Consider the following 72,089-nt stretch of genomic DNA (forward strand, 5'->3'; position numbering starts at 1 on the left):
GGGGGTGGAGTAACTTATCCATGATCACACGAATAGCAATGGGGAGAGCAGTGTTTCATATGCAGTCGGTCTGGCTCCAAAACCTATGCCCATAAACACCACACCTTGCAGTCAAAGAATACGCGCTGGGCCGGATATGGTGGCTCATGCTTGTAATTCCAGCACTTTGGGAGGCTGAGGCGGGCAGATCACTTGAGCCCAGGAGTTCAAGATGAGCCTGGGCAACAAGGCGAAACCCTGTCTCTACAAAACATAAACAAAAATAGCTGGGTATGTTGGTATGCACCTGTGGTCCCAGCTACATGGGAGGCTGAGGTGGGAGGATCACTTGAGCCCAGGAGGTCGAGGCTTCAGTGAGCCGCATCGTGCCACTGTAGTCCAGCCTGGGCAACAGTGTGAGACCCTTTCTCAAAAAAAAAATAAAAAGAAATATATATATGTGTGTGTGTGTATATATATATACATGTGTGTGTGTGTGTGCTGGCTCCCACTGCTGGATCTAAAGATGGTCTGATCCAGACACCTTTATTGACCTAGGCCTCAGGAAGTCTGAGATGAATCCCAGGAGCACATCCTAGGAGCCCCCGTCCTAGGTATAAGGATACACTATATCGGAAACACAAACTTCCCGCAAAACAATGCAGCGTGGTTGAAGTTACCATGAAAAAACAAAAAGAATCATGAACATAGCTTTAGAATCTATACTTTTATATCTTTTCTAAATCTACAATATATACCAAGAGGCAACATTCATATTTTATGGATATTTGTTTTGTTTTGTTTTTTTCAATCCGTGTGGATCTTTTGTTGACATACTTATCACTAAAGTTATTTGTGGATCATGGTTCCACATGGTCCCCAAATGACAAATATTACTGATGCTCTTCTAGGGTCTAATTTTATTATCAGTTAAAGGACCATGTATTTACCAGCATGGCTTATTCACAGGTTTCCCCGGGTCTGGTTATTTGGAAAGCTTCACCTTTTAGTGTCCAGAGTAGAAAGTGCACATGCAAATGTTTACTCTCCTTTTATTTCTGAATATTTACTGCTGGGCTTGGCCAACAAGAGTTTCACAGGCTTCTGTTGCTCTGAGAGGAAGAAAATGTACTCTGGGTTGAGTGCATACTTTGCACTCGATTGGGAAAGACATGTCAAAGAAAAAAAAAAAAAGAAAAGAGACTGCACATGGCCTTTATATGGACCACAGATTGAAAGACAAAGAGCCTAGAATCTTTTAAGACTTTCAGGATTCAGAACTTTGCAACATTTTAGATTTACGATTCTTAAAGTTAAGAACATCTCTGGATATTTCTTCTACCCCCCAACTCCCCCCCAAAAAAAAACATTTCTGCAGATAAACAAGGGGACTATCTTGTGGAATAAAGAATAATCACAATACTGGTAACAACAACCACCACAAAACCCTGTGAGGCATAAGGTCAGAAGACAGTACATTAAGGGACAGTAAATTGTGAAACATAGATGAATAGAATACTAATCCAGCACAACACTGTGTCTGTGAGTGTCTAACGGGAGAAACGGAACACATTCTAAGTGTGTCAAACACAAGATATTTAATGGAGGAAACGAGTTACACAGATGATGAATGAACTGAAAAGTCAAATAAGCTACAGTGAAGTAACTGCACTCAGGAAGCGACCATCACTCCTGGAACCGCAGAGCTACAGGAGGAGGTGATATCCTCACCGGAGTCAAGACTCGGCTCCTGCCCACAAAAGGGAGGCTGGCCAGCATGGGACAGACTTTGAAGGAAGCAGAGCTGCTGCTGGAAGAACCACCCACAGCCGATTCAAAGGGAGGGACCTCCTGGCTTCTCCCCCATCCCACCTGCCACTTTTCTGGGGGCATCATCCATTGGTTGAAGCTCCTGCGTAACAGGAAGTTGGGGAAACCTGGGAATCGGACCCCCTGCAATCCAGCGCAGAGCAGGGAAGGGCCGGGAAAGGATCTCAGAAGGAACGGGCAAATGGCCAGCACAGAATCTGATGGTTTTCGTCACTTATGAGGAAATAGCTGTATTCAGTTTTCACTCATAAGAAACAAAATAGCATTTTTTCAAAAGTAACCAATTCAAATTTTCAGATGTAAAAATGGATATTCATAATTCCTGGTATTTAGTAACACAGTCATGCACCACATAAAGATGTTTTCATCAGCGATGGGCCACATATACGAGCATCTTCCAAGATTATAATGGAGCCAAAAAATTCCTGTCACCTAGTGATGGACAGCTGCCATAATGTTGGAGCACACTGCATTACTCGTGTTTCTGGTGATGACGGTGCACTTACTGCACAGCTGGTCATACGAAAGTCTAGTGCATACAATTATACACAGTACATAATACTGAATAATGATAATAAACAACTATGTGAATGGTTTATGTATTAACTATCCTACACTTTTAAATCATTGTTTTAGAGTGTACTCCTTCTAATTATTATTTTTTTTAAGTTAACTGTAAATAGCCTCAGGGAGGCATCCAGAAGAAGGCATTGTTGTCACAGGACCTGACAGCTCCATGCTTCTTACTGCCCTGAAGAACTTTCAGTGGGACAAGGTGCAGAGGCGGAAGACAATGGTATGGGTGACTCTGACTCTGTATAGGCCTAGGCTAATGTGTATGTTTGCATCTAAGTTTTTAACAACAAAAAAATTTTAAGTTAAAAACAATAAAACAGTTGGAAAAAAGCTTACAGAATAAGGATATAGAGAAAGAAGATAGTTTTTAGCGTATAATGTACTTACCTTTTAAGTAAGTGTTATAGAAGAGTCAAAAAATTTTTTAAAAATTGAAATGTTCATAAGTTAAAAAGTTACAGGAAGATAAGGTTAGTCTATGATTGAAGAAATAAAAACGTTCATATATTTAGTGTAGCCTAAGTGTACAGTGCTGATAAAGTCTACAGGAGTGGACAGCAATGGCCTCGGCCTTCACATTCACTCGCCAGTCACTCACTGACTCACCCAGAGCAACTTCCAGTCCTACAAGTTCCATTCAGGTGTCCTCATCAGGTGTAGCATTTCTTAATCTCTTATACCATATATTTACTGGACCTTTTCTATGTTGAGATGCGCTAATACTGTTGTGTTATAATTGCCTACAGTATTCAGTACAGTCACATGCCACACAGGTTTGTACTCTAGGAGCAATAAGCTAGACCATATAGCCCAGGTGTATACTAGGCTACGCTATCTAGGTTTGTGCAACCACACTCTACAGTGTTAATACTATGACCCAGTTCTCAGAAGTTAATATTTGCTCTCAGAGAGAAAAAGGAATGTGTTGCCCAAACACATGTCCTCCATTAACTAATTGGCCACCAACTCTTTTGAAGTTTCTTTCCTTGACCCACATCTCTCCTTTCTGAAGGAAGGAGTCAGTGAAAACAGTTTCAGTAACTCCTTTTTTTCCCCCCCAGAGCTGAAAGGGATTATTATTGGCTTTATTAGTGGTTAAAAATAAAAATTATTACTGATTAGTAAATCTCAAATTTATTTTTAATTATGAGGTAGCATTGAATGTAAAATCAACTGCCTTGTTAGCTTTTAGTGAAATCCTTTTAAAAGGCACAACTGAAAATACATCAGAAAAAAATCTTTAATGTGAATTTCCTGGGACCCCATGTCTACTCAGCATTTCCCTTTATTCCAATTGTACTGGGTCACCTGCTGCTTCAGCAGAGAGTCCCTCATGCCTTTGATCACTACACTGATGGGGCTTTTATAACACTTGATATTTATAATCAGAGAACTGCATGCAGGTTATTGTTACATATTCAGAATGTGCTTTTCCTTTCAATGAGAATGAGAATTATTCCCCCGATAACAATAGGAGTGATGGAGGTATTCAATGGCAAAAGTGAGATTCCAGTAGGACCACCATGAATGTAAGTGCCCGGGACAGGATCCTGCTTAGTACAGAATGATGGACATAGGCTGGTATCTACTGAAGAGGAAAATGAAATGAGATCACATGAAATGAAGGCAAACTTTTATCTACTACAGAGAAAGAACCTCCTGGGAAAATATGGGCCTGCTAGGAAATAGTACTGGGTATCAAAGGTGATTTCTGTTTCCTGTAGTCAGTTCTGAACTAATTCCCAGAATGGCATGAAGGGATGCCAATTTGAACAGAAGACAAACTGTGCTCTCTGTCCATTTGAAATCACATCACCTACAAGAGTAATACAAATGGCTTGGATTTTTTATAGTCACTTACTTCTAAGGAGGTCCAAGGGCTTCCTACCCACGATCTCATTTACTAGCACACTGTGAACTCTGTTCTCCCACGTGCAAGAGAAGTGCCACTTCCCTGGGTAGAAGAGAGAGAGGAACTTCCTCTATTCCCCTCTCTCTATTTAACTCTCTCTGGACAAGCAAAGAGGAAAATATGCTGGCTGTGCCCAAACCGGTGTCATGAAAACAGCGGGGTCTTTTGAGCCAGAAGACATGTATTTAATCTGGGCTTGCTCTGCCACTTTTTATCTGGGTAAACTTGGCCGAGTCATTTAACCTTTCTGGGCCTCGGTTCCCTTGTCTCTAAAATGGGCACAGTGACTCCTTCCCTGAAGCATTGTTATGTGAAATAGAACTAAGACAGGTAAAATGCCTCAAACAATGGTTGACATATACTTGATGTTCAATAAAAGTATCGTTTGTGTTTATTATATATTTAGTTGAGCCAAAGCCCAATCTCAAGCCTTCTTCTTTTCTTCCATTCCTACTCTGCCATTTTCTCTCTTTCAAGCTCACTTTGGTGAGAATTTAGAAAAGTGGCAGAGCAGAAGCATAGACCTGCCTAAGAAAAACCCAGGCTAGGAGTTTTCCTACCCTAATCATAAATGTACACAGCGGGCAGGGCCCCTCCTCTTTGCCTTTCTGCTCTTACATGAGAAGGGCTGCGTTCATCCAGTGAAAGTCATTCAACCGATAATCCCAATCTTATAGCTGTCAGCGAGGTACAGTAATTTCCAGAGGAAAAAAACAGATAAAAATCTATCTTTAAAAACTCCCTGGCCAGGCATGGTGGCTCACATCTGTAATCCCAGGACTTTGGGAGGCTGAGGCGGGCGGATCACGGGCTCAGGAGATCAAGACCATCCTGGCTAACACGGTGAAACCCCGTCTTTACTAAAAATATGAAAACAAAATTAGCTGGGCAAGGTGGCAGGCGCCTGTAGTCCCAGCTACTCGGGAGGCTAAGGCAGGAGAATGGCGTGAACCTGGGAGGTGGAGCTTGCAGTGAGCCGAGATCCAGCTACTGCACTCCAGCCTGGGCGACAGAGCAAGACTCCATCAAAAAAAAAAAAAAAAAAAAAAAGCCCTAATATTAGGAATCTAGAACATTATTTATTGAAAATTGGTGTGGGCCGGGCGCGGTGGTTCAAGCCTGTAATCCCAGCACTTTGGGAGGCCGAGACGGGTGGATCATGAGGTCAGGAGATCGAGACCATCCTGGCTAACACGGTGAAATCCCGTCTCTACTAAAAAATACAAAAAATTAGCCGGGCGTGGTGGTGGGCGTCTGTAGTCCCAGCTACTGAGGAGGCTGCGGCAGGAGAATGCCATGAACCCGGGAGGCGGAGATCGTGCCACTGCACTCCAGCCTGGGCGACAGAGCGAGACTCCGTCTCAAAAAAAAAAAAAAAAGAAAATTGGTGTGACTTGCTAACTAGACCTCAGACATACTAACATCTTAAATGTCTGGCCTCATTGGTCCCTGCAATGTCCAAGGCACTGTCTGGATCCTGAGAGCCAAGGTCCTCCCCTTGAGAACCTCACAATACAGTGGGAAAATATTTCTACACCTATGGGAAGTAGAGTGAGCACCAGCCATGGGCTTTTCTTCTTTCCCAGCCAACCCCAGCCAGCTGCAGAATTGAGCTGAGGGAGGTAAGCGATGGTATTTAGAGCCCTATTTTGTCATTCAGCATTTCAAAATTATGTCCTAAGATTTTTAGAAGAAGAGTAACTATTAGCTTTGGAAGAAAATCACACATAAATCACCACTGTTGTTACTTTTTCCCTCTGAACTCCCCCCTGGCATTACAAATTAGTTCTCACATTACTTACTAAAGTACTCTGAACTTTATAAACACAATACAACTTAATTATCCCTTTCTAAGGTGGTTTCTACAGTTTAAAGAGTCTTTGAATGAAAGCATGTTTTCACAGCTATATATTCACATAGGAAAATAGCTATTATTATCATCATCGTAAGTTTCATGGGATTTTTTTTGGTACCAAATATATTTATTTTCTAGAGAACAATAAAAACCTAGTTGTTTTTACATGCCTTCACTGCAATTAGGACACCAATGTTGCAAATGAGTTTGTAGAGAATGTGTTCCTAATAGACACAGCCTTCTTTGCAGTTGTTTGGAAGCATTCCCCAAACCCTCTAGAAAATCAACATCAAGGGACCTAAACCTCCTTCTCTGTACGGATGCCATTCTCGGGATCCACCCCGGCACCTTCTACACAGATTACATGAAAAGTACGTCTTGTCTGCTTTGGCTGGTTATCATTCTTGTTTCAGAATGATTTCAGAAAAGACTATAAGCTTGTGGCAGAGTGAATTTGTGATCTTATCCAATCATCTGGGCTGTTTGCAAAACTTCAGTAGGTGGCAGCGTTTTGTTGATAAATGTTTTGTTAGCCAAGTGATCTCATTTAGTGCAACTGTTGCAATATTAATAAACTGAACTTACGATCGTGTTTGCCAGGACTGAAAATATTGCCTTTCTATCCAGTGGGTGCTCTTATCTGAACTGACAGCAGCATTCATTGTCTTAGAGATGAAGCGGGGGTGGTGTGATTGTGTGTATGCTCTTATAAAGAGAAAGTGATGGAGGCAGAGAAAGGGGTTAGGAAGGGAGGCTGCAGACGAAGAAAGAGGATATAAAGGAGCTATGCTAAGATGTCTTGCCCACTACCTGGCTGGTTCTGACAAAACTCTGGGCTGCTTCAAGTGTCCACCCCTTCCTTGGGTCCCCTGTGTGGCTCACAATGACCTGCAGGTGGTCCCTGAGATCCTAAGGACACTAGGTCATGGTCACCGGCTAAGCAGCAGCTCAGACCCTTTGCAGCAAACATGGGGAGGCTCACAAGGGCTAAGTACCACAATACCCACTCATGCGGCCACACGAGAGTGTTCCAGATATGTCCCTAAGCTTACCAGGGCTGGGAAAGACAATATTCCATTACTTCTCTGAATTAAAACAACTTCTGCCAGGCCTATTGTGACCAACCAGGAGAGCTCCAGAGTGACCTCTAGAAAGAGGGGGTTGGGGGGCAGCAAATCCTTCATCAAAAGCTCCAGCCTGTCACTCAAGGCTCTTCAAATCTGACCCAATCTGTCACATCCCTTTTCTTCACTCTTCTCTGCAAGCCTTTCTTTAAGGGTTGGGAAGCCCTGGCCAGTAAAAAGAGCACTAAGGACACTTGAGAAGTGTCCACTCTTTCTCAGAAGACCCAAGAAAGCTGCCCACACTCAAAAGTTTTCAGAGGCAGCTTGGCTAGGATTTCAGGAGGATCCCTTGCGGGAATCACATATATTGAGCCCAGAATATGCCTTTTAATTTTTTGAATTCCAGAACCTCGCTGCTGCTGTTCTCTTTGCCCCTCTAGAGATGCCCTTTATTCCACCCCCTTCACCTGTCAGCAAGACGAATTCCAGGAGTAGATTCAAGTCCTTCCTCAGCGATAAAGGTTTCTCTCTGATCACCCCAGCTGGACTGAACATCTTTGTTTTATGAAGACTCACTGCAATCATTGCTAAGCCAACTGAGTGGCCTTTACTGCCTTATAACAGCAAGGAAACTTGCCATTGCAGCATCTGGGCTGCAACCTCTGAAAGCAGGAGGCCCGTGTCATGCATGTGCTTACAGGTACTCAGTTAAAGCTTAACCAACACATCATTTGAAGTGCTTTTCGTTGGCACCTTTCACACCACTTATTTTTACTTTTTATTACAATTATAAAAACACTGTATGTATAAATCCTGCTTTCCTCTGCAGACTCTAAGCTCATTACATGCAAAAGCCTATCTGAATTATCTTTGTCTATGCTGAACACCTAGAACAATGGCATAACAAAAATGTCCTTTGATTAATTGATGCCTTTATATTCAAATTAACATGCCAATCGGTCTCATTGCCACCAGAGAAGGACTCTTTCAGTTCTCTTTGTAAAGTCGTTCCTCTGAGATAACCACAGTTAAATTCTTCACCAAGGAAAGGTCCCCATACATTATTTCAGCAATTGTAGCACAAGACCCAGGCCTCTGAACAGTTACAGTAATGACTAACCAAACAGGTAAAACATTAAAGATCTCCTTTGCCTCCAAGTTGGCATAAAGCCTTTTACTTAACACCAGTTAGTAATCTTTCTTATTTCTATTTATATATTTTCAAAGCAAAAAGATGACCATTTAAAAGGAGACTATCTCTTTCTTCCTTATCCAGTCCTATTAAAATTAATTAAGAATTTTGGAAGACACTGTAACTGGTAACAGAATATATTAGATATTCCCATGTGGCCCAAAAAAGCACATTATCTTGCCTGAGAGTACCCCAAGTTACTAGTTGGCCGATATAGAATCAAGTCCATTTTCCTTGCCCACTGCCTACTGCCCAATATGAGATGCTTTTCTAACACTGCTTTGTTAGTTCATCGTGTCAGAATGAGTTAGAGAAGTTTGAGAGTACATGATCTCCCATGTGTACAGATTATTGCCATTATGTTCAAATATTTGCCTCAAATTCAGTAAGCACTGATGTGCATGCTGAAGGTTTTAAAGAGTTGGAAAGATGATAGGCTTGGAGAAAGGATTTGGATGCTAGGAATAGGTGAGCAATCTTCATTTATAAAGCAACCATTAATTCTGGCCATTCTCTTAGATACATAGTATGAGGTGGGAAGGAAAAGCAAGGGCTCTAGTGGATTTTTTTTTTTTTTTTTTTTTTGATACAGAGTTTCATTCTGTAGCCCAGGCTGGAGTGCAGCAGCATGATCTCGGCTCACTGCAACCTCCACCTCCCAGGTTCAAGCAATTCTCGTGCCTCAGCCTCCAGAGTAGCTGGGATTACAGGTGCCCACCACCACGCCTGGATAATTTTTGTATTTTAGTAGAGACAGTTTCAACATATTGGCCAGGCTGGTCTCGAACTCCTAACCTCAGATGATCCAGCTCTCAAAGTGCTGGGATTACAGGTGTGAGCCACTGTGCCCGGCCTCTGGTGGCATTAAGTCTTCCAAATACATTGTCCAGGTGCTTCTGTGCTCTGTACAAATATGCTTTATAAAACCTTTCAGAGGTTCGGAGTGGGGAAACAACTATCCTTCAACTTCTGCCCCATAACCTAAAACTTGCATCCCTTCATAGAATATTGTACTTAAATGATTGTCTTTCTTCCACCCTACCTTTCCCCTCTAAACCAACCAGTGCCCCCATGTGCACATGTACACACACATATACATACACCGTAATATCCTTGGATCCCCAGAGCGTTCTCACCACAAGAACTACAGATTGATGAGAAAGACAAACGTGGAGTTCAGCTCCACTTTCTTTAACAAAGATACTCCCAATGTGCATCCTACAGCAACAAACTAGTGTGGGTGCTCCCACCCCAGACAGATCCATAATCATACTCACTCGAGACCAAGCCATCACTGTTGTTTCAATTGTATTCACTAACCAGTGAAATCATGATCATTCATTCTGCTTCAGACTTCCAAGCCGTGTGTCTTTGGAAACTTTGCATTCAAGTTGATGTGCCCATAGTTCACTTCAGGTCATCATGAAGATTGTCAAGTCCCAACAGAAAATTGGCTATCACATTCAAGGAACAACGCATTGCTCCATGCTTCAGCCCACACAAATCCCAACTTGTTGAAGCAATTTAAACAGCTACACCATGGACTGAAGAAAAAAATTCGCATTGCAGAAAATTTTAATCCCTTGGCTGGGATGGCATAAAGGAACTACCTAATTATAGGAGAACAAGCAGAAGTGGTTTGCATAACTTGTCCCCGTAACTATTTGTCCCTCCTCTTGTCATCTTCCATGTAGGGGCACCATTATTACTGGGGAATTAAAGTTCTTATATAATGGATAGTCTGCTAGTCTCCTTTTTTTTTATATTTAGCAATCACCAGCCTAATGGAAACTCTAGAATTCACACTGCCAACCTGACAACTTGACTGGGCACTGGATGTGTTGGAAGCACAACTCCTAATTTTAGGATGTAGCCTTATAACATGGCATCCTATGGAAAGGAGAAGAGCCTGATTATCCATTTGAAAATTCTCACTATTTTTCTTATTAGTGACGAAACCTTAAAATCTGACACCTTGTCTGCTTCTCTCAAGGTGTCATTATTTAAATCACTCATTATTAGAGCATCGACAATCAAATGAAATTAATTTCATATCAGTATGGCCCTATTTGTCTGGCAGAAAGTGACATTGCAAAATTCATCACAAGAACAACTTTCACTTCATAATTGAGAGAAGTTGCGTGGTTGTCTTGAGTCCAAGAAACCAGCTGAGAGACATGCCAGAAGGAGTAGTGGGCAGGAGACAAAAATCTGGGTACCAGCTCCATTTCTTTTCTAAATTAGATGGCTTTATGTAAATCACTTTTCTTCTCTGGGCTTCTGTTGTCTTACTGGCAAGATGAGGCCAGACATTTGCTAAGGGCTCTCCAGTTTTAACATTCTGTGATGCTATTAGCATTCTATGGTACTGATGCAGGAAGTCACAGAGATTGTGGTTGACCACGAAAGGTTACAGAAATTTTGGAATCTTTTCCAAGTAGATATGAACCAAAGGTGACCAGCTAGTCAGCGTGCTGAAAGGAACTACTTGAGTTATGCCCACAAAGGAGTCAACTTGACTTGGTGATAGTGGTGAGGGGGAAACTAGGACTCTCAATGCAAGTTCAGGAAGGTGCTCACGGTTTCATTGTGTGTGTAGCACCAACTCTGGAGATAATTTTGAGGTGAATAAATCTTAATTTTGGCCCACCACCTCTCCTGCTCCTCTTCCTCACTTTACTTGCCTTCCAAGTTTCCAGGACCTTTAGTGTTAGAATGTGATTGAGATAGACTGGAATTGCCACATGATGTTTTTTACATTAATCTTTTCCTTGCAGACTCTTTTCACTCCAAATTCATGATCACTAATCTCAAAAAGGCCCTAAATCCTGTCTGAAAGTCATTCTAGATGCCCCATTCCATTAACTTTTTACTCCCCCAATTATTTCATATCTTCTCAAAGCACTAATGCTTCCTCCCTCATCTTCACTGTCATCTGAAAAATTTGCTTCCTACACTAGGTAGAAAATGGAGGCCGTTAGTCGGGTACTTCAACAAGCTCTTACTGCCATATTCACCTACTTACCTGCAGCAATGCCCACATATCTTGCTTCCTTTCCTCAGGGGAATGCAGCTCTCTGAACTAAGACCAAGCCCTCCACGTTTCCACTAAATCTCAACCCTTCCCTCCACACAAAGGCATTTCTTTAGCAATTTTCCCAACTCTCTGCTGTTTTTTCCAGTTGTTTTCCTGTTTCATGGATTATTACCATTAGCACACAATTATTTTCACCATCTTATAAAAGAAAACAAAAAAAAAAACTACTCACAAAACTCCACTTTTCTCTCTACATACTATTTCTTTGCTCTTCTTTACAACAAAACTCCTTGAAAGACTTGTTTATACTTACTGTCTCCAATTCCTCTTCTCTTATTCTGTTTAAAATCAGCCTAATTAGGCTTTCACCTGTATCAATGCATCCATTCCACTCAAGTTTCTTTTGTCAAGGCCAACAAAGACTTTCACATGGCTAAATCCAATCATTAATCCTCAGTTTTCATCTTACTTGATTCTTCAGCTCCTCCTCCTCCTGCTTGAAACACTTTCTTCATTTGGCATTCATGACACAAGACTATCTTGGTTTTTCTAATACCCTATGGTCCTTTGCTAGTTTTCACACATCTTTTCGATCATCTCTTCAACCTTCTACTTTTGGTGTGCTCCAAGGCTCAGTCCTTGAATTCTTCTTATCTATGCTTTTACTGTACTTTAAATACCATATACACACTAATAACCTCTAATTTTTTTAATCACCAGCTGAGATACCTCACCTAAACTCTAGACTCAAACATTCAATTGCCTGTTAATATTTAGATATATAGCAGAATTATAGATTTAGCATGTCCAAAACTAAATTCCTGATGTTCCTACTTAAATCTGCACCATCTCAGTACAGGCTACTTCATCCTTTCAGATGTTTAATCAAAAATCATGGAGTTTTCCTTGACCTCTCTCTTTCTCTCACTGTCCACATATGATCACTCAACAAAACTCACCAGTTTTACCTTCTAAATATGCTTAGAATCACTTCTCAGCCTCTCTCCCACAGTCACCCTGATCTGATATAATGTCATGTCTCAGTTGAGTGACTGCCATTGCGTTCCCGCAGGCTTTTCTGCTTCTCCTTTGCTCTCTACATACCATGGCCAATACAGTAACCAGACTGATTCTATTATGAGGTAATGCAGATGAGGTCCTTCCCCTGTCTGAAATCTTGCAAAACTTGTCATCTCGCTCAGATTAGAAACCAAAATCTTCTCTGTCAGCTACCAGCAACTAAATAATTTCCCTCTTCATCATTAGTTCACTGATCTCATCTTCTAGTATCTTCTCCCCATTTCTCATTAAGCTCCAACCACTTGCCATGTTGATCTCCACACCTGGCACCTTGCTGCCTCCAGACCTTATAACAGCTACGCCCTTTGGGGAACACTGTGTCCCTGGCTTGCTGCTATGTATTTTTCATGTATTTGTTCAAATGTCACTTTCCCAGTAATGGCTACATGGCTTCCTACTTATAATTTGTAATTACAATCCACTCCTTTGCTCCATTGCCCATACCAGATTCACTTTTTCCCATAACAACAGTAACTTTCTAATATACTACACTAGTAACTTTCTAATAGTAACCTTTGAATATACTTCTAATATACCACAGTAGTAACTTTTTAATAGTAACCTTTGAATATACTAGCAATAGTAGCCTTCTAATAGTAACCTTCTATATTATTACACTATTTGGTCCCACTAGAATGTAAGCTTTGTAGAGACTGAGCCTTTGTTTTGTTGACTGCTATATCTTCAGCAACTAGAAAAGTTCCTGGCACATAGTGGGCACTCGATGTCACTGAATAACTGAATTCCTTCCCTGTTGCCCAATAATATTCAGGTATTATACTTTATGATTATCTGCCTTAATATAAATTGGGGGAGGTAGATGTTTGAAGAAACTAGTGTTTTAATCTAAGTATTTTATATGTTGTGAATATGGTTTTATTTCATTTTGAACAGTGGAAAGGCCTTAGATTTGAAGCCACGTTGGACTGATATCAAATTCTGGTCGTGCTGCTTATCACCTGAAGAGTCTTCAGAAAATTTTTTGAGCCAATTATGAAATTGATATAATGAGGGAGCCTGCTATTTAACGTTTTTGAAAAAAATGATGAGCTTGGATTTACATAAAGGATGTAGCAAAGTGTCAGGTCAGACTAGCTGCTCAATAAAAGTCATTCTGGATGTTTGAATTGCATGAAGTATTCAGGTATGCTAGGACTCATATAAGGTTTAGTATATCATCCTCTTTCCCCAAGAGAGCACTTTGATCCAAAGGATAGAATCTTACAGGGAAAATTTCTAGTATCAGCAATAATGAAGGAGATTTTCATTGGTGTTGAAAGGAAAGACAAAAGGAGAGAGATGGGGTAGGAACAGCACTCTCTGGGGACTCCTCACACCTCATGGAAAACCACTCTCATCAGAACCCACGGTGCCTACGTGTGCCATAATAGAGTGAGAGGCTGATTCAAGAGTTCATCCGTGACTCCTGTAACACAGAGAGGGACTGTCTTTGAAGATTAACATCCTACTAGCGTGTCCCCCAAAGAGATTCATGCTGAAAGAGAGAAAAGACAAGCATGCAGGGGAGGGTAGAGTTGAAGAGAGACAAGAAACAAAAACTTGAAATCATTTCTCGTGTCATAATTCCTGTATTAACACCTGAATGGCTAACATGCATGCCCTGAGGCATGTTAAATGAGAAATGTCAAAGACTGTAAATATAAGAAAAATGAGAACGTAAGAAAAATGAGAACGTTCGACCCTAACAGTTGGGATTCACAGGCAGGCAGCAGTTGGTACATATAAGCCCACACAAACGGAAAGACACTTGTTCCCAACATCCCCCTTTCTTTAATAAGCCAATAAATATTGATTCTGACCTGGTGGCCACTTGTTCTCCTAACATCTTCTTTCATTCCAAGTCTTCTCGAAACTATAAAAAGCTAATTTCCAGATTCCCAATCTGGTCAGAAGGACTCAGTTTTTCAATCAGATCTCGCAGAGGCCTGATAGCAATCATTATGAATGAGAAAAGGCATTTTGTATTCTCCCCAGCTTGCTCGCAGACAGAAGGAGCAGGGCTGGTTACCTACAGAGGCAGTGCTGAAATTAAAACACTTGTACCTGCTACGCATCTTGGACGGATCACAGACGACGCTGGGCAGCAGCTTGACACTCAAATACAGGGTCAGCCGTCATTGTAAAGTGCAGTTTTCAGGCTAACCTTATGATCAAAATGTTAAAAATCATCCTCGTTTCTCACTGCCAGGCTTTTGTCTCAGGCAATACAGTTCCGAAGAATGTGATTTTGAACAACATACATGATGACTAAATTTGAGTTTTAGAAAAACATACAACTGGAAGGAGAAACTCAACCTACATTTTGAGTCAAGCTTTCATTTCTTAGAATTCTGCAGTAATCGATAAGAATGTATAAGAAGCTACTGTACACTTAGCACTGTTGAAGTAGGTCATCTGGGCACAGATGAGAATTACCAGACAGTTCCGTAACTCAAAGAGATTTCACTAATTGAAAAGACAGAGAAGCATGTGCACTCAGAGTTTGGTTCTTAACATTTTGGGGGTTGTGGACCTCTTAAAGAATCCAATGCCAGTTACAGAGGTCTGTTACAGAAAAATTCAATTCTTTACCACATTTCAGAAATTCTACATATCTCATGGACCCCTCTATGTCCCCAGATGAGGTTAGACTTCCCATCACACTTTCCCATAGCACCTTTACTTCCTCTTTGGAAACACATATATGTTTAAAGTGTACATTTCCTGCTTTGTCACTGGCACCTAGTAGAGTTCTGTCACATAATAAATATTGTTGAATAAATAACTGAATCAATAAGCTTAAGAATGCCTGCAATGGAGAGTCTCCGAGGCAGAGCATTGATGCTGAACAGTTTAGTCTCTTCTTAGGGTATAATAGATTATAGTAAAAGAAAGTTCTTGTGAACTAGAGTGTTAAAAAGGCATCATGAGGCCAGGCGCAGTGGCTCACGCATGTAATCCCAGCACTTTAGGAGACCAAGGGGGGCCGATCATCTGAGGTCAGGAGTTCAAGACCAGCCTGGCCAACATGATGAAACCACGTCTCTACTAAAAATACAAAAATTAGCTGAGTGTGGTGCCACATGCCTGTAATCCCAGCTACTTAGGAGGCTGAGGCAAGAAAATTGCTTGGACCCAGGAGGCAGAGATTGCCATGAGCTGAGAACATGCCACTACACTCCAGCCTGGGTGACAGAGTGAGATTCTGTCTCAAAAAATAAAAAAATAAAAGAAATAAGTAAATAAGACATCATGAGAGGATTTGAGATTTGAGCTGGAACTTGACTAATAGAGAGGATTTATATGGGGACAGCAAAGAAATGAAAAAATCATATAACCAAATCATAACCTAAGAATGAGGACCTCTTTTTGGTTGGAGAATGAATTGGTGTCCTGGACTGGAGAATCAAGGTATCAGCTGTTCCCTGGCTATGATGGAAAGGAGCCTTAAAAAAAAAAAAAAAAAGAGAAAAGGAAAAGGATACCTGGGGTGCCTGGAATCAATGAAAATCACAACGCCTGGAGTTGGAAAGCAGGTAAGAGCCAAGGGAATCCTAGCATTTGGTCCATTTGGATCACAGACCAATCTGCAACTCTGCTGCAATGAATCTCTTCTCCCAAAAGGCTTTTGCATTGTTTGACCAAATTCTGGGGAGACAGCACTGATAGGAAGAGCTCATGTGGTTACATGTCTGGCCCAGGTGTACCAGAAACACATAAACAGAAGATTCGCCCCCACAGCTTCTGTAGTTAGAGGTGGCAATGAGAGGTAGGCACAGAGGAGACACTAAGAATTGCACTCCTGCAAACTCAGTGATCCATTTGTCCATTCAGCTGGAAGTCAGGTACTTACGGGAAGTGGAGGAAGAAGCCAGTTACATCCTATGTAAAAATAGGCATGATAATAACAACTGCTTAAGTGTTTGAGGAAAATTATATTACTATTAGGTCGGTGTAAAGGTTATGTGGTTTTTGTCATTGGAGGCAATGGCAAAAACTGCACTTATTTTTGCACCAACCTAATAAATGAGATAATCCAATGAAAGCTTTTAGCTTGGTACTTGGTATATGCCTGATAAATGTCTATTGTTGTTGTTGTCATATTATTTACCAAATATGTATGATAAGATTTGGGCACCCAAATGTATTTAACCTCAGGCTCTAGATGTATCCTGTATTTAGTTCTACATCCCGAAGGCACGGAGGAAAAGGAAGAAAGCAAATGGTGAATCAGTGAATGCGATAGAGAAACTCACTTATTCACACACTTTCTAAGAAAAAGGTAACCAGTAGCATTGCCCTTCAGAAGTATGAACTCTTTGCTCTACTCTGTCCTGACACCAAGGACTCCATCTAAGCTTATGCAAAAGTAATTGTGGCTTTTGCCATTAAAGGAGTGGCAAAAACCACAATTACTTTTGCACCAACCTAATATATCCCAAAGCCTGAAAGTGATCTTTTCTTATTCTTTTCCTGCTGCTTCAAAGTCTAGGCGAGTTGCTTACCCAAAGGAGGGCTCTCCCAGATGTCCGCTCACCCCTGTTTACCACAACTCAGTTGCCCTCTAATCTACCGTTTGAGTGTGAGTTTAACCAATATCTCTAACCCAACGTAACTTAACTGGGTATACACAGAGCAATGTAGAGTCATATAAAGATTTAATTAAACATTTTAAATGTTATTTGCCTGACACTTTTTTATGTTTCAGAGTCCTGCCTCTGTGATACAATCATGTACCACATAATGACATTTCAGTCAGTGATGGACTACATATTACACAGTAGTCCCATAAAATGATGTTGGGACTGAAAAATTCCTATGGCCTGGTGGCATCATAGCCATCAAACTGTCATAGTGCAAAGCCTTGCTCATGGGCTTGGGGTGATGCTGGTGCCAACAAACTTCCTGTGCTGCCAGTTGTATAAAAGTCTAGCACACATCCATGTGTAGAGAATACAATATGTGATAATGATAATAAACGGCTATGTGATGGGTTCATAGATTGACTATACTACACTCTTAATTGTTATTTTAGGGTGTATTCCTTCTACTTATTAAAAAAAATTAACTGTGAACAGCCTCAGGCAGGCCCTTCAGGAGGTATCTAGAAGAAGGCATTGTGATCATAGGGGATGATGTGTGGATGATGCTCCATGTGTGGCATTGCCCCTGAAGACCTTCTAGTGGAACAAGACGCAGGACAGCATGAAGACAGTGATATGGATGATCCTGGCCCTGTGTAGGGCTAGGCTAGTGCATGTGTCTGTGTCTTAGTTTTTAACAGAAAATGCTGAAAAAGTAAAAAATAAAATAAAATATTTTAAAAATAGAAAAAGGCTTATAGAAAGATACAAAGAAAAAGTATTTTGTGTAACTGTACAATGTGTTTGTGTTTTACATCTTATTACAAAAGAATCAAAAAGTTAAAATAAATTGAAAAGTTATAAAGTAAAAAAGTTACAGTAATCTATGGTTAATTTATTATTGAGAAAGTAATTTCTTAAATAAATTTAGTGTAACCTAAATAGTGTACAGTTTATTAAGTCTACAGTAGTGTACAATAATGTCCAAGGCATTCATATTCACTCGCCACTCACTCACTGACTCATTTAGAGCAACCTCCCGTCCTGTAACCTCCATTCATAGCAAGTGCCCTATACAGGTGTACCATTTTTTCTTTTGTACCATGCAGTACCTTTTCTGTGTTTATATATGTTCAGATACATACATGCTTACGATTGTGTTACAGCTGCCTACAGCATTCAGTACAGGAACATGCTGTCCAGGTTTGCAGCCTAGGAGCCACAGGCTACAGTGGAGTAGGCTATCCATCTAGGTCTGTGTGAGTGCACTCTGTGATATTTGCATATCAGTGAAACTGCCTAAGGACACACTTCTCAGAACACATCTCTATCATGAAGCATTGGATGACTGTATATTCTCACACTTCCTCCCATGCTTCTTGAGGGCAGCATCTTCACTTTCAAGCAGCAACGTAATCCTATCCCATGGGAGGGAGAGTGTGACTAAGCCTTTTTCACTGACGCTCTAACTGGTCTCCACCATTTCTTTTATTATTGTTGTTGTTTATTTTTTATTCCACTTTATTTTATTTTATTTTTAATCAGGATTTTATTTTGGAATAACATGTTCTCACTCATAGGCGGGAACTAAACAATGAGAACACTTGGACATAGGGCAGGGAACATTGCACACGGGGGCCTGTTGTCGGGTGGGGGGAGAAGGGGATGGATAGCATTAAGAGAAATACTTAATGTAAATGATGAGTTAATGGATGCAGCAAACCAACATGGCACATATATAACAAACCTACATGTTGGGCATAGGTACTCTAGAATTTAAAGTATAATAATAATAATAAAAAAAAACATCTTCTAGAAGCTAGGTCTCCACCATTTCTTTAATGGATGCAATTCATCTCAGAGAAAAGTCTCTACCATCTTCTTTACTATATTCCTCCTCTTTCTTCCTTTGACACGAAGAGTGTGGGTGATGGGAAGGATGAGGGATACATAGACAACATTGTTGGGATTTGGGGAATGAAGGCAAAGCAGAGAAGAAGTAGGGAAAACCTTGTACTGCTTTCCTTTTCCAACTTCCCATACCCTAGCCCCTTACCATAAATAATGGGAAGCAACATGACTGACTGAATCAAAGGCTGTGAATAGTTTTTCTCACCCTCATTAAGACAAACACACTGAATATTAAATTGCAACCACCTTCATAAGTGCATGTTACTTAACAGCCAAGGAGTAGTTACAAAGCTTTTCATATATTCTTAAAAGATTCCTTATACAGTAAAACCTTGCATGCTTACTCAGAAGACACTGTGCTGAAAACAGATCCCATCCAATAAATAGGGTGAGAATAGCCATCTCCTTATTTATGGCTAAAGATGAACAGACTTATGCCCATGATGTATCCTCATAATGATTTTCTGTCATCTTGATTTGCCTATATACAGCCTTCTCTAAATCAGCAAAGAAGGACATTATCAAAAGCATATGGAGTGTCAACAAAGACTTAATCCAAAAATCAGGGGATATTCTGAAAGTACAAAGCTGATGATCACTCACAAAGATGTTGACGTCCTTATGTCTATTCATTTATTTGTTTGAATCAAAGGGTTAGTGGAGGAGGAGGGGGAAGGATGGGAGAAGCCTAGGCATGATTAACAATAGGTGCAAGACAGGATGAGCTAGATTAAACTGCTCCATATGCAAATTATACAAGTCTGATTGCATCAAACCATGCGCAGTTTAATGAGTACAGTAAGACGCCTTTATCTCTGCTTGGATATGTTCCTAAAAGGAAGACTGTTCCCAGATAAAGCACAGTTTAATAAGAAGATTTTTCATTACAGAGTCGATGAACATTTGCATATCTCTCCCTGAGCTTGGGGCCTCTTCTCTATGTTGTGTCTCAGTCTCCTTCAATCTCTCGCCTGTTTTTCTCTCCCTCTGTCAAATTCCCTCCCCTTGCATCCACCAGCCTGTCTCTTATCCACATGGCTATTCTCATTCCTCACTTTTTTTTTTTTTTGTAAACTGAAGTCAGTAAACATTTGCATGTTGTTGGCATATATTTTAGGAATGTGTATACTCAGTGCAAATTAAAGAAAGTCCTACACAGATGAGATTAAAATCTTTAAAATATGATTTGAGCAGTTATTTATCTCAGAGGATTTTCAATTTGTTTAACATTGCCATGTTTTAAAAATTCTGTAAGTGGTTATTTAAATATGTTCTGGTAATTTACTATTTATATATTTCTTTTAGTTTTGTTTTTTATTTTCAGCTCACTGAATTGGCTTGTAGGTTTAGAACACACGTTAGGAGGACAAGCTTTAGAGTTTGCAGCCCTGTTCTACAGCCTACATACATGTAATCTTGGGCAAGTAACTTAACCTGTCTACCCTCATTTTTCTCATTTATGAAATGGTGATAATAATATCTATTTGTAGAACGATTTAAGGATAAAATTTTTTAATGTATGTAAAGCAATCAACACGGAGCATGGCACAATGGACCTGCTAAATTATGGATGTTCTTCTTTTTCTTTTTTTTTGAAATGGAGTCTCGCTCTGTTGCCCAGGCTGGAGTGCAGTGGCACGATCTCTGCTCACTGCAACCTCCACCTACCAGGTTCAAACGATTCTCTTGCCTCATCCTCCAGAGTAACTGAAACTAGAGATGCATGGCACCGTGGCTGGCTAATTTTTTGTGTTTTTAGTAGAGATGGGGTTCCACTGTGTCAGTCAGGATGGTCTCAGTCTCCTGACCTTGTAATCTGCCCGCCTTGGCCTCCCAAAATGCTGGGATTACAGGCTTGTGTTTTTCTTAATAGTAGAGTTTCTCCAAAAATATTAAATGTATAACTACATGTCTGATATACACTACATATACGTACACACATACATAAATATACATGTATGTACATATAAATATATATACGTGTATGTGTGTGTGATTTGGCTGCAGCAGCATAGCTAAGGCGAATTTCATGTCCCTAGAATTCCCTCTCTGATTCACTAGAGACATTTCACACAAGATTTGGAAGGCAGAAGTGGGGCAGCAGCTATGTTACTTTTAACTCTTAGCAGATCAGAACAGAGCTTAGGACAGTATATGCAACTTGTATGTTGTCTCTTATTTTTTGCCTTCGTGGATCAGCATATGGCTGACTTCCAGTTGCTCAGCTTCCAAACCAGATGTGTGTTTAGCTCCATAGTGAGGGACACCTGTATTATCAAAGTTACAGGCTTGGAGGGGGCAAGAGACCATCTCAGCCTCCAGTCCAGCCTATTGCATGTCCGTAGCCATCTTCCCTTCCTGAACAGATGAACTAGGGACTTCTAGCTCCTGCACCAAACAGAAACAAGTCACACATATACGGCGTAAGCTGCTCCCAAGATTGCATGTAAGATCAAATCCTTATTTTATTTTTATATATGTATCCCTCTGAGAAATAATTAATATCTTAGATAAAAATAATGACTCTTCAATGAGCTAATGCTGTAAAAATCAGTATTTTACAGATTACCAAGCGCTGCAAAGAAGTTGCTTCCACATGTTTTTTCTAAGACTGAAAGCTCACTGAAGTCAACCATGTGAGCTTTGTTTTCATTTCCTGCCCTTAGTACTGAGACTTAGTACTCTCTAAGTTTTTGATCAATTAAAAATTTTCATTGCAATTGGTATTTTAGAAATATTGCAGTGGTAGAATTATTTTTAGAGTGGTAGGTGCGTTAGGTACCATTGATAAACAATCAACTGCACATATTTAAAGTATAAAATGTTATACATTTTGATATACATGTAGGACCATGAAACCATCATCACAACCTAAGTAGTGAGTGTATTCATCATGCCCTTATGTAATCCTTTCCTTCTCTATTCCCCTCATCTCCTCAGGAAACCACTGTTCTGCTTCCTGTTACTGCAGATCAATACACTATTTCCGGAATTTCATATAAACAGAATAATAAACTATGTGTCCTTCTTTTCATGCTCCAGATTTATTTTTACATTCACCACTGTTATGTGTATCAATAGTTCATTGTTTATATTGAGAAATAACATTCCACTATGTTAATATTTCACAATTTGTGTACCCATTTACCAGTGTATAGCTTAGGTTGTTTACAAACAAAGTTGCTATGAATATTTCTGTACAAGTCTTTTTATGGATACATGCTTCTTTCTTTTTAGGTAAATATCTTGGAATAGAATGTTGGGTCATACTGTGTGTGCTTAAGGTTTGAAGAAACCATAGTGGCTGCACCATTTTCTATTTTCACCAGAGTTCCTGAGAGTTCCAGTTCCTCCATATCCTCACCAAATTGATATTGTCAGTCTTCTAATTTCAGCCATTCTAATACATGTGTAGTGGTTCTTTCTCTCACCTCTTAAGATGGAAGCTGAGCTTATTAATTTAAGATCTTTCTTTTCTAATAGAGGTGTTTAACACCATAAGTTTTTCTATAAATACAGCCATAAATTGCATTCTGTAAATTGTGACATGTTATGTTTTCTTTTTTTTTTCAGATCAAAACACCTTCTAATTTTACTTCTGATTTCTTCTTTGAAACATAAGCTATTTTTAAATGTGTTATTTTGTTTCCAAATATTTGAGGATTTTCTTTTAGAAATGTTTATGTTACTTGTTTCTAATTTGTGATCAAAAAATCTGCTATGTGTTATTATTGGCATCCTTTTAAATTTATGGAAACCTGTTTTATGACCCAAAACAAGATCTCTCTTGATAAATGCTCTGTGTGCACTTGAAAATAATAAATATAATGTTGCTATTGGGTGGAGTTCAATTAGGCAGGGTTGATTGATAATTGTATTGAAGTCCTCTATGTCCTTACTGATTTTCTTTCTACTTCTTCTATCAGTTATCAAGAGAGTGGTATTGAAATTTCTTACTATAGTTATAAATTTGTCTATTTTTCTTTGTAGCCCTATCACTTTTTGAACATGTAGTCTGAAGTTCTATTATTGGGTGCATGTGCATTTAGCATTTATATACTCTTAATAAATTGACACCTTTGTTATTATGAAATGATCTTCTTTGTCCGTGGTTGTAGTCTTTGCTCTGAAACATACTTTGTCTGACAATAAAATAGTAACTCCAGATATCCTTTGATTGTTATATTCTTTTATATTATTTATAATGCTTATTTTATTTTCCATCCTTGTACTTTTAATCTATTTTTGTCCTCATATTTAAAGTGTTTCTTGAAGGCAGCACATAGTTGGGTCTTGCTTTTGTATGCAATCTGACAATATCTGTGTGGTGTTTAGCCTATTAACATTTAATGTTATTTTAATTATGCTTAAATATATCATCTTGCTATTTGTCTCTATATGTTACATCTCTTTCTTGTTCTCCTTTTTTGGACTATTTTTACAATTTTATTTTATCTCCTTTGTTGGCTTATTAGGAATAAATATATATTATTTTAGTGGTGATTGTAGAGTTTATACTATACATTTTGAACCTATCACAGTCTACATAAAGTGGTATTATACTTTTCCATGAGTTGTCTAAAAATCTTTCAATACTTGCATTTTTTTCCATCAAGGCCTTGATACTAATGTTGTCAAACATTTTACTGTTATTGAGATTGCTATAATTTTTGTTTAAACATTCAATTATAAAGAGTTTTAAAGAATAAGTAAGTAATCTTATCTATTTACCCATGTAGGTACCATTTCTGGTGCTCTTCATTCTTTTGTGTCCATCCACATATCCATCAGGCATAATTTTTCTGACTAAAAAACTACCTTTAATACTTTTTTTTTTTTTTTGATGGAGTCTCACTCTGTTGCCCAGGCTGGAGTGCAGTGGTGCAATCTCAGCTCACTGCAACCTCCACCTCCCAGGTTCAAGCAATTCTCCTGTCTCAGTTTCCTGAGTAGCTGGGACTACAAGTGTGTGCCACCACGCCTAATTTTTTGTATTTTTAGTAGAGACAGAGTTTCACCATATTAGTCAGGATGATCCCAATCTCTTGACCTCGTGATCGGCCCACCTCAGCCTCCCAAAGTGCTGGGATTACAGGCATGAGCCACTGCACCATGCCAACACTTTTTATATTGTTCTGGAGGTGGTGAATTATTTCAGGTTTTTTATCTGTGACACAGTCCCTATTTTGCTTTTTTTAAAAAAAAAAAACAAAAAATAAAAAGATATTTTCACAGGGCATAGAATTTTAGGTCGACTTTTCTTTTCAGTGTTAAAAGATGGCACACTACCATCTCTCACAAAGTGTCAGAGTTCCACCAAGAAAGGCGTGAATTCAGAACAAGTTTCCAGTTCCAGGAGCAAGCTCAGGTTCTAGGCAAGGGAACTAAACAAAAGCCCAACTTGCAAAACAAAGTGAAGCTTCAGGCTACATGAACATCCACAGCAATTCCAGAGTATGAGTACCAAATCTGTTGACACTAAGATTAATCGAAGATCCAGTTACAGAAAGAAAATTGGAATCCTTTCTCTGCCATGATTTATTCAATTCTTGGCCTATGAATGCAAACTATTCAACAGTGGGTGACATTTAAGGAGCTAGAAAAGACACAGGTAAGGAACATCCTCAGACACATGAGCATAAAAATTTCAAGACATGCTATGTACTTTAAATTTACCAACATTCAAATTCAAGAAGTGCAGAGAACCCCTGCAAAATCATCCACAAGATCATCCTCAAGAATTATCAAATACTCCAAGACTGAAATTAAATAATTATCAAATACTCCAAGACTGAAATGAAATAAAAATGTCAAAGGCAGCTAGAGAGAAAGGACAGGTCACCTACAATGGCAAGGCCATCAGACTAACTGGATCTTTTAGTAGAAACCTTACAAACCAGAAGAGATTGGGGGCCTATATTAAACATTCTTAAAGGAAAGAAATTTCAACCAAAAATTTCATATCCAGCCAAACTAAGCTTCATAAGCAAAGGAGAAATAAGATCCTTTTTATAGTAAAATTGCTGAGGGAATTAACTACCACCAGACCTACCTTACAAGAGCTCCTGAAAGAAGCACTAAATATGAAAAGGAAAGACTATTACCAGCCACTACAAAAACACTTAAGTACACAGATTAGTGACACTATAAACCAACCACATAAATAAGCCTTCATAAGAACGAGCTAACAACACAATCACAGAATGAAATTAACACATGTCAATACTAACTTTGACTGTAAACAGGCTAAATACCCCCAATTAAAAGGTACAGAGTGGCAAGCTTGGTAAACAAGCAAGACCCAATGGTATGCTGTGTTCAAGAAACCCCATCTCACATGCAATGACACTCATAGGCTCAAAATAAAGGGATGGAGAAAAATAAACCAAGCAAATGGAAAATAAAAAAAAGCAGGGGGTGCAACCTTAGTTTCAGACAAACAGACTTTAAACCAACAAAGATCACAAAGAAGACAAAGAAGGAAGGGCATTACATAATAGTAAAGGGTTCAATTCAACAAGAATGCCAAGCTATCCTAAATGCTCATGCACCAAACACAGGAGCACCCAGACTCATAAAGCAAGTTCTTACAGAGCTTCAAAGAAACTTAGACTCCCACACAATAATAGTAGGGAACCTCAACACTCCACTGACAGTATTAGATAGATCATCAAGGCAGAAAATTAACTAAGATATTTAGGACCTGAACTCAACACTGGACCAAACAAACCTGATAGACATCTGCAGATCTCCCCACCCCAAAACAACAGAATATGCATTCTTCTCATCACCACGTGGCACATACTCTAAAATTGACCACACAATTAAATATAAAACAAAGCAAATGTAAAATAACCAAAATCATACCAACCACACTCTCAGACCACAGTGCAATAACATAGGAAATAATGATTTTAAAAATCACTCAAAACCATATAATTACATGGAAATTAAACAACCTGCTCCTGAATAATGCTCTTGAATGATGGTAAATAATGAAATTAAGACAGAGATCAAGAAGTTCTTTGAAACTAATGAAAACAAAGATACGACATACCAGAATCTCCAGGGCATAGCTAAGGCAATGTTAAGAGGAAAATTTATAGCACTCAATGCCTATATCAAAAAGTTAGAAAGATGTCATACTACAATCTAACATTACAACTAAAAGAACTAGAGAAGCAAGAGGAAATCAACCAAATCAACCCAAAGCTAACTGAAGGCAAAAAACAACAAAAATCATATCTGAACTGAAGGAGGTTGAGACCAAAATAAAACATTCAAAAGATCAATAAATCCAGGAGCTGGTTTTTTGAAAAAAATAATAAGATAATAAGATAGACTCTTAGCTAGACGAATGAAGAAGAAAAAAGAGAGGATCCAAATAAACACAATTAGAAACAACAAAGGGGATATTACCACTGACCCCACAGAAATACAAATAAACATCAGAGAATACTATAAACATATCTATGCACACCAACTTAAAAATCTAGAAGAAATGAATAAATTCCTGAACACATCTTCAAGACTGAACCAGGAAGAAATTGAATCCCTAAACAGACCAATAATGAGCTCTGAAATCGAATCCGTAATAAATAGCCTACCAATGAAAAAAAAAACCACCCAGAACTAGATGGATTCACAGCTAAATTTTACCAGATGTACAAAGAAGAGTTGGTACCATTTATACTGAAACTATTCCAAAATATTGAGGAGGAGGGACTCCTCCCAAACTCATTCTATGAGGCCAGCATCATCCTGGCACTGAAATCTGGCAGAGACACACCAAAAGAAAAGGAAAACTTCAGGCAAATATTCTTGATGAACACTGATGCAAAAACCTTCAACAAAATATTAGCAAAGCAAATCCAGCAGCACATTAAAAAGCTAATCCACCACAATCAGATAGACTTTATTGCTGGGATGCTTCAACATACACAAATCAACAAACATGTTTCATCACATAAACAGAACTAAAAACAACCACATGATCATCTCAATAGACACAGAGACATGATAAAAGAACATACCTCAAAGTAAGAGCCATCTATGACAAACACAGCCAATATATACTGAATGGGGAAAAGTTGGAAGCATTCCCCTTGAAAACTGGTACAACACAAGGATGCCCTCTCTTACCACCCAGAGCAGTTAGGCAAGAGAATGACATAAAGAGCATCCAAATAGGAAGAGAGGAAGTCCAAATATCCTTTTTTGCAACAATATGATTTTATATGTAGCAAACACCATGGTCTCTGCCCAAAAACTCCTTGAGCTGGTAAGCAACTTCAGCAAAGTTTCAAGATACAAAATCAATGTACAAAAATTACTAACATTCCTATACACCAACAACAGCCAAGCCAAGAGCCAAATTAGGAATGTAATCCCATTTACAATTGCCACTAAAAGAATAAAATATCTATGACTACAGCTACTCAGGGAAGCGAAACATCTCTACAATGAGAATTACAAAACACTGCCCAAAGAAATTAGAGATGACACAAACAAATGGAAAAACATTCCATGCTCATGGATTAGAAGAATCAATATTGTTAAACTGGCCATACTGCCCTAAGCAATTTATAGGTTCACTGCTAGTCCCATCAAATTACCATGTCATTCTTGACAGAACTAGAAAAAACTATTTTAAAACTTACATGGAATCAAAAAAACAATGCCCAAATAACCAATACAATCCTAAGCAAAAAGAACAAAGCAGGCGGTATCACGTTACCTGACTTCAAACTGTGCTACAGGGATACAGTAACCAAAACAGCATGGTCCTACTACAAAAACAGACACTTAGACCAATGGAACAGAGTTGACAGCTCAGAAATAATGTCACACACCTACAACCATCTGATCTTTGATAAAGTTGACAAAAACAAGCAATGGGTAAAGGACTCACTGTTCAGTGAATGATGCTGGGATAACTGGCTAGCCATATGCAGAAGATTGAAACTAGACCCCTTCCTTACACCATACACAAAAATCAGCTCAAGATGGATTAAAGACTTGAATGTAAAACACAACACTATAGAAATCCTGGAAGACAACCTAGGCAATATGATTATGGACATAAGAACAGGCAAAGATTTAATGACAAAGACACCAAAGGCAATTGCAACAAAAACAAAAATTGACAAATGGGATATAATTAAACTAAAGAGAGTCTACACAGCAAAATAAACTACCAGCAGAGTAAATAGACAACCTACAGAATGGGAGAAAGTTTTGGAAACAATGAATTTGACAAAGGTCTAATATTCAGCATCTATAAGGAACTTAAACAAATTTATCAGAAAAAATCAAACAACCCCATTAAAACATCACTGATCATTAGAGAAATGCAAATCAAAACCACAATGAGATACTATTTCATGCCAGTTGAATGGTGATTATTAAAAAGTCACAAAACAACAGATTCTGGCAAGGTTGCAGAGAAATAGGATCACTTTTACACTATTGGTGGGAATGTAAATTAGTTCAACCATTATGGAAGTTGGTGTGGTGATTCCTCGAAGATCTACAACCAGAAATACCATTTGCCCCAGCAATCTCTTTACTGGGTATATACCCAAAGGAATATAAATTATTCTATCATAAAGATACATGTATGCATGTTCATTGCAGCACTATTCACAATAGCAAATGGAATCAACTCAAATGCCCATTAATGATAGACTGCATAAAGAAAACATGGTACATATACACCATGAAATACTATGCAGCCATTAAAAGGAACAAGATCATGTCCTTTTCAGGGACATGGATGGAGCTAGAAGCCATTATCCTCAGCAAACTAACACAAGAACAGAAAACCAAACACCACATGTTCTCATTTGTGAGTGGAAGCTGAACAATGAGAACACATGAACACAAGGAGAGGAACAGCACACACTGGGGCCTGTCAAGGGATAGGGTAGGGGGAGGAAGAGCATTAGGAAAAATAGCTAATGCATACTGGGCTTAATACCTAGGTGATGGGTTGATAGGTGTAGCAAACCACCATGATACATGTTTACCTATGTAACAAACCTGCACATCCTGCACATGTACCCCAGAACTTAAACATTAAAAAAAAATGTGGACAAAGGACATGAACAGACACTTTTTAAATGAAAACATACATGTTGCCAACAAGCATATGAAAAAAAGCTCAACATTACTGATCATTTGAGAAATGCAAAACAAAACCACAATGAGATACCATCTCATTGTGATGGTATCTCATTGTGTAATAATTGTCAGAATGGCAATTATTAAAAAGTCAAAAAATAACAGATGCTGGGGAGGTTGCAGAGAAATGGAAATGCATATATACTGTTGGCGGGAAGATAAATTGGTTCAACCACTGTAGAAAGCAGTGTGGCGACTCCTCAAAGAGCTGAAGACAGAACTACAATTTGACCCAGCAATCACATTATTGGGTATATACCCAAAGAAATGGAAATCATTCTACTGTAAAGACATATGCATGCATATGTTTGTCGCAGCACTCCTCACAATAACAAAGACATAGAATCAACCTAAATGTCCATCAATAGTAGACTGAATGAAGTAGTTTGTTTTCACATTGCTAAAAAAGACATACCCAAAACTGGGCTATTAAAAAAAATTAAAAAGAGGTTTATTGGACTTACAGTTCTACATGGCTGGGGAGGCCTCACAGTCATGGTGGAAGGCAAGTCACATCTTACATGGATGGCAGTAGGCAAAAATAGATCATGTGCAAGGAAACTCCCTTCTCTTTTTCTTTTTCTTTTTTTTTTCTAGGGCTGGGGGAGAGATTGAATATCACTCTGTTGCCCAGGTTGGAGTGCGGTGGCATGATCTCGGCTCACTGCAACCTCTGCCTTCCAGATTCAAGCGATTCTCCTGCCTCAGCCTCCTGAGTAGCTGGGATTACAGGTGCGCACCACCACATCTTGCTAATTTTTTTTTTATTTATAGTAGGGATGGTGTTTCACCATCTTGGTCAGGCTGATCTCGAACTCCTGACCTCATGATCCACCCAACTTAGCCTCCCAAAGTGATGGGATTACAGGCATGAGCCACTGTGCCCAACCAACTCCCATTTTTTAAAACCATCAGATCTCTTGAGACCCATTCACTATCACAAGAACAGCAAGGGAAAGACCCACTCCATAATTCAATCATCTCCCACTGGGTCCCTCCCACAACACATGGGAATTATGGGAGCTAGAAGATGAGATTTGGGTGGAGACACAGAGCCAAACCATATCACTGGATAAAGAAAATGTGCTACATATACACCATGGAATAATGTGCCGCCATTAAAAAGAATGAGATCATGTCTTTTGCAGGAACATGGATGGAGCTGGAGGCCATTATCCTCACTAAACTGACACAGGAACAGAAAACAAAATACCATATGTTCTTACTTATCAGTGGGAGCCTAATGATGGTAACTCGTGGACACAAAGAAGGAAACAATAGACATTGGGGCCTACCTAAGGGTAGAGGGTGGGAGGAGGGAGAAGATCAAAAAAAAATATCTATTGGGTAGTAGGCTTAGTATCTGGGTCATGAAATAACCTGTACAACAAACCCCCATGACACGAATTTACCTATATAACAAACCTGCACATGTATTCCTGAACCTAAAAGTTTTTATTTAAAAAAAGAATAAAACGTATACAGAATATAAATGATTCATTCAGCACATTTCTAGCCTCCTATAGTGTACATAAGACTTTCCCCATATGAGCACAAGATTAATTTGCTTCACATGATTTATATAGTAGTTGAGACCTCAGCATACCCAAACAGTAAATAATAATACACGGTACTGCCTGGTGCTATTTACCTGAGTAATTCCTAAACTTAGCTCTACTATTACAGGCAACTGTACCTACAATGATACCACTCAGGATCTGGATTGGGTTCAGCAAGCATTGTATACCAGTGTGATCATAGACCAGCTCAATCAAAATCTTCCTCCCTCCCGATATGGTAAGCAATGAATAGAGCTTTGGGGAGCAAGGCTTCACGTATCTGCAAAATCTCTGACAATTCAAAACCATTCTTTGTTCTTACTGGTAAGGAGCTTGGTGATAATTCAATTGCCGCCTGAGGTTTAGAAGAACTAAGCAAATCAATTTCATTTCTTTAGATGTCGTCCTTGAGTTATTAAATTATTTTAAAATGTAATTGCATTGGAAGAGTTATTTCTGTGCTATGATCAAGTCATAGTTCGCAAGTATGTGGAAGGTGTCAGTCAGGAAACCTGTAAGGAAGAAACCAAGTCTCTTTGCAAGAGCAACTGTATTTTCTGGGTGAATCCTAACCCTAGCTTCAGACCGAATATAAAGTGAAGAGAGGTTTTTGCCTGTATTCATTCATTCCAAAGATTTTTATTGTTTATCTACATTTCAACTAAAATTTCTAATGGAAGTTTTGATAGCTGCTTGAAAGAATTCACCATATCTTATATATCTCCAGATATTTATATTTGTGACGTAGGATGCTATATTGCCCTCATTCTTTTCTGTCTTTTCTTTCTTTTCTTAGTTATATGAACTAAGTAGACAATAAGCCTTCAGTGAATAAGAATCCCGTGTTATAATTCTTCTGAGTCTGTACACATAAATGATACCTCTTAACTTATAAAATGACACTTGCCTTTTAAAAATAATTATTTTCTTAATGCCTTTTTTAGGTCTATTAGAGAACATATTACTCCAATGAGAAATCCAAGTAAAATTGCTGAATCGTTGTGCCTGTGGACCAAAACAAATGCTCAAACCTTCTTCTCAGGAAAGCTGAACAATGCTTACCACCAAAGCCCAAAGCTAAAATGCCAATTAACCTTTTTTTTTTTTTTTTTTTGGCAACTCTAGCTAGAGTGCGTGTTGTGCACTCTTTGTCAAAGTTCATGAAATATTTAGTAATTCCAAGTAATCTAGAAAAGAGTAAATACAAATAAAATATGTTTTTTGTGCATGTGATGTTATTCTGATATTTTAGACAGCTATATAATAAATTGCGACTTCACGTGGCCTGGCTTCTGTATGGAATCATAACACAGACCCATAGCCCAGCAACCAAAAAATAAACTTTCACAGGGAGCGCTAATCTTTACTTATGTTTCTAGAAGAACATCAAAAAAGAGCTATTTAATAATACACAGCAACACTTGTCAAATTCCTTTCCTCCTTCCCCTACTTCTCTTCTGCATAGCTTCTCCGAGCTTAAAACCCCAAATGGACTCCACAGTCCCAGGCATAATGATTTTCCCGGTTTCTCATATCCTGCAATCTATAAGCAGATCAGCTTATCTTCTCTGGCTTTGTTCTTCCTCCACTCTCTGGGCTTCTAGGGCCTTATCTTTCTTCTAATTCTTCATCGGAAAATATCCAGGAACCAGGCTAGAAAAGATTCTCCTTTAGTGGGAGGAAGGGATAGGGAGAGGAATATGGTAGAAAAGATTTTAAAAAACAAATTATGTCCCTACCACACACAGTAAATAGAACTAGGACAGAAGAGAATCAGGCAGCTCTGTAGGTTTTGGATATGTATGGCAGAAAATCAAAGTCCTGTTAATACATCAACTTAATTATCTAGATATTTCAGTGATATTAACATTCAGGCAAAAATCACTGCCTTATTTTCCCAATTAAATTAATCATGTGGCATAGATCCCTCCGTAGCATAATTTAAGTACTAATGGCACACAAGTTTTCATCTCAGAGGTCAACAAATAAAAGTGTACAGCCTGTTTTTACGCAGCCCACAAGTCAGGACTATTTTTTACATTTTTTTAAATGATTGCAAAAAAGTCAAAAGAAGAATCATATTTTGTGACCCAGGAAAATTATGTGCCCTTCAAATTTCAGGGTTCATAAATATTGGTTGTGTTGGAGTAAAGTCTCGCCCATTCATTTACCGTTGAGCCATCATCAGCACGGGTTTGAACTTCATGGATTCACTTGTACATGAGTTTTCTTCCACATCCACCATTCCGGAGAGAGCAGACCAATCCCACCTCTTTCTCCTCCTCCTCAGCCTATTCAGTGTGAAAACGATGAGGATGAAGACCTTTATGATAATCCATTTCCACTTAATGAATAGTAAATATATTTTCTCTTCCTTATGATTTTTCACAATAATATTCCCTTTTCTCTACTTACTTTATTGTAAAAATACAGTATATAATACCTACAACATATAGAATATGTATTTATTGACTTCATGTTATCAACAAGGATCCCAGTCAACAGTAGGCTATTGGTAGTTAAGTTTTGGGAGAGTAAAAAGTTATATGTGGATTTCCAACTGCTTGGGGGTTCAGTGGCTCTAGCTCCATGTTGCCTGAGGGTCAACGGTCCATGCTGTCTGAGGCTACTTTTGTGCTATGACTACAGAGATGAGTAAAGACAGAGACCATATGACCCACAAAGTCTAAAATATTTACTATCTGGCCTTTAATACAAAAACCTGACCCCTGCTTTTCTCATAAAACTCGAGTCTTATTTGGTTCAGGAAGTTACTCTGGTGTCTGCTTAATATTTAGACAGCTAAAGGTCACTATATGTATCTAACATGAACTTTTTTATCCTATGAAAAATAGATCAGCACAGAATTATTTGCCCTGAAAAACTGCAAGCCTCAAAATGACTAGGTCTATGAAGAAAGTACATATTTATGGAAGAAATACAGCCCTGGATGCTCTGGATACTATTTTCATTTCTATTAAAACAGAACCAAGGACTTTTTAAAATTGTTGTTATTACAGCAAATTTAGTTAACAGTTAGGCCAGAACTCACTTGCCAGAATGGCTGCCTGTACTCTTCAATTGGATCCCAAGTGTCTTTCTGTTCATCATTGAAGAAGGTGTCCAATTATTTTCTATTAAGTAAATGGTGGTTTAAGTGTGGGCACCGTGGCTCACACCTGTAATCTCAGCACTTTGGGAGGCCAAGGCGGGTGGATCACCTGAGGTCAGGAGTTCAAGACCAGCCTGGTCAACATGGTGAAACCCCATTTCTACTAAAAATACAAACGTTAGCTGGGCATGGTGGTGTGTGCCTATGATCCCAGCTACTCAGGAGGCTGAGGCAGGAGAATTGCTTAAGCCCAGGAGGTGGAGGCTGCAGTGAGCTGAGATCGTGCCACTGCACCCCAGCCTGGGCAACAGAGTGAGACCATGCCAAAAAAAAAAAAAAAAGGGCTTTCCTTCTCCCACAATACTTCGCGCTCTTCCTTTCCAGCTTGGACCCAGCAGAATGGCTCCTGCAAAGAAGGGTGGCGAGAAGAAAAAGGGCCGTTCTGCCATCAACGAGGTGGTGACCCGAGAATACACCATCAACATTCACAAGCGCATCCATGGAGTGGGCTTCCAGAAGCGTGCCCCTCGGGCACTCAAAGAGATTCGGAAATTTGCCATGAAGGAGATGGGAACTCCAGATGTGCGCATTGATACCAGGCTCAACAAAGCTGTCTGGGCCAAAGGAATAAGGAATGTCCCATACCGAATCCGTGTGCGGCTGTCCAGAAAACGTAATGAGGATGAAGATTCACCAAATAAGCTCTATACTTTGGTTACCTATGTACATGTTACCACTTTCAAAAATCTACAGACAGTCAGTGTGGATGAGAACTAATCGCTGATCATCAAATACATCAAATAAAGTTATAAAATTGAAAGAAACAAAAAAAAAGATGGTTCTAGTCTACCGTGACCTGGAGATGGCTGGCTGCACTGCATGCAGAGGTGGTAAAGAAAAGAGCACAAGCTAAGTCATCTGCACTTCCTTCCAGAAGAAAAGTACCATGTAGCCACTGAATATATTAGAAAATATAGAGGCTCTGCTCATATTACAATACTGAAATCCTACACTAAGTACATTTTAAATTATAAAGTCATTCCTCTCTGTTTTTTTCTTTCTCGCCTCACTTTTGCTTCCTTCTCTTAATTTGCGTTTTGAACGTCTCAAATCCTGTTCTTATTTCATGTAGAAGCCAGGCTCACTCCCTATACACTGTCTCCCTCTCCTTGTCTTCTTAAGTCACTTGAAAACACTCACTTACCCAGTCTTAGAGGTAAAAGTACCCTGAGGACTTCAAGGTTACCAAACGCAAAAGCTGTCTTTTATTTATCTCACACTCAGTATACTGAGAGCACAGAATGAAAATTTCAGTTGTACAGATCTGCCTGTGTTTAGAAGTGTTTCTAAAAAGCAATAGGACTTCTTATGACATTTAAAAAATTACTCAGTTAATAGCCTTGTTTATTCCAGGATAGCAGGCAGAAATGCACTGTTAAAGCTGATAAAACAAAAGATAAACACAAAATATATTATTATTAATGTGTTTGAAAAGCTAAAACCACTGGTAAGCATTAAGTGCTTGGTGTAGAAAGGGAGACATTTGAAGTTATCAAAGCAAAAAGTCCTGAAGTCAAAGAGAAAGAAGCTCTCGTTTAAAGAATAGTTGAAGCTACTACTTTTAGGTGGCATAAATTTTGAAGTCATGGAAAAAGACATAGAAGAAACCAAAATGTTGAGAAGCTGACAGCTGAAGGGGAAGGAATAATTGTTGAGGCCTGAGCAATGAATTAGAAAGTTCCGGGAGCACAACTTTGAGAGATCAATTAACGCAAACTATCCAAGTTATCCAAGTCCCTGAAGTACAAACTTATCCTTTGCATTAAGTAGTTTAGTCATTACAGTACACAAACACACATGTGTGCACACAGGCCCCTTGCTTCGCAACCTATTTGCTTCAAAAATAAGTCTGCAGTTTGATGAAACAGACTGCTTCTGGTCTTAATCTGGTAGACAGGAGGCAGGCGACATGGTCCAGGTTTGGAGAATATGTCAGAAAAGCAGCAGTCAGTCCTGACCTAACTACCTACCAACTGTGTAACTTTAGACAGGTGTTATGGGCTGAACCATGTCCCCCAAAATCTATACATTGAGGCCCTAAACTCCAATTACTCAGACTATGGTTTTATTTGGAGATAGGGCCCTCAAAGAGGTGACTAAGTTAAAATCAATCCTTTAAGGTAAGCCCTAATCTATTCTGACTGATGTCCTTATAAGAAAATAATATTTACACACATAAAGAGATGCAAGGGACATGCACAGAGAAGAAAAGCCATATGAGGACATGAGAAGGCAGTCACTTTCATATCAAGGACAGAGGTCTCAGGGGGAACCAACCCTGTGTCTTAGGAGGAACCAACCCTGTGTCTTTGGAGAAACCACCTTGATCTTGGACTTCCAGCCCCCAGAACTAAGGAAAAATCAATTTCTGTTGCGGAAGCCACCCAGTGTGTGGTACTTTGTTATGGCAGCTTGAGAAGATTGATTCACCCAGTAACCAAAACAGAATCTCCCTGAGGGGAGACATTTTTCCCCTTTTGTCAGCAGCTGTATTCTCAGCAATTTGAACAGTCCCTGGCAGTAACAAGCTCTCGCTATGCATTTATCGAATGGACGAATGAATGGGTGAAGCATCTATTTTCTCATCTGTACAGACAGAACCATCATAGTCCTATTGCACCAGTTCCTGGTAAGTAACAGAGGGAACCCATATGTACATATTTCTTTTATCTACAAAAGACCACACTAGAAGTATTTTTCATATTGCCCCATCACCATTATCACAGCAGTATGTGAATCACAAATTTTCCAAATCTCAGTTTCATTGCAAAGTGGATATGAGAGAATTGTTTGTCTCAGAGAGGTTGTGGGGAAAAAAATGAATTATCAATTATTATCTGGAAAGAATGTAAGAGTTTTTAGATTTTAGAATTATAAACATTATTATGTGTATTCTGGGGCTCCGATGACACATGAGTTCAGGACATTTAGTTGTCAACACACCTCAAAGCAGTGCAAGGGCTTCTTGAAATTGTCTGTATCTCATAACTGTTTATTCAGATGCACCGAAAAAACAATTATGGAACACAGGCAATTGGAAATCTCCATAAAACAGGGGTCATTTTCACAAATATTACTGTATTTATTGCACCCAAGTGTATTTTAGTATAACACTTGTAATAATGTAAAATTGCCCTCCGTTTTATAGGTAATGCTACTCAGTGATGCTAAGGGGAAAGAAATCCCAAATCTGCAAGCTAGGCATTTTTTCAGCATTCAAAATATGACCACAAGAAGTATCATGACAATTTAATTGCTTCAAAATCATATTCTGAGATATACAGTTCATAATTTTAAAGCAATTTATCCACGTTCAACCCTGGAATTACTAGCCCACAGTTTCTTGGATTCTGTCATATTTTTTGCCACTTGAAATTACTAAGGTTAATTTGATTTTAGTAAAGCGAGTGAGATTTAGAGACAGACATTTGGAATTTCATTTCCCTTTCTACCACTCTTGATTTCCAGTGACGGGAAAATTGTGTTAAACCCTTGGAGCTTCAGTTTCCTTATCTGTAAAACTCAGTATAATGATGTCAACTACACTCATTACAAACATAAGCTTTGGAGGTAGACAACGACCGAGATGTAAATCCTGGCTTTTCTCTCACTAGCCCTGAACTGAGACACACTAATCCATGAACATTTCTGGGTCTTGAGGTCTTCATTTGGCAGGTTGTCACACACAAAGTATAATTTGGTGATATGGTTAGGCTTTGTGTCCCCACCCAAATCTCATCTGGAATTGTAATCTCCAGGTGTTGAGGGAGAGACCTTGCGGGAGGTGATTAGATCATAAGGGCAGTTTCCCCCATGCTATTCTTGTGATAGTGAAGGAGTTCTCATGAGATCTGACTGTTTTTTAAATGGCAGCTTCCCCTGGGCTTTTCCCCTTCTCTCTCCTGCCACCTTGTGAAGAGTTACCTGCTTCCCTTTGCCTATTGCCACAATTGTAAGTTTCCTGAGGCCTCCAGCCACGCAGGACTGTGAGTCAACTAAACATCTTTCCTTTATAAACTACCCAGTCTCCAGTATTTCTTTACAGCAGTGTGAAAACGGATTGATACATTTGGCATCACATAGAGGGACTCAGCCGAAGGGGAAAGGGGGAGACAATATCCTCTGCTTATTGAGCCTTGTGACCTGGCATGGCTGCCCATAAGAAGGAGTGGGGTTTTACCCATTAAGATGTAATCCTCTCTCAGACCATGTGCTCACCCTTAGGAGCCCCACTCCTAATTCACACAAAGCATTATGTTGCCCAACTTTGCTGTGTACCTGTCTCTCTTTATATCTGTTCAACTTTGAGGATGAAATAAGATACATGTGTAAAACACCTGCCCATGCTGGTGTGCCCCACATTAGCTGCTGGCTGTGACACTCAACCCCCTCCTTTCCATACTCATTGCCAGTGCCCAAAGCAGTTCAGCTTCTGATAATTTCTTTCCACAGCAGCTTCTTCAGCCTCCCAATAGGTCCTTTGCCTCCATTGCAACCCTAATTCATTCTCATTCATTGAGACAATGTAAAGGTGATGTGCCATGCCTGCTGGGATCCTGAATGGCCTGTCCAGATCTCTGAGTGTGGTTTATGGGGTCCTCTGTGATTGTTTGTGTCTGCCCAACTCCACCAGCCCAAGCTCTCTGCTCAGCAGACCCCTGACCAACCCACCTTCCTGACTCTGTGCCTTTGAGCAGTGAGTGTCCGGCATGTCTTTCCACCCATTTCCTTTCCTGACCAGCCACTACTCACTTTTCAAGGTTCACCTTCCATCACGTATTTCCAGATGTGTGCCCTATACCAGCTCTTTTACCTTGCCCACTCCTACCCCAAAGTAATTTGCCTAAAGCCACACAGCAAGTGGTGAAACTCAGATTTGAACCTCAAGCTACCTGATTCCAATTTCCTCAGTCCTTCCATTGTGCTGTCCTGCTTCCTTTTATACAGTAAACTTGATTCTGATTGGTTTAACAGTGCCTCTGATTTCCATTCATTAAGCAGAGCTGAGGATGAATTGGGCCAGACCAACTTTCTCTAAAGACCTGGTTTTTAACCTCTAACATGTAATGTATCACACATTACTAGAATCGTTTACTCTTCTTGTCTCTTCCACCCGACTGTTTGAATCCTGAGTTGGAACCCAAGGTCCTGGCATGCAGTAGGCACCCAACAACTGACTGTGCAGTGCTGACACCTAGAGGTACCATTCACCTTGACTGCACTTTCTGGAGTTGTGCAGTGCACAACTTGCATAACCATGCATCATGGCCTTAAGCCATAGTTTCTTGGGATAACTGGCCCCATATGAGGTGGCAGGACATGAAGCTGTTGTGTTGTATTGGGATGGTGCTTCCTTGTCTAGTGCATTACCTGTGAGTGAATTGAAGGAAAATTAAGTCACTTAGACTGAGGATTTTAATAACTTGCTTAAGGCTTAGTAATGTTCTTGGCTGTAATTTCTCAGAAATGAATTTTCCACTGATAGGAAGCTCTCTTATGGAGGCTTGGCCTGACCTCACATATAATGTGGACTCCTGTCATGACCTAGGACTGGCACCAAGAGCACCCAAGGGGATTTAGTGGGAATGCCAGTGTTTGAAAACCAAGAACGTCTGGGAGCCTTTCTTTGATATCACAAGAAGGCAGAGGAGGAAGACAACTTGAAAACTGTTATAAAATTTTCCCTCACTACAACCCTACATGATAAGTCTTTTCCTCATCACACAGAGAAGTTGATGCTCAGCTCCTGCTGAGCTGGTTCTTCTTAAGTCATTTATTCAAAACCATACAACAAAAAAATAGTGAAGTCCTATTTGCCCCCCAAGCTACTTGACTCCATTTTCATCTTTCTTCCCATTGCACCGCTCTTCTTCCCCTTATGCATCAAAATACATTCTGATTAGTTTAATGGTGCCTCTGATTTCAGTTCATTAATTAGAGCTGAGGTTAAACTGGGCCCAAAATTTGCCTCCAGTTCTCCATGGGAAGAATAGTCAGTGTTTAAAGAGAAGCAAAAGAATTCATTGTCTGCCATTCCTATCACTTCCATTTCAGCAAATATTTCATTTGGTCTTTAATGAGCACTGTACTTGGAGTTTCTCCTCTAGCCTGTTAAATGTCCCTGTTTCATAGCCTGACTTCAGAAGCATTCAAGAAAATCTTTGAGCCAAAATGTTAGCAGGTCTCACTGCCTTTCTTTTCCTTCCAGGTCACAGTAACTATCACAATAGCAATGAGGACAGCATTTTTGAACATGGATCTCCTTTACCTGAATCACTAAAGGACCCCCTTTTGGCGATAGTCAGTCTGAATGATGTACCATCTTTCCAGGGCTGAGGTGGAATGACCGCTGGAGCTCCACAGGACTCCCTTTAGTCATTCAGAATCACTGTAACTTAAAAGGTAGAAGAAAACTCTGAAGAGTTGCCATAGTTTAAATAAAATTTAGGGGAAAAATAGCAGAAGAAATCATCTTAATTTAACATACAAAGAGCTATACTTCTGTTCTATCCAATTAGCAGTGCTCAATATTATTAAAATCTGTTGACAAAAAAAGTAGCAGATGCTCCATTTTCCTTGATGTTAATTAATGAAGCTTTTACCTCTAAAAATTTGAAGAAACCGGATCTTTTATAATCAAATAGCTTTCGCCTACACAAAATCTACGTCTGGAAAAACATGTAAGTGTGTCAATATTCAAAAGGGATAATTATCCTTTGAGTTCTCCAGATCTTCATTTCTCTTTCTTAGTGTTCCAACTCCAAACAGGCAGCAGTTTCCACTGAAATAAACGGTGATAATAATTACGTGGTGGAAGTTACCATTTATCTCTGGCTGACTCTTTTATGGCAGGGATGGCTCATTGGCAGTGCTATAAAATTAAAAGATTATAATAATCTTAACAAGATACTCCACCGATTTTCAACCTATGGAGAAGAGTTTGTGTGAATGTTGATTTTCTAGCTTTTAAATCAGAGAAAATTTTGAACATAAACAAAAGTAAACCCCCAATTATCCATTACCCAGCTTCAATAATTATCAACGCCTGGACATTCTTACTTCGTTTATGACTCTTTCCACTTCCCTGTCCTTCCATTATACCATTTCATGCATAAGCATTTCAGCGTGGATCACTGAAGATAAGGATTCTTTATTTAAACACAAGTAAGCCTTGACCTAAAAGATAAAAATGTCTATTTCCTGTCCATTTGCTACATGCTACAGATGTACAGAAACAAGCTACAGTTTCTCAAGCAACTGATATTTGAGATGGGGTCTGAGCATAGGCGGGAGTTAGCTTGACAGGGAGGAGAAGGCTAACTGGCATCATGGGCACCACATGGGCAAAGCTTTAGAGGCAAGCAAAGACAATGGCACAGTTAAGGAAACACTGGAGGACTTAGCCATTCTATGTCTTGATATTTTCATCCAGTAAGTTGCTTCTTATATTCTCTCTGAGGTTCCCACATCCACGCATCAGAAGATAGTCCTTACATGTTTTCAGTCATTACTTAAATCAAAATAATTTAAGCCACCTTTAGGCCTATAACACTGCTCCCGAACTAGCTGATGGTTAAAATTAACTAGGGCAACTTGAAAAAATGCATATTCTTGGGTCTCAATTGCAAACATTCTGCACCAATAGCCTGATTGTAGGATTCCAGGAAATCTGCATTTCTTTCAGAGTTCTCCAGGTGATTCCCGTGGTCAGCCAGCTTTGGGAATCACTGATCCATCTGATATGAATCCATCCTTGCCTCCCTGAGATTACTAGAAGGCAAAGATTCTGAATCCTGGGAAATTCTGACATGGAAGCATTTCAGCTTTGAACCTACAGACACTTATTTGCGTAAGTCTGAAGTTTTAAAAATTTAAGTAGTCTTATCTTCTAATGTCATGTCAGCAGTAGATGTTTGTGACTGGTGCTTCATGATAACCACAGAAAGCTGGAGACCCAATGTTTTGGTAAATTTGAGGGAAAAAACCAATGGCAAGGAAATGCTATGGTTTTCATCAGTTTTTCCTTGTTTATAACTATATAAATACAGTCAACCCTTGAAAAACAGGGGCTTAAACTTTGAGCATCCACTTATAGGTAAGTATTTTTTCAAACAAATGTGGATAGAAAATAGAATATTCAAGTGGTGTGAAACCCGCTGATATGGAGAACTGATTTTTGTATACATCGGTTCCACAGGGCCAACTGTGGGACTTTATGTGAGAATTTTAGTATATAACGGGGTCCTGGAATCAATCCCTTGCATATACCAAGGGGCAACTGTAAATGTTAAAACAGCCTGGGGTCAGAAAACAGTTGACTCGGGGAACTAATTTAATTGTGGAAACGTATAGCCGTGGCCTGTAAGGAAATAACAGACACACCACCCGTAATTACAGTAGCATAAATAAGAATTTTCCAACTGATATGAGCCAAGTTCATTAGAGTATCTAATTCAGCCTGGGGACAAGGTCAGGAAGAGGTTTCTCTAGCAACCGATATTTAAGATGAGTTTTAGCAAATGCAGGAGATAGCTTGATGGGGAGGAAAGGACTAGCTAGCATCATAGGCACTGCATGGACAAAGCTTTGGAGGCAAGAAAAGATAATGGCACTGTTAAGAAAAAATTGGTAAAACTTAAGCGTTCTATGCCTTGATATTTACATCCACAAAAGGGCATAACAACACTCCCTACCTCTTAGGGGAGTCATGAAGATCGGATTAGTTACTTAGCACAGTGTTTAAAACGGTGAACTGTCAAGTACTACGGGCTCAATTAACGTCAGCTAGTGTTATCCATTGTTTATTTTATATGGTATCAGAATGTGTGGGGAAAAGATGCAAATATGTAATTCAAATATCATTTTTATGAAAGTCTCAAATCAAAAACTCGAGAGAACGATGCTATTAAAAACAAAAGCCAACTGCGCGCCACGGAGCACTAAACAGCAGGGGCAAGAAGTGACGGTTTGTACCATTTTTAAAAATTGAACTTTTTTTTTCACAGAATGACATGTTTGTGTGAGAGTTCAGATATGATTCATGGCACGAAAATGACATTTGAGGTGCCTCTGATCGCCTCTGCCTGAAGAATACGAGTTAGTGTTAGAGCGTGCAGCTGGGTCTTTTCACTCCTGATTCAGGAGGGGACAGAAGGGAAAAGGCCAGGGCTTTCTGTGCACAGGCAGCAATTATACCCTGAAACCCAGAGCCTGACAGTCGCTGCTCCTGGGCAATCGACACTGCTTCCTGCTGCTGGCTGCTGAATGCCACAGAGGTGATGGGGCCTGAAGGGAGCGAGTGAACAGGTGGTAATTATGACTGACACAATGTCGGCCTGCGCAGACATGTAACCACCGAACAAAACACGCAGTTAGCTAACAAGAGATCGGTGGAAGGTTTTTTGCTGGCACTGTGTCTCCTGTCTGACACTTCTGAAATTGGAGGGAGGGAGGGGGAGGCGTTGTAAGCCTCGGTATTCAGAAGTATAATAGGCCAACTGAGCTGAAGGGAGAATGCTTAACATTTGTTCCTTTTGCAGCGATTATATCAGCCACTGTTTTCATGTTGATTTGGCCATAGTGCTCTTTGCTCACAGTTTTTCCTTTTGAAAATGTGTCCTTTGGATCCTTTCTTTGATACAGCGCAGCTTTCACGCACACCCAGCATTTTGAGCAATTTTCAAACTGTTCATGTATTTCTGGGTATTACAGTTCCTACTATATACAAAAGAGGTTTGATAGTACAGGCCGTCTTTTTCTCCCTCTGCCTTGAAGGTCCTGTGGATATACTTTGTCCTATTCTACATATGAAGAAAAGAAATATTGGGGTGTGTTCTCCCATCTGTACTTCTTTTGGTTCTTGTAAAGTTGGTGGGCATCACTTTTGACGAATGTCAGCAGCTGAGTCTAAAATAAAACAGTAACGCATTCTAGAATGTCCAACAAGTGCATTTGAATATGACTCTACAAGATTTCTTCCTCACACTAGTTTTCCTTCAAAAATGTTGTGGTCATCTCATCCCCTGTGCTAGTTTATCTGGTGAAGCCAATCCTAAGTCCCATTCATTGGTATTGATGCCATGTGACTGAACTCCAGCTTATATTCCAGGGTCCTCTCATAGCACATCATATGCTAAAGAAAATGGTTTTAGGTTCTTCTCTAAAATACCAGACTTAGTTCCATCTACATGGCAACATGACACCAAACAGCTATTTGGAGAAGAATGAATGTGTCTCTGGGTGTGGACAATAGTTTATTTATTAGCCCCTTTTTCACTTTTTGTCCTGTCCAGAGAATAATCCAATCAAAATCTACCTGAAATAATTAGCATGTTTTTGTCCCAATAATAACAAAAGTTAAAATACAATTTTATTCTTTTCCAATTCAGTTTGGAACTTTCTGTCTTGTGGGTGCATCATATTACAGTAAAAATTTTAAAAAGACATGTTCACAGCTCTTCGTGGAGTAGCGGTGGCAGAGGAGGTCATGCTAATCTATTGCTAGTGAATACTTTGTAGATCCATCCCAATTAAACTTCAGTTTCTTACTGTGAACTGTAAGTACCAAAATCTTTCTGCAAAACATCCCTTGAATTATGTTTTTCTTTAGGTTCTTATGTTTGGGGCAGCGTTTCTCTGAATCGCTCCCACCCGTTTGTCTTTTGCTTTTAAGGAGGAGCCTTCATTTTCTACCCACCAACTCTCAGTAGACTTTCAAGTTCTTTCTTTAATACTTTGCTTTATTCCCTCAAAATCAACTTTATTAGCTACTTTCTATCACTGTGTAAAGATAACCACCAAATTTCTAACTTAAACTTGACATACAGATGGGTTTTTAATTGGATATATTTCCTTTATCTCAGATAAACATGTTTCAAAAAAGTTCTTCTCATGTGTCCCAATTATCACTGCTAACTGAAATTAGTTCTGTCTGTTGATTCTACTATTTTCTCATATTCTTTCAAGCTTACCACCATTGGCATTACCTTTGATGCTTTCTGTTATTTTATTCTTCTATTCTTACACTTACTGTATCAGAGATTTGTAGTTTGAAAGAAACCTGGAAATTAAGACCAATACTTCTACAACAGAGAAAACTTCCGCCCAAATAAAGTCAGCTATCAAAGAATGCCCCAACCCTCTCAGACCTAGCAACAGAACTGGGACTCATTCATCCATGTAACGAGTATTTCTAGAACATATGCGGTGGGCCAGGAGCTGTCTTAGGTGCTGTGAATACAAATAGGAATATGAATCCCTGACTTCTCTGTACTGAAGATCTAGTTCAGGAGATAAGTCAAAAACAGATAACTAAAGAATAATTTGTATAAGGGCAGCAAGGAAGTGGACAGGGAATTATTATATGAGGTTTATGTAAGAACATCTTAGGGTGAGAGAAGGGGAAGGCCAAGAGAGAGGCAGAAATTCATTATTCTCTTTCTTCTGACCTATCTCTCATACTTATCATACTAGACAAATCTTCCTAATACAACACAATTAATGTGACAGCTCCAAAACTGCTTAGGGACAATTGACATTGGTGAAGCCAGAGGATTTACATAATAAACCATGTTTTTATTTTTATTGTGTCTTTATTCGAGGGTGACTTGAAGTTGCATTTTATATAGCTGTTTTATTGATTAAACAAGTTCAATTCTGTATTATGCAAATAGAAATAAGCTTTGTATTTTCTATTACATTCCTTTCAAATAGTTTCCTGGACTTACTTTTTCCTGATGGTGAATAAAATGTCCATTCATCTTTTGGGGTCAAATGGCCCCTTCAGGTGGCCTTGTTGGGCAAGACATCTTTTAAGATGGCTCCCGGTTGGCATCTTCTGTTGGACCCTTGTCTTGTCTGGAGACAGGCCCTCTACCCTGCTGCTGGAAGTGTACCTCTCATTGAGAAATCAGGTCACTCTTTCTTAGCCAGCTTCTACCAGTAGGCACGTTTACAGAGTCCCTGAGTGCTCCAAACTCCAAGAGATGTGGCAAGCTCCCTACTTGTTCCTGTGAAGCTCTCTCCTTCAATTGGCTTTAGGGAAGAAGACACATGTCCCCGTCACTGCCAGGGGTGGTGAAGAATGTACAGCATATTGACCACTGTCTCTGAGCGGTCCTCATGATCAGCATCTCCGACCTCTATTTGGAAGGCTGGATCACAATCCACTAGCATGAAGCAGATGGGTCTCATACTGGGAGATACTTGATACCTATTATATTGTCTTCAGCTTCTGAGGCCTCAATGGAATGAAACAGAGACCTCAGGAGGAATCACAGTTAGCATACTATTATATAGGAGGAAATTCTACTCTAGCTGGAATAGACTTAAGGGACTTCTGTTTTTATCTGTTATTTGGGGTGATTCGTGGTGGAACAACATCATGTTGAGGGCAGCCAAAACACCTTCCCCCAACCACGGCCAAGCAGCCCTTGATGAACAACTCAACATCAGTTCCATAACTCCCCTGCTGAGAAAATTATTACAACACGCTTTTCTTATCAGGAGCAAAGTCTTGGGAGCAAATTATTTTACCAAAGTCTATGGGTCTACCTAATTCAACCAGGCCTAAGTATCCAACTTTATTCCCAATTCTCTACAATATGGAATCTTCTCCTTCTTTCTTGAAGTGTATCTAGTATAAATTGTCTAAATGGGTATACGAGTATCCTTCAAAATGCCTTCCTCTCCATCATGTATTTGGATTCACAATGAAGACCATTTGCTAATAAGTGAATAAAGGATGGATAAAATGCCTTTATTCAAACCAACAGTCACCACATTATCAAGAACTAGAGACATAGATTTGAATAGGGGTTTTATTGGACATTTTTTTAGATACAGGCATTCAAAAGTTGAAGTTTCCAAGGAAATACTTTGGGGCCAGGGCTCTCGGCAGTGGATTCCAAGGTTACACTCACGGCCTATAAGGCATAAAAACATAAATAATTAGCTTAACTGGTAGATCTCCTTATATCATTAATGTTATAGGAGAAATTCAAGACAGATCAATGAAAGACCCAGAGTCTTACTTTGTTTAGTGATTTTGAAGTGCATGAAAAGTGGGCTACGACAAACACAGTAGGTGAGATATTGGAGTGGAATTATAATTCTTAGCTTCAAAAAGACATATCCTAGAGTTAAAACTATTTAGGAGAAGAGAGTAAGGTGAGGCCAAAAAGGGGGTTTATGGCCTTTGAGTTTTGCAATTCAAGCCATAGGCCAGGCATGGTGGCTCATGCCTGTAATCCCAGCACTTTGGGAGGCTGAGGCGGGTGGATCACCTCAGGTCAGGAGTTCAAGACCAGCCTGGACAACATGGAGAAAGCCCGTCTTTACTAAAAATACAAAAAAATTAGCCGGGCGTGGTGGTGGGCACCTGTAATCCAGCTACTCGGGTGGCTGAGGCAGGAGAATCACTTGAACCTGGAGGTGGAGGTTGCAGTGAGCCGAGATTGTGCCACTACATTCAACGTGGGTAACAGAGCAAGACTCTGTCTCCCAAAATAAATAAAGAAACAAATAAATAAACAAAATTCAAGCCATATATTAAATACACTACATGCCACATGATAGAAAATTACAAGGACCTCAGACAAACATTTTAATTTCGGAAAGCTCATAGTAAGTCAATGCGAGGATGTGGAACAGCAGCTCCTGGCGAGCCAAGGGCCTCCTGCTCCTGGCCCTGAGAGCCAGGGAGGGCTGCATCTGGGTGCCTCCATCTGTTCTGCCAGGCTGCTGGATTCCACCCGCACACCATGCCGTCCGCTATCCTATGCTCCCTGGCACAACTTGGCTTGCAAGTTCTACGAAAATAAACTTTAAAGTGCAAAAGTCAGGGCTAAAAAAAGTTTCTCAGATATCAAATGGGCATCTTTTTCAACTGAAAGTATCAAATATAAATGATGGCCCAGAAGAAATTTCCTTTAAAACAGACTAACAAGAGAAAACGTTCTGCCAGTTTTCATCATCTTGTTCTTCACTACCCCCAAACATTTGGAAAATGATATAGATCTTCTGTGGGAAGAAGCCACTGGCTGTATTTGCTTTGTACTAATGGAACTTATGTTTCTGTATTTCTCTAAAAGTGAGGAGATTGTCTTCAGTTAAACAAGTAGGTAAGGGAGGGTGTACCGACAGTTCTAGTTGCAGAAACAGTTGAATGATAATTAAATAACAAGTCAGACAGATGATACTATAGAAAGTAGGTCTTGAAATTAGTTGTTTCATCTGCACATCACTGTGTGTCTTCGTTGCAGCACAGCTGAAGTTGGCTGACCAACTTGATCTTTCTGAGTTTCAACTACACTTTCCGCAAAATAGCAGTATTTGTTTTCCAGGGTGGTAAGGAGTAAGCAATCTCTTTGAACATGTCTGTTGTAGATATTTTACTGGTATTAGCATTCCTTATTTTCTCTCTTTACCAAAGGCACATGTGTAAGTGGATTACACATTTATAGGTGGGTCCTACCTCAGCTGGGCTTTTGTCTACCCCAGTGATTCTCAAACTGGCTGTACTTTATAACTGGTTGGGAAGATTTTTTTAAAAACTGTTGGCCACACCCCACTCCAGACCAATTAAATAAGATTCTCTGGGAGTGGGACCTAGGCACTGGCATGGTTTTTTGTGAGGGGTGTGTGTGTGTGTATGTGTGTATGACAGAGTCTGGCTCTGTCCCCAGGCTGGAGTGCAGTGGCGCCATCTCAGCTCACTGCAAGCTCCGCCTCCCGGGTTCACGCCATTCTCCTCCCTCAGCCTCCCGAGTAGCCGGGACTACAGGCGCCCGCCACCATGCCCGGCTAATTTTTTGTATTTTTAGTAGAGACGGGGTTCCACCGTGTTAGCCAGGAAGGTCTCCATCTCCTGACCTCGTGATCCACCCGCCTTGGCCTCCCAAAGTGCTGGGATTTACAGGCGTGAGCCACCGCGCCCGGCCGGCACTGGTATGTTTTAAGTCTCCCAAGTGATTCTGATGTGACGCTGAGGTTGAGACCTGCTGACAAAATCTCTAAGCCCTTTCTCTGCAATGTAATTTGTTAGAATATTTGTTCCTCACTTTCTAATACAGTCGCTGGTAGCCGTGCAACATGGCCATGAAGAGCTTGGAGTGGGACTTAATTGTCTTAATTGTCACACACTAGAATGTACCACAAGTGTAAAATATGCTCCGGATTTCAAACACTTAATATAAAAAAAAATGTAAAATACCTCATCAATAATTTTTATAATGACTATTGAAATGATAATATTTTAGATATTTTAGGTTAAAGAAAATGTATTATTATAATTAATATGACTTATTCCTCTTCACTTCCTTATGAGGCTACTAGAAAATTTAAAATTACCTCTGTGCCATATGTGTTATAATTCTAGTGGACAGCTCTGCTCTAGATCAAGGATCTGAGACTGGAAGTATCCGCCTCAGCTGGGAACGTATTAGAAATGCAAATTCTTAGGTAACACCCCAGACTTAACTGTATCTGAGACTTAGAGTGTGGGTTCAGCAATCTGTTTTAATAAATCTTCCAGGGGATTTGATATGTGTTAAATTTGAGACCCACTGCCCTAGATAATTGTCAAATCACGCATGCCTTTTCAACTGAGTCTCTTTGTCCTCTTGCAATGGGTCTACAATTTGTTTAGGAATGAAATGCCAAGTGGCTCTCTTTACAGACCATCTGGAGACATCAGACATAAGGGAACACTGTACCCTAAGAGCTGCTTCTTCTTTATGGGTATATGGAAAACTTTTATTGACCTGAAAAAGAAAATATGTACTATTGTATTTAAATAAAATCTTAGACTTGATATTCTTGAATGTCTGTTAATATTTTTAATATTGTCTACCTAAATTTTGTTTAGAATCTGTTAAATAGATTAAATAAATCTGTTTAGAATCTTTGTATGGGAAACCATTAAAAAATAAAGTACATGGTACAGAATTTGTATGGCACTAGATATAATCATCAAGAAAGGTATGGATTGTTTCCCTTCGGAAGATGACATCCTTGGTCTCTGGCTTATTTACTGGCTCCCTGAACTATATGTTTATGCTCATAAGCTCTGTCTGCTTTCTCCAAAGCATGTTAAATCTCATCTGCCAAAGCCTTTGTTATCTCTCTTTCAAAAAGGAAAAAGAAAATGATTCAAGGTCAAGTAGCTCCCACATCGCAAACAGTTTAACCTAATTTGCCTGAAAGGAGATTTGAATTCTCAAAAATAAGCCTAAATTGGAAGCTTGCAAATTAAACACTGACATTCAGTGAAAGGTAAGAGCTGTGTCCTTCTAAACAGAAAGAACGGGTATTCCAACCATCTCGGGAAGCTCTCAGGGTCACAAGAGGCCACCAGGCATTAAGAACCAGATGCTCTGCTGTGGCGTGAGGAGACTGACCCCAGGCATGCTAATGGGAAGGGCAGTAGCTGGACCTGACCACCGATGCAGAAGGAGAGCATGACAGACCCAAAATGGAGTTCCCCCAAGTGAAGGGAGACAAGAGATCAAACTCACTAATCCATAATTTGATCTAGATCATATTGCCTGGACTATTGCCACGTGCAAGTTAATAATCTGAGAACAATAAATAGAATGCAAGGAGTCCCCAGTCATAGCTCTACCCATCAAAACCTGTGGGTGTTGCAACTACAAAAAATTAGCAGGTCATGAAAATTCAGCCATATAAAAGAAAAACCATCTCACCTGAGTCCAGTGAAAATGACAATATCATCTACACTAAGTACAAAACACCATTAACATTGCTTTCGTTCTTTGAAAGATTCTTTTAGAGTATCAGCTAAGCAATGTAGAGTAAGAGTTAAAAACTCTTGAATCCGCCTGTCCTGGGTAGCAGACCCAGTTCTGCAACTTGCAAAGTATAGGACCTTGAGAAGTTAACTTCTGTAAGTGTCAGTTCTTACTTATAAAACTGTCTTGCTGCCATGTTTCCCATGCAGCTATTGATAAGATTAAAGGAGATTATTTTAAATGTTTAATCTGGTACCCAACACTTAGGCAGCACCCAATCGATGGTAGATATTACTTTAAGAGCTATTCCTAGCATCAATATAATCCCCTTGTTATGTCCAAAATGCATAGTCTCAAATGCATCCAAGAGAGAATCAGTATTTTTTTTAACTGTCTACTGTGCACAGGGCATTTCATGTTATTTTATCCTCACAACACACCTAAAAGGTAGACATTACTCTCTTCCTTTTATAGGTGGGATAAGAAAGCTCAAAGATATTAAACAACTTGCCTAAGACCACATGGGTAGAAAGAGAGAGAGGCAGAATTTATGCTCAAATCTAGTTGACCCTAAAATGTAGCCTTTTTATTGTACCATGTAGTCTACTTGGAATTCTTAACATTGAGGGAGAAAAAAACCCACTGTTGCTTTTCAGAGGGGAGGAGATATTTTTCTATTTTTATAGATAGTTTAGTTTTAACCAGAATGAGTAGAAGTGCATTATGTTCAGAAATTAGTAAAGTTTTTTCAGGTTTTATTTGGGTAGTCTGAGATTTAAGGCCCTCAAGCTCTGGGCTAATACTGAGTTCCATCCAATAACAACAGGAAAACTAGTTCTCGAGAGATCTGATATATCAGAACAGATGCCCAGTTGCATATACATTTAATTTTAACAAATAGTTTTCATAACTATAGGATTTTCTATATTTATTAAAAAAAATCTGGCACATGAGAAAATATCAAATTGTGTTATTCCACCTCCATATGTGCCAGTTATCTATAAATATAGAAATGCAATAATTATCACTAAAACTGTTACTTGTTAAATTTTTAAAAACAGATAAATTATGAATATGGATTTGAAAAATAGCTTGAGTTAAGAAGTGGATAAGAATCTAGAATCACTGGCTCTAACTCAGATGAGACCCTGAAAACCACCTAGTCCAGATTGCAATGTTTGAGTGCATTCCACAAAGCAGTTTTTAGGCATTTGCTTAAACACCTCCAGTGACAGCAAGCTCACTATCTGTAAAGACTCTCTTTTGGGGTTGGATCCCATTATTTGTTGACACTGACTTCCTTATGTGAATGCAAATTCTGCTAATGTCAATGCTACCATGTATGGAGCCACCACAATATGGCAGGCATCCTATAAGCAGCATTTGATTCCTTACCTCCTGGAACCTTTAACACAATCTTATGAAATAGTCACATGTTCACACGAGACGTATTAATCAAGATGCTAAACGTGCCACAGCTAATAAGTGGCCTGGTCCTCCTGTGCACACCAGGGCTTACTGGTAGTATGTCACAAGTGGCATTGGAGCCAGCTTGACCCACTAAAGTAGGATAAGTCAAGTTCAATCCTGTTTCCACAGAAAACTTCCCCAAATACATGATAGACACCTGTCATGTCTCCATATGTATCCTCTTCTCTGGGTTAAACATGCCTAATCCGTCATCATTTTGTGCTCATGATAAAATTTTGCACTTTTTCACCTTTTTGGCAACTCTCATATTTCTAATTTGTTTGTTTTGTTTTCAAGCATTATGACCAAAACCAGATACGATACTCCAGGAATGACCCAAAGAATGAGGAATAGACACAGCCATCACATCCTCACTCTGGATACTCTCTAGTTCCATCAAGGCAAACTTCTAGTTTTTATTACAACTCCATATTGCCCTCAACTCTTACCATCTTTAGAATCAATAAACAACCCAAATCTCTCTTGTGGTTGGTGCTCCATCTAATGGCTCCTCTCATTCTAGAAAATTGTCTAACCTTGTGATTCACATGGGAGGTGACTCCTTTTTACATACTAACCTCCATGACTATTCCATTTGGCCTAGAGTGGTACTTAATCCAGGCCAAGTAAAATCCTCCTAAGAAACTTTTTTTCTGACTGAGGCAAGAAAATTCTTTCTTTTTTGTTGACTAAGCTAGAAATACATAAGTTCAAGAGTTGTTAGAGACCAGAGTTCCTCCCTTGTAGAGAAACTGAAAATGCACAAGGAGAATCAGAAACAAGACAAATTGAGAGATTTCCAAAAGCACTCAAGTTCTGAGGCCCCCAGGATTTGCTTACAATAGCCAAAACCCCCTCTTTTGTGTTTAAACAATGAAAGTTAGGTTTCTGTCACTGGCAAACCCAGGAATCCAGACTAATTCACTTCTACTATATCTCTGCTTAAATAACTGGTAGTTTGTATTCAAATAATAGAGCTAATATGTATTTAATATTTTTAAGATTCAGGCCATGTTTCCAGAGTATAAAAATATTTTGGGATCCTGTTTTTGTTATTCTTTCCAGCTACATATCATATATAAATTTGATTGCTTCATTATCAGACTCCTCCTCCAAGTAATTAACAAAAACAATAGCATAGGGCAAGGCTGTATGACAGACCCCAAGTCAGCCAGAAGACTCCTACATCAAAACTGAATTACTCTATCCATCAGCAATGTTCCTATGGCTTAGCTGTTCTATCAAGAACTGAGTTCAAGTGTGGATTTTCTACAGTGCCAGGCCCCAGGCACCAAAGACAAGCTTTCTTCTCTATAATTAAGTATTCCCATCACTGATGTGCCTTCCAGGATTGTAAAACATAATGGAAATAAATGACAATGTAATTTATAAATATCAAGCACTGGGTTAAATAGAGAAGATAAGTTTATGACTTGGAGAGATTGAGTTCTCATTCATAGATGAAGAACTTGAGCTTATCATCATGCAGTTTGCTAAGTGTTTGAACTTTTTAAATTTTAAAATAATGAAGGTGAAGAATTAAAATGCTTTTCAGTATCTATTGAAATAGTCAGACGGTTTTCCTTATTCAGCTATGTGCTTTTTCAATAAAAGAAAGCAATTCCTCTTTAATAATACTAGAACCAGAGCTAACCTGGGGGTGGAGGAAAGGGTATTAAAAGTGAGGAGAAGATGGTAAAAGTATAAGGAATATAACCAAAGATAAACTTAATGCATTTCAAAATAGCACAATGTCAGCTTTCTCTGGAATTTGCCTCCGTGCACAGGGAAACCATGAATGGGTTTTGCAGAGAGATAAGCTCGGGTACAAACCCCACCTTTCCCACCTGAACGTATAATGTCTACTTCACAGGGCTGTTGTGAGACATAAATGGTTATAGAATCTAAAGAATGTTGCCCAGTGCCAGGCCCATAGTAGTTTCTCAATAAATGTTACTTCTCTTTCCTCCCTACTTATTTCTTCTAATGATAATATGTAAACATACACAAAAATTCCCACATTCACTTTAAAGAAGTAGGCACAATTAATTTTACAAAATTAAATGTGGTATATGTGTACGATGGAATATTATTCAGTCTTTAAAAAAGGAGATAATTCTGACACATGCTACAACCTGGATGAACCTTGAGGACATCACTCCAAGTGAAATAAACCAGTCAAAAAACACAAACACTGTGTGATTCCACTTACACACAGTACCTAGAGTAGTAAAATTCATAAAGACAGAAAGTAGAATAGTAGTTACTAAGAGCTGAGGGAGGAAGGGAATGCAAAGTTGTAGTTTAGTGGATATACAGTTTCATTTGGGGAGGATGAAGAAGTTCTGGGAATGGATGGTGGTGATGGTTGCACAACAATGTGAATGGACTTAATGCCACTGACCTGTAAAGGTGGTTAAAATGGTTGACTTTATGTTATGTATATCTTACTGCAATTTTGAAAATTACCTTTAAAAAAAGACTTTGTGGAGTTGATTCTTGTCAATTCTGAACTAAAGATTTAACCTATGGATTTCTAAGCCATATATTCTCCCATCTATAAAATCCCCAGAAAGGCCGAGGTCGGTTTTGTTAGAGGCCTGCAGTGCAACTTCTTGGCTGGAGCAGAGCACAGCATGAGTGCAGAGGCAGGGCCTGCTATGAAGGATTGGTGGCTTCATCCTTGTCCAAGAGCCTGCAATTTGCAGTGGCCTATGGAGACGCCACTATTCTGAGCTCAGTGGGGCCGACCCTTGTAGCTCTCAATACCTTCACTTATGTCTGCCTCCTCAGTACTGATTCTGGGCCTGAGAGATTCAAAATGGTAAGTTTCATTATTTTTGTATTTTCTCATTCAATTTACCCTAATTGCACATTTGCAATAATATTTCCATCATCATAATTTTTTTTTAAGTATTTCAGGGCCAGGTGCGGTGGCTCATGCCTGTAATCCCAGCACTCTGGGAGGCCAAAGTGGGTGGATCACTTGAGGTCAGGAGTTCAAGACCAGCCTGGGCTACATGGTGAAACTCCGTTTCTACCAAAAGTACAAAAATTAGCCATGGGTGGTGACGCTTGCCTGTAATCCCAGCTACTCAGGAGGCTGAGGCAGGAGAATCACTTGAACCCAGGAAGCAGAGGTTGCAGTGAGCTGAGATCGTGCCACTGCACTCCAGCCTGGGCAACAGAGCAAGACTCCATATCAAAAATATTTTTTTTAATAAATAAATAAATAAATAAATAAATAAATAAAAATAAAAAGCAGGTCAGTTAACATCTTAATATTAGGGGAAAATCTTACTAGTAAAATCCTGATCAATGTGCCTCACAGTAATCGCAACCTCCTCTAAACTCTTAGCACTTACTATCAGTACTATTCAATTAGCATCTAGGGCTGTGTGATGTATCTTTTTTGTTGTCTTGTATTGTCATCTATCACTGAATCAGATTCAGTAAATTCACTAACAAAATTTGACACCATCATTGCCTTGGGCTTGATTGTGCATCCCTTGGCTATAGAAGAAAGACAAATGCAGAACCTTTCTGTGATTGTTCAGCATATTTTCTCTGGATTTTCTGTCTAAACCAGTGTAGTAGAAATTGCCACTTAAGATTTGCGGTCTCCAGCTTCTCTCTCTACTTTCTGCCAGAGTTACCTACTTAAAATGTAAGTCTGGTCATATCATATATATGCTTAAAACACATCCATCCATTTATATTCTTAGTACATATTTCTTGAGCCATGACTAAGTGGACCATGAGTTGATCCACCACCAACTCATTGCCAGGGTCAGAGTTGGTTATTGAGGACACCTAGATGAGAAGACTCTTGTTCTCAAGAAGTTCATGGTCTATTGAAGAGACTGGCATGACACCAACTGCAATATGATGTGATCGGGGGCAAATAGAAGTGAATACAAGGCACCTTAAGACTTAAAGGAACATGGAGTATGAGGGTTTAGGGAAGGCTTCATGGAAAATGTACCTTCCCATCAGATACATCTGATGTTAGGAATCTCCATTTCCCCTTGGCCTCTCCTTGGCTCCTTTGGACCTCAATACTGGACGGTTACAATTAGGCATAACCATCAGTGTCCACAAGAGAGAATCTTCAAAAGACAGCGCTTTTAGCCGGGCGCGGTGGCTCACGCCTGTAATCCCAGCACTTTGGGAGGTCGAGGCGGGCGGATCACAAGGTCAGGAGATCGAGACCACAGTGAAACCCCGTCTCTACTAAAAATACAAAAAATTAGCCGGGCGTGGTGGCGGGAGTCTGTAGTCCCAGCTACTCGGGAGGCTGAGGCAGGAGAATGGCGCAAACCCGGGAGGCGGAGCTTGCAGTGAGCTGAGATCGCACCACTGCACTCCAGCCTGGGGCGACAGAGCAAGACTCCATCTCAAAAAAAAAAAAAAAAAAAAAAAAGACAGCGCTTTTAAGGCAACTGATTTTTCCAAATGAGCAAAATACTTTAAGTACTTCATAGAAAAGCTATCCAAATGGCCAATAAGCACATGAAAAGATGCTTAATGGAAGATGTGTATATTCATCAGGAAAATGCAAATTAAAACCACAATAAGATACCTCTACACACTTGCCAGAATGGCCCAAATTTAAAAGACTGAACATACTAAGTAATGGTGAAAATGCAGAACATCTGGATCTCTTCTCCATTGGTGGTAGAAATGTAAATTATTACACACACTGGAAAACGTTTTGGCAGTGTACAAAACTGGTATAAGAATATTCATAGCAGTTTCTTCATGAAAGCCAAGATTGAAAATAATTAAACTACCCATCAACAGTAAAATAGGTAAATATAATCTGCTGTATTTATACAATGGAATAACTAAACAGTGACAATAAAGAACAAGCTTATACAATACACAGGATCATGAATGAATTTTATAATGTTGAGCCAAAAAATAAGCCAAAATATAGAAGAATTTAAAAACAGGCAAAACTAATCTATGGTAATAAGAGTCAAAATAACGGTAAGCTTTAGGAGGTGTCTACTGGAAGGAGGTGGGATTTTATAACTTGATTTGTGTGTGTAGGGAGGGAATTCATCAAGCTATACACTTAATATTTATGCACTTAATCGTATACAGATTATTCCTTAGCAGAATCCATTTTTCATGATTACTGCCTTTGAGCCTTGGGTATGCGAGTTGCCTCTGCCCTCTGCCTGTTGGAGTCTCTACCTACAGCCCAATGCCTGACCTAGGACGTGGGGCTGCTCTGTCCGCAGTGGGCTGTGAGAGTTTGTATCCAGGAATCCACATTGTTTTCTATATATGCACTAAAACTTTTAGGCTGTGCTAAGGGATGGCACACCTTTGATAATCACCTCTCCCTGGTTGTAGATAGAAGCTGTATGATATTAACAGACAGCATCAATGAACAACTGTTTCCCTGATAGAAGCAACATTGTTAGGAGAACTTGGACAGGGAGAACCTCTTCCCAGCAAGGAGGAAGGACACTCTGCTCTGTATCACATACAGTTCCTTTGCATATTTCAAACACTGGGCTTCAAGTCAGGGGACAAGGCCCAAATTTCTTCTTATAAAGTAATTCTGCAGCCAAATTTGGTAGGGCAGAAGTTTGTTACAGGAATTCTAGGTCTCTGACCAGCAGCGGTTGAATGCTCTCCATCTTCTTAATTGAATGAGAAAATATCCGTAAATCTGAAATACTGCAGCAGTGTCACCAAGAACGGTTCCTCACTGGCGAGTGGTGTTATTGATTGGGCTGTGTCAATTCCAAGGCCTTACAGAGCAGATACAATTAGAGCAATAAGAGCTGAGGACAGAGATTTTGGTGACATTATTGTCTCATGGGACTTTCTCATCTGCATTGACTGAGTCAGTGTAAGATAAATCATCGAGTCCAAAAGACCTGAAAGCTTCCAGACTGGCACGCTGCAGGAGAACTGCGTGCGGCTCCCTGCGTCCCACCAGGAGGAGTCCTCCAGCGCGTGAGTAGAGCTTGCCTCCCCTCCAGTCTCAGCTCAGCCCCCGCAGAGCAGCATGCATATGCCCCTGTGTGGGACATCTGCTTTCCATGGGTGTCCTTAAACACACCTTCAAATTTGGGCCCAGATAAAAATACTAAAGACAGAAAGAAATTATGTTGGCCATCATCCTATAGTTTATCCTCATTTGAATTGTTTTCTTATCAGGACAGAGAGGGCTCTGCATTCTTAGAACAACTCCAATACCCACCTCCTTCCCTAGGTGAACCACACCCACGTGGACGCCAGCTTCCAATACAAAACCATGAGAATGTCTAATGTCAATATGACCCACATATACTTCAATCATTATCAGACCTGATGCTATGCAAAACCAAAAAGAGGGTGAATTTTTCAAATTTTCCATTATTTGAAGCACCATTCTTATCAAATGAAAGAGAATGTTGCCCCCGAGGTGAACAATGACACTCAGATCTCCTGGTGCTCCCTTGGCTATCTATGTCACCACAACAAGCAGGAGTCAGGAATCTGGGGGTGATTCTGCTGACCCTAAAAAATCTTGGGGTGATTCTTCTGACCCTAAGAAACATGGCGCAGTAGGGTTTGTTTTTCTTTGGGTCCCTCAATGCCTCCTATTCTTCATTTTTCTTTTCACTGGTCCAGGACTCCTGTCTCTTTTAGGGATCATTCTACCACCAAAGAAGCTATGAAATGCTTCACATGACATCAGCTAACCACTGCCAATGCTAACTTGTAACAGACGTAGGTAATAGCTCCAGATGTGAGGATGAGCTCAAGCTGCGATGATAGCTCCATGATGGGCATACTGGCATTTTAGAAGAGATTGGGGAGAGCCCCCATGGCCTTTACCCCCAAGACACCTTTCTACCACTTTTCTCTCTGGGCTCTCATCTGTTGAGACAGATAATACCATCTGTTGACAGTACCCTGTCTGCCTCCCAAACTCATGGGTAATGGGTGAATTGTCAGTCTCTACTGGAAGGAGTGATGAACCTGCACGAAATTACTTGAAAACTAAATGTTGTACCAAGAGATTAGCAGAGCCAAGCCTCAACACACGGTTCTACCTATCTTCACTACATCCATAGCAGAATTGCAGAGGAAAATTTCCAGGATGTGTGTATTATCTCTTTGCAGGGAAGACACAGGTAAAGATTAAGGCACCTAGCTAGAGTTAATACTGAAACTTCGAGTCATTCTGTGCTGGCCCAAAAGTCAGGCTGTTCAAGGTCTTCTGGTCCTACTGCAAAGCCAGCCAACACACTTGTTAAATACATGAATTCGAATTCATATCTTCTCTGTTTACTGTAATTACAGAATGGGCAGAGGTTTTGAAGATAAGTCAGGATGGGAATTACCAGTTTGCGTCTGCCCGACTTTGAGGTCTCCATGGGAAAGGTGAGAATGCAGATGTGACCTGGTCTGAAAACTCTATGTTCTGACCTGCCTGAAACTCCCTTCTTCTGCTTCCGCAGGGCTGTCTGTGCCACGCACTATGCCAGATTTTGAGGATAACGAGTTTAGTTTTTGACAGCTTGAATGTGAAATACCAGAACACAACTGAAAATACTAGAGAAGAGTTCAGGCATGAGGTCAGTTCTGGAAATATGGCTTGAAAGTCATCCGTGGAGAAGACATGGCTGAAGTCATGAGCATAGACAAAACTGTCCAGAGAAAGCCTATAGAATGGAGAGAGAAGCAGGGTGGGGGCCTCCAAGGGGAGTGTCCACACTTAAGTAGAGGATAAAGGGAAAAGAACCAGTGAAGATAAAATGGGTATCAAAGAAGTCAAATGTAAACCAGCAGAAAACCAGAGTGTCAAGGAGGAAAAGTTAATACTGGTGTCAGACCACAGGGAGGCCAGGTCCGAAGAAGCTGAAAGCAAGTGATTTGATGTGACAATTAGAAGCTGATCTTTGTTGGCCCTTCCCAGAACAATTTCTATGAAAAGAGGTGGGGTGAGGGCATGGCAGTGGCAGAATCCAATTGTGTTGATGAGTCAAGTGTAGGTTAAGAAATAGAGGCATTTGTTTCAGAGGGAGTTTGAAAAAGGATAATAGTTGAGGGAGACACAGAAGGTTTTGTAGGATAGGTTTTTCTCCTAAGATGAAGGAGATCTAAGTGTGTTTGTAGCCAGAGGGAGAAGGAGCCTGTGTACACAAAGAGTAATTGAAGATTTAAGAAAAAGAGGGAATAATTGATGTAGCAGAGACTTCGGGGAAACAAAAGGAGATAGGATCGAGAGTTCACAAATGCAGGATGAGCCTGCAAAAGAGTGAAGGATGGGAAAGAGACAAAACTAAACAAAACAAAAGCCAAGCTGGTAAATCAGAGGCCAGGAAGTAGGCAGAATTTTTTACCCATGGAGTTGCATGGTAGCAGAGAAGGAAAACAAGAAGAGAGCTAGTGGGTTCCATTGCTCAGACCTCTGTTCTCCCAGTTTGAGTAAGACCCCGGAACCAGTGGGTGGGAGGAGAACATTGGAGGGAAGGCCCTGTGGGGCCCACAATCAGAAAGCAAGATTTCTGAGTAGATTATTTCAGAGGTTTACCATATTTCCCCATGCAGTCACGGCAAACACAAAGCTTTCTCTAACCCTGTGGGAAACCCAGCACTATAACAGCCAGTTGGGGAGGAAAAGTGAAAGTTTTGAATCAAGATTTGAAAACAAGTAGGAAATTGATGGACATGAATATATTATATTGATGAGCATACCACATGACTCAGTCCTAGTTTTGCAAGTCCATGACTGACACTCATGTTAATTTACTGAGCAGGACAAGGTTGGGCTTGGAGAATTGAATACAATAACACCAGAACATGGAAAAGACTTTACGCAACATCACTAAATGTCACTTGTCCTGATTTTTAATTTAGTGCCTTTCATTTGTGTTTTCCTATTTCTGAGTGTGTATTTGCAGCACTAAGTACACTTTCTATCTTTTTTCTTTTTATCCTATTTTAATATTTTTTCCATTTTAAAATGTTTTATATAACTCCTCATTTGCCATCTCTCTGCAAAGCCATGAACTCCAGGACAGCTGCTGAAAATAAACAGGCTTGGGGAGAACAGAGAAAAGGAGAGCCAGGAACAATTCCACTCAGTGCAGTCCTCCCATCCTTGTTCCAGGGTAACTCTTGATACATCCCCTTTGCCCGTTCATTTCCTCTAACCCACCCTAGGGGTGATGAATCTGATCAGTAATGGTGTGAAGGGAAAATGTTTTTCCCACTCGTCTCTTCTCCGTCTAATTCCGTCTTTGAATTTGTCTGCCATTTACTGAATACCATGTTATTTCCACAAACTCCTGTTAGGGGGATGCAGGATACATCCCAAAGAGAAGCTCTGGGATGACTACCTTGAGCTTCCAAATATATAATCCCTCAAATCATACTCAGGATGCCACCAGGATCAAGAAACCGGGACTATGGAGTGACAGCTAGCTCTCCTTCCTCTCTACAAGCCAATAGGACCATAGCTGAATCCTTTAACTCACCCCCAATGTGCCACCAATTCAGGGAGTCACTTCCTGAAAGCCAACTCTGACAACACAACTCCTTGCCTTCCAAACTTGGGTGCCCTTAAGAGGGAGCTGAGACTTGCCAGTTTTCTTTTGCAGGGTCATTAATCCAGTGCCTTTTGTGACAGCTAAACTCACTGGGGAAAAAAAAAATTCAAAATGATTTCAGTGGCAGGCAGCTTCTGAAATTTTCCAAATGTACTTTTTTAGCTCTCTATTTCCCTTAAGCCATATGATGTCATTTGCCTCTCAGTCCCTGAGTGCCAAAAATTCTGCTTTCATATCTCTGAAATTTGCCAAACTATAAAAACCTCAGATCTCAGTTTGGGTTTTTATCCCGCTCGCCAAAAAGGCAAAAAAATTACTTTCTACACTTTCAAAGTAAGAATCTCAGTCACACACACACACACAAAATTCTCAGTTCACAAATCCAGTAAGTCTTTTACTGTGTGTCCCCCTGTTTGGGCTAATAGGCTGCCCTAATTTTATTCAGAATTTTTATTTCAATAGCTTGTCATCTGCTGCTTCAGGACATACCTAAAAATCCTGATGCTCCCGACTTGACAGGTAACTAGGAGACTGATTTTCAAATGCAGTTTTACTTTGCTGTAGGACGTATTCATTAGTGATTTTTGAAGTTAGAACATTTTCCCACTGATTTGGAAGATTCGTAGATTCTTGTTATGTATTTACCCAAGCTTTTTACTTCACCTAAGAGAGAGGCAGAGAGAAAACCTGCTTCCCTTTCTAATTACAGTCCCATTTCCTTAGCAAGTCCTTGAAAAAAGAATTCCCCAAGTCTCTAATCATCTCTCTAGTCGTAATCTCCATAATTGTGTCCCTTCCAGATTCCTTCTTGGCACAGCCCAGGGACTGATTTGCTCCATGTGGTTAAAAACCTTTTATTTTATGCCAGTTAGGACTTGTTTTCACGGCTTGCCTTCTTGGGCCTAAATGTTACATTGGATGCCATTGATCTTCACAGGCTCCTTTTCTATCCCCAGTGAGTGATTGTAGCCCTCGTTCCATCTTCTTAATGGAGGGGCCGACTAAACCTGTCTGACGGGATTCTAACTACAGGGTTCCACTAGGGTACCGCCTCCGCTCCATTTTCTTTTCTCCATTTAGTTGATCAGTTCAATACAAAACCATTAGGAAGAGAATTCTTTCTGCCATAACATTGCCTCAAATAAAAAACGGGGTTCATTGGTCTTAATTCATCCTTAGACTGTTGGTTCTGAACCTTGGACAATTTTACCCCCACTCTTGCCCCTAGGGGACACTTAGCGATGTCTGGACACATTTTCAGTTGTCGCAACTTGGGGGAGGGGTTGCTACCGTCATGCAGTAAGTAGAAGCGCAGGGATACTGCTTAACACCCCGACATGTATGGGACTGCCCCCATAACAAAGAATCCTCTGGTCCCAAGGTCAGTAGTGAAGAGGCTGAGAAACGTGCTGTAGACGAAGCATGACCCAGCCACCACATAAGTCCATCGATTTTCTCTGATTTCTCTGTGTCCCCACCTTCTAGGAGACTGCCTGGCGCATGATCATTGTTTGTTGATGAGCCTATGGAACTTTAAAAAACTCTCCCTCTGGCCAGGCACGGTGGCTCAAGCCTGTAATCCCTGCACTTTGGGAGGCCGAGGCAGGTGGATCACGAGGTCACTAGTTCAAGACCAGCCTGGCCAACATGGTGAAACCTCGTCTCTACTAAAAATAAAAAAATTAGCTGGGTGTGGTGGCGCGGGCCTGTAATCCCAGCTACTCGGAAGGCTGAGGCAGAATTGCTTGAACCAGGACCGGGGAGGCGGAGGTTGCAGTGAGCCGAGATCGCACCACTGCACTCCAGCCTGGGCTGCAGAGCCAGACTCTGTCTCTAACATCAACAACAACAAAGCACTGTCCCTCGCTGGCATTCTAACGATTATCCATCTTCTGTAATAGCAGCAAAGTGTTGCTTACAGTCTAACTGGAATTCTTTGGGTTGCAGGCTAGCCCGTTTCTTTCTAAGTTCTGTCCTCACTGGAGGGGGAAACACCTGCACACGCTTTTCTCAGCCATGTGGCAAAGGTCTTCCTTTGAGCCTTGGGATATGAAGTCAGGTCCCGGACAAGGGTTCTTCTATTCCTAAGGGCTCCGAGCTCTGTTGAGGGATATTACCAACTATCCTCTGGACTGGTGATTAGGTCCTTCTAGATTAGATTAAGGTCCCATAAAGGAGAGGGAAAAGTCCATCCTAACTGACCCCCGCGAAGGGTCTCTGGCGTTGGTGGTATAAGAAAGGCAAGGGTCAGTGTTACACATAAGGTTTAGGAGGGCAGCTCAGGGAGAGCCCCCAAAAGCATCCCTAGCTGGGCTCTGGTACTTCTGAAAGGAGCTGTTAATGGAAGGCCTCAGTTCCGGGGCGCAACAGCCGCAGCAAGCAGAATCTCTGATAGAGGTGGCAGGGATGGGGGTGGAGAAGGCAAAGAAGGTGGAGGGGAGGTGGGAAGTAAGGTCCGCAGGTAGAATGAAGCCACGGAGGGCCCAGTAGCGCCACAGCTCACTGAGATTATTGTCCAGGACTATTCAACTAGCTCTCTTAGAAGCACTTGGAAACGTCCCAGCTTTCTTACCTGTGGAGTCCACACCCACAAGGACCCCCGTTATGCAGGTTCTGTGGAGCAGAGGCGGTACCCTAGTGGAACCCTGGAGCAAACTCCAGTATCATATTGGGACCTCTGAGTTTTACAAAATTATTAAGACACCAAGCATCTTATAAGAACTTGAATGTCTTTTTGAGGCATATGATCGCTAAACCTGTAGAGTTCACTTTTCCTTTGTTAATTACCATTGAGTATAACCCCTAACAGGAGAGAGAGCTTATAAAAACAAAAACCACATATATATGTGGTTTCAGCACCAAACACTTTGCCAGACCAGCCATTAGATACTAGATTGTCTGGTCTGGGCTCCTCCACGCCCTGTTATACACCCTGATCACTCTCTAAAGAAGTTCTAATGAGTAATGAAAAGGACTGATCTTGAGCTGCTGGTTGGAATTCTCTACTTCCATTGCAAGAAACCATCCCGAGTAATTTCCCATTCTGGTTGCTGTTTTCATTGGGTCTCTTTCTTCGCATGGAATTTCCTCATGTGCTTAGGAATTTTATGTGGGAAGTTACCTGTTAGTCTCTCTCCTTCACCCACCCCACTTTCTCTCTCTCTCTCTCTCTCTTTCTCTCTCTCTCTCTCCCCCTCTCTCTCTTTCCTCCTCTCTTCTTTTTTATTACCCATCTCTCCACTCCCCGTCTGAAACTTTTCTGGTCACTTCTCCTCGTCTTCCTCTCACCCCACCTGCCATCTCATAGATAGTTCTTTTGAAATTTTGGGGTGATGCTGGGGCTATCCCAGATCCAGCCTCGAGTCCAGCCAACCACCCAACTCTTTCCTTGGCCATAAGGTCACTCTCTGGTCCTGCTGCAGTCTGCTGCTTAGTGCTACAGGGCCAGGCACCAGATACTAGTTTGGGCAGGTACCATTTTGTCCAGAGTCATCTCTTGGGCATGGGAATGGGAGCAAGTGGCGGCACCAGATCCACCCAGCCCTAAGTTTTGTTTTTGTTTTTGTTTTTTTGCAAGGGTGTGGTACTTGAGACACGGTCTTGCTCTCTCACCCAGGCTGGAGTGCAGTAGTGTGATCATAGCTCACTGCAGCCTCAAACTCCTGGGATCAAGTGATCCTCTTATCTCAGCCTCCTGAGTAGCTGGAACCACAAGCATACACTACCAAGCCCGGCTACTTTTTAAATTTTTCGTAGAGATGGGTGTATGTTTCCAGGCCGGTCTGGAACTTCTGGCCTCAAGCAATCCTCCTGCCTCAGCCTCCCAAGGTGCTGGGATTACAGGTGCAAGCCCTAAGTTTTAATTTATGGGTCTGGTTTATGTGACTTGTCTCTCAAGGAGCATGTTTGCATGTCATTTCCCACAGAAGTTTAAACCCTCAGCCACCAGTCCCCTCTGCTGACTTCCAGACCAGTAGGCCGACCCCAGTCTGCACCTTAAATTGCTGTTATTTTCTGAGCACAGCTATTTATTTTCTATGTTTCTTTTTTTAATGCTTTAACGTGCGTTGCTGAGTATTAGGAAAGAAGGGATACTCTGGAGCATGAACCCTGATGCCGTCTTGAGAGGAAGACTTCCCTGAAGGCTTAATTTTATATTGATATTTATTTTTTCCACTTATAAGGATGATGGATATTCAACGTGGAGAATGTGAGAAGCTGAAAATTATAACTCTGAAATAACCACTGTTAATATTTTAGTGCATTTCTTTTAAACCTTTGACTCTATAAATGTATATGCACAAATACACACACTCATACACTTACAAAATTGATTCATAGTGCGCCTTCAGTTTGATCTTCTGCCTTTATTTTATTACCAATTATTGTTCTTCATGTAGTCTGAATACAATACATACTCACTGTGGAAAATTCATGAAATGCAGAAGTAGGAAAGATATCTTTTCTCTAATTTCACCATCCAGTGGTAACCACTGTGAAAATGAAGTATTTCATTCTATGAATTTTTAGAAATTTGAATAAAATATATAATTTTACACAATGCTTTTTTACATAATATGATATCATGGGCACTTTTCCACGATTTGCAGTGACCACACAGCTGTAATGTTGTGGAGTTTTCCCCATGAATAAAGGTCAGAGTATATAACCCACGCATTTTGTGATTTTTTTGTAACTTAGTTTGAAAAAGGTACCCATCAACCTTCAAAAAGAATATGCATTCTCAGCTTAATTTCTAATCATTATTTCAGTCTCATTAAGTATATCTTACAAATTTTTGACACCCTTATTACTTTTTTAATCTCCATGATATTCGAAGGCTTGGAAAATTGTGTTAAAGGCTCACACAGCAGTCTTGCAACCAATTTATCTTTGTGGTAAGAACTTTGGTTGATGTATGTAGTTTAGGTAGATGGCTCTCAAAAGAACATGTTCCTTATTCACTGTGTCTTTTATCAAAATAAAAGCTCCTCTTTGGTTTAATGATTGTACCTTAATTTCTATTTTGTCTGATGTTAATTCTGCGGCCACATATTGCTTTCCTTCATTGTTTCCCTGAAATATATTTGGCAAACATTTAATTGTAAACTTTTTGTTGTTGTTGGTTCTTTATTGAGGAGTGACTTGGAACCAGGTGATAGAGAGATTTGATTTACTTTTAAAAAATCTTTGTCCTTTACTTATTGTCATACATGACACATGTGGACTTATTATCATTTTATTGTTATCATCATCAGATATTTCTTTTGTTGTCTGCTGTTAGACATTTTTCTGGCTTTTCCTTCTGAAGTAGTTTGGCAAGTATGTATCTTATTTATGATTCTATTAATAGTTACATTTGTGGTTTCATAATCTTTGTTAGAGATAGGGTTCAGTGACAGAGACCGGGTCTAGAACATTGTCTAGAGTGGCTTTACCAGACAGGCACTGACTGTTCTCATATCAGAGGAAGTGGGGACAGAGGAACGCAGGGTCGCAGCTGCTCCCAAAGGGTCATCCCATGGCCCAAGCTCCTTTTCTTTCTCTGCTTTGTCATCCTAAGAATAAAACTTGCATCTCATGGAGCCTCAGAGTCCCAAAAGACAGAGGGCTGCATCTTGGGCCTCCATCTACATTCCAAACAGGAAGAAAGGTGAAGAGGAGGGTGGAAGGGGGCGAGAGTGCACAACAGGAGGGAAGAGGCGACGATCTGGATCTGGGTGGTGAAACTTCCCTGGAACCCCCAGCCAGCTTCCTCCCTAAACAATCGTGTTACATGGCCATCTCTAGCTGCAAGAAAGCTGAGAAATAGACAATTTGTGCTGAGTAGTTTGCCATCCTGCACAAGACTGAGTTTTGGTTAGTAAGAAAGAATATATTTTCAGGCCAGGCGCGGTGGCTCAAGCCTGTAATCCCAGCACTTTGGGAGGCCGAGACGGGTGGATCACGAGGTCAGGAGATCGAGACCATCCTGGTGAACACAGTGAAACCCCGTCTCTACTAAAACTACAAAAAAACTAGCCGGGCGAGGTGGCGGGCGCCTGTAGTCCCAGCTACTCGGGAGGCTGAGGCAGGAGAATGGCGTGAACCCGGGGGGCGGAGCTTGCAGTGAGCTGAGATCCGGTCACTGCACTCCAGCCTGGGCGACAGAGCCAGACTCCATCTCAAAAAAAAATATATATATATATATTTTTTCATCAAACAATTAGAAACGCTTGCCATTATTTCAGAGATTGTCAAAGATAAGAGCAAAACTGTGTTTTGTCTGTCTGCAGCTTCTGCTCTCCCAACCCCACTCCTGCACAACCGCATTGTAACTGTGTATTTGTGAATTAAAACACGTTTAAATCCATTTTCTTACTAAATTATGGTTTTAGATTATAGGACGTGTCTTTTGAAAGTTTCAAAATCACATTCAGCTTTTAAAACATACTTGAGCATTAAATTTATTACTTAAATTTATCATTATTTTCTCTGTTTACTTCAGATTCTTATATATCATAAGATTGTCTTTTTTACACTTTGAATTTTGAGTTTTGTGTTTTGTTTGTTCGTTTTTGCTTTTTTTACAGTTTTCTAAAGTATGTATTCAAGAGATTTTGGAAAATATTTGCTAAGTGGTATGCTAAGTGGTATGTGTTCTGGGCTCTTGCATATTAGAAATTCTCTTCCTAATTCAACAATCCAGAGCCTAACTTGTGGGTAACATTTGAAAATAGTTGCCATTACAAAAAGCATTAAAAAGCAGGCAAAGGACATGAACAGATGCTTTTCAAAAGAAGACATACATGCAGGCCAACAAACATATATTTAAAAAGTTCAGGATCACTGATCATTAGAGAAATGCAAGTCAAAACCACAATGAGATGCCACTGAACACCAGTCAAAATGGCTATCATTAAAAAATCAAAAATAACAGATGCTGGCAAGGTTGTGGAGAAAAAGGAACACTTATACACTCTTAGTGGGAGTGTAAATTAGTTCAACCGTTGTGGAAAGCAATATAGTGATTCCTCAAAGAGCTGAAAACAGAACTACCATTTCACCCAGCAATCCCGTTACTAAATATATACCCAGAGGAATATAAATCATTTTACCATAAAGATACATGCACACGAATGTTCATTGTGGCACTAGTCACAATAGCAAAGACATGGAATCACTATAAATGTCCATCAGTAGTAGAATGGATAAGGAAAACATGGTACATAGACACCATGGAATACTATAAAGCCATAAAAAAGAACAAGATCATGTCTTTTGAGGGAACCTGCATGGAGCTGGAGGCCATTATCCTTAGCAAACTAATGCAGGAAAAGAAAACCAAATACCATGTGTTCTCACTTATAAGTGGGAGCCACATGATGAGAACTCATGAACACAAAGAAGAGAAAAACAGGGGACTCCTTGAGGGTGGAGGGGGAGAGAAGAAAGAGGAGTTGAAAAAATTGCTATTGGGTACTAGGCTTAGTACCTGGGAGAGGAAATAATCTGTACAACAAACCTCCATGACACAAATTTACCTGTATAAAAAGCCTGTACAAAAAGTCTGTAAATGTACCTCCTGACCTAAAAGTTAAAAAATAAATAAAATAAATACAAATAAATGGACTCACTTAGGCTACTGATCACTTTATAACCAAAAAGTAACTTGCTCTTCTCTGAAATCCAGAGCCAACAATTTTTGAATTTCCAAACAAAACAAAACAAAACAAAACATAATTCTGAAAGCGTTGACAAAACAGCACAGATCTTAACTGAACTTATAATATGAAGGCAGGAGCCACACTGCACACCACTTAAAAAGACTTCTACAAATGTATTTCTCCATTGCACTCACCCTTTTCTTAAAGTTTCATGCTTTATAGCAGGTACCGTGTCACCTCTCTTGCTGCATCTTGGCCCTCCTTGAACATTTGGCTTTCTGTTGCTCTCTCCTACAGTCTCTGAAATCTGTCCATTTACTTTTTATTTTTAATTTTGTTTTTAATTTTCTCTTTTTTGGCATGCAGTGTGTATATTTTGCCAAATGCACAGAACTGTGCACCCCTCACCCCAAACAGGATACAGGAAACATCATCCCAAAGGTTCCTCATGCTTGCCCCTTTGTAATCCAACCCTCTCTTCCCCGACCCCTGGCAGCCACTGATTGGTTATTTCTATCATTTTGCTTTTTGCATTTTGCTTTTTTTCCCTCCCTCTGTCATTTTGGAATCACACACTATATAGCTGTTTGAATCTGGCTTTTTTCATTGGCGTAATACATTTCATATTCATTCAAGTTGTTGCATATATCTATAGTTTGTTCCTTTCTGTTTCTGAGTAATATTTCATTGCTCGGACACACCACAGTGTGTTTATTCATTGGCCAGGGTAATGAGTGAAATTATGTCTCCAAAAAAGACGTATCCAAATCTTACTCACCTTTATCTGTAAATGTTTCCTTATTTTAAACAGCATATTGGCAGATGTAATCAAGTTCAAATGAGACCATGCTGGATTAGAGGGGGCCCTAAATCCAGTGGCTGATATCATTATGAGAGAAAGGAGAAAGAGATTTAGATACAGAGACATGGAAGAGACACAGGAAAGAAAGCCATGTGCGGATGGAGATAGAGATTGGAGTGAGGCATCTGCAAGCCAAGCAACACTAGGGATTGTGGGAAGCCATCAGAAGGGAGGAAGAGGCAACTAAGGATTTTTCCCTAGCACCTTTAAAGGAAGCATGGCTCTGCCAACACTTTACTTTGGATTTCTAGCTTCCAGAACTGTGAGAAAATTAATTTCTGCTGTTTTAAGCCTCCAAATTTGTGATTGTTTTTTTTTTTTTTAGAGCAGCCCTAGGAAACTAATAAAGCCAAATGAAGGGTATTTGGGTTATTTATAATTTGGGGAATAAATTATGAATAAAGTTGTGATAAAAATTCATGTCCAGGTTTTTGTGTGACCATAGGTTTTCATTTCTCTAGAGTAAAATAGGAGCGAGATTGCTAGACTGTATGTTAAATACATGTTTAAGTTTATTTAAAAAACTGCCATGCTCTTCACCAAAGCAGCTCTACCATTTTGCACTTCCAGCAATGAATAAGAATTCGAGCTGCCCTTCATCCTCACCAGTACTTGTTTTTACCAGATTCTTTCTTTGTTTTTTTAAAATTTTAGCCATTCTCATAGTTGTGCAGTGGTATCTCATTGTGGTTTAATTTATATTACCTTAATGACTAATAGTATTAGTCCATTTTTACACTGCTAAAAAAGACATACATGAGACTTCGTAACTTATAAAGAAAAAGAAGTTTAATGGACTCACAGTCCCACATGGCTGGGGAGGCCTCAAATCACAGTGGAAGGTGAAGGAGGAGCAAAGTCACATCTTACATAGCATCAGGCAAGAGTGAATGAGTTACCAGCAGGGCAAATGCCAGATGCTTATAAAACCATCAGATCTTGTGAGAACTCGCTCATTATCACAAGAACAGTGTGGGGGAAACTGCCCACGATTCAATTATCTCCACCTGGCCGCACCCTTGACACATGAGGATTATTGCAATTCAAGGTGAGACTTGGGTGGGGACACAGAGCCAAACCGTATCACTAATGATGTAGAACATTTTTTCAGGTCCTTTAATGCCATCCATATATTTTCTTTGGTTAAATGTCTGTGCAAATACTTTGCCCATTTTTAATTAAATTGTTGGCTTTCTTATCGCTGAGCTTTTAGAAATTATTATATATTCCTACATGTGCTTTATCAGATATATATTTTACAAATATGTTCTCCTAATCTTTGTCTAGTCTTTTCTTAGTGTCCTTTTAAAAGCAAAATTTTTAATTTTGATAAAGTCCAATTTATCATTTTTTCTTTTACAAACCAGATTTTTGGCATCACATAAAAGTACTATTTGTTGGATCTAAGATCACAAAGATATTCTTCTATGTTTTACTCTAGAGTTTTAAAATTTCATTTACATTTTATAATTACATTTAGTTCTGTGATACATTTTGACTTACTTTGTATAATGTATGAGATATAAATTCTAGTTTACTTTTATGCATGTGGTTATCTAATTAGTCTAGCATCATTTATTGAAAATATTATGGTTTCTTCATTGAATTCCCTTTGTCCTTTGTCAAAAATCAATTGAACACATTTGTGTAAATTTACACGTAGACTCGCTATTCCAGTAATCTGTGTTACTTTTTAATAAGTCTTCAAACTAGATAGTGTAACTCCTACAATATTTATTCTTCTTTTCCAACATTATTTTGTGTGTTCTAGTTCCTGTGATTTCCATGTAAACTTTACTATATTTTTTATTTTAGATTCGGAGGGCACATATGCTTGTTTGCTGCATGGGTGCATTACATACTGGTGG

General features: G+C 39.8%; 1 protein-coding gene across 1 annotated transcript; it reads left to right on the forward strand.

Moving 5' to 3' along the window:
• Positions 1–34,239: 34,239 nt before the first annotated feature.
• On the forward strand, positions 34,240–34,663 carry LOC105478727 (large ribosomal subunit protein eL31-like). Its single transcript, XM_071096073.1, has one exon. The coding sequence runs from the start codon at positions 34,272–34,274 to the stop codon at positions 34,647–34,649; it is 378 nt and encodes a 125-aa protein (XP_070952174.1). The 5' UTR covers positions 34,240–34,271; the 3' UTR covers positions 34,650–34,663.
• Positions 34,664–72,089: the final 37,426 nt, after the last annotated feature.

Source organism: Macaca nemestrina, chromosome 5, assembly GCF_043159975.1.
Source record: "Macaca nemestrina isolate mMacNem1 chromosome 5, mMacNem.hap1, whole genome shotgun sequence".
Lineage (NCBI taxonomy): Eukaryota > Metazoa > Chordata > Mammalia > Primates > Cercopithecidae > Macaca > Macaca nemestrina.

Excerpts from the sequence above, each read along its gene's own strand:
- LOC105478727 (XM_071096073.1), top strand. The coding sequence starts at position 34,272 with ATGGCTCCTGCAAAGAAGGGTGGCGAGAAGAAAAAGGGCCGTTCTGCC.